Here is a 71,766-nt window from a genome sequence, read left to right as displayed (position 1 = left end):
GAGGCAGAAGAATCGCTTGAACCTGGGAGGCAGACGTTGCAGTGAGCTGAGATCATGCCACTGCACTCCAGCCTGGGTGACAGAGCAGGACTCTGTCTCAAAAAAATAAATAAATAAAATAAATAAGGGAGGAGCGAGAAAGAGAATAGGAAGGTGCCCCACACTTCTAAAGAATCGGATCTCAGGAGACTCACTCGCTATCATGAGGACAGTGCCAAGAGCAATGGTGCTAAACCATTCATGAGAAACCCACTCCATAATCCAGTCACCTCCCCCCAGGCCCCGCCTTCAACATTGGGGATTATGTTTCATTATGAGATGTCGGCAAGGCACACATCCAAACTACATCAGGAGGCATTCACTTCCCACATTAGTGGCTTTCTTACAATTTCTTAGAGACATCCAAGCTTTTTTTGTCCCTGTGGATAAACTTCTGTGGCCTGCCTGACATTTTGTACCCAGAGGTGGGGAAGTGGGGAGGATACATATGCTCCCGCTGCAAGCAGAGATCTTCAACCCTTGTCTTCACCCCCGGTTCCGACCCCCACCCTCCAACCAGCCATCTCTGAGCCCAGACCCCTGTGGCTTTAGCAGTCTTAGACCCCCACACCCCACATGGACACACACCCCTCCTCTGGACTTCCTCTGGGCTGCAGTCCCCAGCTCTCTGTCGCCTCCCTCTCAGCACACTCCCAGACCCCATCCAGCAGCCAGGAATTCCCAAAAATCTCACAGGTGGCTAGAGGAACCCCTGTGCACGTCGCAAGCTTATTTCTTCCAGTATTCCTTATATAATCGGAATGGGCTCTCAAGAGGGAGAGAGGACAACACATGCTAAATCTACAAACTTGAGCCAAATACTTGAAGGAACTTATAAATGAGGAAAAAAAAAAAAAAAGTTAAGAAAATAAATAGTCACCCATGTCCCATGGCCTTGGTATGACCATTCCCACCTGTGTGTGGAAGTAGTTATATCTGGATGTGGTCATGGCACAGCTAATCCACACATGTGCGTTTATTTCACATGGTATTTTCTAGTTTTTTCTACAGCGTTATGAAGCCTTTGTCTTTATCACCATTAATGAAGCTGCAAACCTCCCAGGGGAGCCTGCCCCAACCCTTCAGAGCACATCAGACACAGATATCATTAACCTACTTGGGGGCAAAGTCACTCAGCAAAGCGGCAGGAGGTGAACCAGGAACGAGAGGCCACATCTGCCACATTCTAAATCCTGCTCTGTCCTTGCTTGTGAGACCGTTCTGGAAAGTGAGTGAGGTCACCTGTGCAAACCTTATAGCAAAATTGTGGCGAACATAATTACCATTCTGTTCCCCCTTCTTGGTCGGTGTTGGGGCTCAGAAAATAATACCCCAAAGTGTGGTACTGGGGCATGCTGAGTGCTTTGTACTAAGGAGCAGTCTCAGACCAAGGTCTCTCTGACTGTCCCCCTGCCCCCTGTCTCTGGATCCTCTTTCTCTCCCAAAGCACGTGGAGGGGCTTTCTCTGAAGTTTTCCTTGGGAAGTTTCTCCAAAAGAAATTCAATTGTCATGAATCCCCTCGCTGGTATCTACATTAACAAAAGAAGGTGAATTCTTCCCCAGAGAAGGAAACTAAGTCTCCACACCCAGGATACCATGTCCAGATGACTACTCAGGGCACCATGCCCAGATAGACTTTTCACCTATTCTTCACAGGGCTGGATTCTGAGAGACCCCATCTGCATAATTGCCAAATTCCTCTCTCCTGTTGGCCAAAAAGAGAAAAAAGCCACAACAAAGGCCTAAGGAGGAGCTGCTTTCATGCCTTAGTGGGCTCCAGTGCTCAGCAGGGAGCAGCTGGAGATGCAATATGTTAGTTCAGTGTCATACCAATAACTTATACCTAAAGGGAAAAGGGCTGGGACCCAAACAAGGCTTCCTGAAAGTTGGCAACTCACTCCCTCATTGTTGGAAGTTTTTAACTGAACCTCTTTCAGCAGCTCCCTGCCTCCTCTCCTTGTGTCTCAGGTGTCCAGCATGAATCACCCCCATCCAGCTGTGCCGTGGCACCAGGAGTCCACAGGGACACAGGGGTGTGAGAGGTGGGAAGGTGCCCAAGGAGAGTGAGCTGGCAGCACTGCCATGGCAGGGCTTTAGAAGGCGACAGCCCTGGATGGAATTCCAGCTCAGGCACTGAGTCACCCCTCTGGTCCTCAGCTTCTGTAAAATGAAGAGCGAACAGGAAAACAAACAGAAACAAAGCGCCATCTATTGTGACAATTAGCTGTGACAGTTAATACTACCCATATGCTCAGGAAATGGGTCCTACAATCCTGTGCCTGCTGCGATGCATTTTTAGGGGAAAATACGCACTTCCTAGAGCATCTGAACCACCCAGGTTGCTATATGTTGTCTCCTTTTTTGCTAGAAATTCAAGCTCTGCCTCACATTTCTCTGGGCTCTTTCTTTCTTTCTTTTCTTTTTTTTGCCCGTAGTCTGAAGCTTCCCAACTTTTCTCAACTGCCGCACACCAGCAGTTGAGGCTGGCCTATGCATCGTCTCAGCCCACCCCAGACCACCCAGTGTTCCCACTGGGTTTTTATGCTGTTCCTGTTCTCTTAGAGATGCCCATTAGGAAGCTTCCAGAAGGGGGCCATTCTGGATGCTGAAAGATCTACCCTTGAATGAGGTGCTGCTGTAAGTCAGGGGAGTAGACTACAGCTCCCACAGCCTCGAGGACACAATGCTTGGGTGCTGTTGGGGCTCAGAAATCGATACCTCAAAATATGACCCTTTGACAGGCTGAACTGAAGAAGCCTCAAAGTCTGTCTGGCCTTCCCCTTTCCCACCTCCCCACCAACACCCCTGTCTCTTACTCCTCTGTCTCTCCCAAAGCCCAGGATGAAGTTGTTTTCTGAAGTTCCTTAATCTGTCTAAAGTCTGAACCTTCCTAAGAAGAAAGCAATGATCCCTGGTCCCTTCCCTGAGCTTTCATTAACTGAACTCACATGGCAGGAAGAAAGACTGAAGTCTATCAACACTCCTGGGCAGACTTTTGTCACAAACCATGATCTGTTCTGCAGGCACAACAGTTTGTGACAGGTCATTGTATGTTCTTCAAGCCCATTGAATTTCTCTAAAAATCACTTACTACTCTCCTAAAATTACCCAAACTTCCTAATACGGTTTGGATTTGTGTCTCCACCCAAATCACATGTCGAATTGTAATCCCCGATGTCGGATGAGTGCCCTGGTAGGAAGTGACTGAATCACAGAGGTTGGATTTGTGTCTCCACCCAAATCACATGTTGAATTGTAATCCCCAATGTCGGATGAGTGCCCTGGTAGGAAGTGACTGAATCATGGAGGTGGACTTCCCGCTTTCTGTTCTTGTGATAGAGTTCTCACAAGTTCTGGTTGTTTAGAAGTGTGTAGCACCTCCCCTTTCTCTCTCTTCCTCCTTCTCCAGTCATGCAAGACATTCCTGCTTCCCCTTCTGCCATGACTGTAAGCCCCAGTCATGCTTCCTGTACAGGCTGCAGAACTGTGAGTCAATGAAGGCTCTTTTCTTTAGAAACGATCCAGTCTCAGGTAGTTCTTTATAGCAATGTGAGAATGGACCAATACACTTCCCCATTGCTCCTTCTCCTAAGAAGAAGGATATAGAAGTACCTCATTGGTCAATTGGGTAATTATTCTACAATGCTCCTACGCTATGCATGTTAAAATAAACTTGTAGACCTTTTCTCCAGCTAATCTGCCCTTTGTAAGTTAACTTTTCAGTGAACCTTCAGAGGGCAAGGGAGTTTTCTCTTGGCCCCTACAGTGGTTTCCCATCTATCTGCCTTGCATGGTGAGAGCCAACCTTTAGCAACTTCTAAAAGAAAGAGGATCTATCAGCTCAGTCTGAGCAGGCATGATAAGGTCTCCTCCCTTGTGTGGAGACACTCCTCTGAGTCTTCAAACCGCTCCATTAATGAATTCTCAGAAAGAACATTCTGCTGAGAAAGAGGAGGATAGATGACCAGCCAAGGCTGGGAGCTTGTGACTGTCAGGCCTCTGAGCCCAAGCTAAGCCATCATATCCCCTGTGACCTGCACGTATACATCCAGATGGCCTGAAGCAATTGAAGATCCACAAAAGAAGTGAAAATAGCCTTAACAGATGACATTCCACCATTGTGATTTGTTTCTGCCCCAGCCTAACTGATCAATGTACTTTGTAATCGCCCCCACCCTTAAGAAGGTTCTTTGTAATTCTCCCCACCCTTGAGAATGTACTTTGTGAGATCCACCCCCTGCCCGCAAAACATTACTCCTAACTCCACCGCCTATCCCAAAACCTGTAAGAACTAATGATAAACCCACCACGCTTTGCTGACTCTCTTTTCAGACTCAGCTCGCCTGCACCCAGGTGAAATAAACAGCCTTGTTGCTCACATAAAGCCTGTTTGGTCTTCTCTTCACACGGACACGCGTGACAGTGGCCACTAACCTCTCTGTGTCTAGATCAGATACAAGGCTGTCTCTCTGTCCCCACCCTCGACAGTCCCCACCTCCTACTGTCCACCTCTTTAGAAGGAGCCTATGGCAGCATGAACAAAATAAACTTCTCCTTCTTGTCCACATCCATCATAAAATGTGCATAGCTGGACTTGGGTTTTCTTAAAAGCTACCAACTTACCAATCATGTAAATCAAACTATGTTTCTGTGTTAATTGAAAAGAACCAGAAAAAGGCCAAAAGAGAAGATATGTGCAATACACATGAAAAGGTGATGTTTTCTTTTGCATATAAAAAGTTCACATAAATCAAAAAGAAAAACATTTGCCACTCCTTCTGTATTAGTCAGGGTTCTGTTAGAGGGACAGAACTAGTAGAATGAATATACACACACACACACACACATATATATATATATATATATATATATATAGAGAGAGAGAGAGAGAGAGAGAGAGAGAGGAGAGAGCAAAGTTTATTAAGTATTAACTTATATGATGGCAAGGTCCCACAATAGGCTGTCTGCAAGCTGAGGAGCAAGGAAAGCCAGTACCAAAACTGAAGAACTTGGAGTCTGATGTTCGAGGGCAGGAGGCATCCAGCATGGGTGAAAGATGTAGGCTGGGAGGCTAGGCCCATGTCTCCTTTTTACATTTTTCTGCCTGCTTTACATTCACTGGGAGATGATTAGATTGTGTCCACCAGATATTAAGGGTGGATCTGCTTTCCCCAGCCCACTGACTCAAATGTTAATCTCTTTTGGAACACCCACACAGACACACCCAGGATTAATACATTTTATGCATCAATCCAATCAAGTTGACACTCAGTATTAGCCATCATAAGTTCACCCCTAGTCCACTTGAATGTATACACATCTATCATACATAACCTCCAAATAAAGACAATAATAAGGTCATATTTACATCTAACATAATACAACTATCCTTCATACAACCGAAAATGCACCAATCCCCAACCCAAATGCTCTTACATAAAATTAACAATACTTAAATGTTGATATGAAGTCAATAAATCTTATGTCACATGATAAAAGGAAATAAAATGAATGTATTTTCTTAGTACAAGTGTATACAAACACAAATATGTTTTTAGCAAAAGAATGAGGAAATATTCCTGACAATTACAGTCCTGTTTCTGCAGCTGGTCATGTGGTCGTAGCTGGTATTGATGACTACCTTCTTCTACTACCTATTCTGTATTCCCTTCGCCTTCAGCAAGCACCTCAGCAGGTCATGTTGTTTTTGCTAGTGGAGTGACCCAAACCTTTCCTGAGGGGTCTGGGACATCTGTAGTCCTGCCTGAATTGAGCTGTTGTAGTTTCCCATTGATCTTAATCACAGGGCATGGTAATACTAAGACACCCTAATAGATCTCCTGTATTCCATGCACACTCTCCCATACCTCTGTTGTGAAGGAGTAGACTGATTTCATCTTGGTAGTCCGGGTCAATCACCCCAGCCAACACGGTAACTCCCTTCTTAGCCTGTTGACTTAAAGGTAGGAGGATCCCAAAGTGTCCAGGTGCGATCTTAACTTCCAGTTTAATGGAATCATTCTTGCGTCTCCTGGTGGCACTGTTCCTCCCTCTGGAACTAAGACCTCTAGCAGCAGAACATAATGTCATGGGAACAGGAAGCAAAAATTTTGAGGGGTGATGGTAAGTGGTGCCATTTCCACTTCCACCCCTTGATTCCTGGACCCGTGAATCTTGGTTATGGGAGAAATAGTACCATATATTGGACGCCAATGCAGAGCATACATGACCTTCTGGAGAACTTTGCCCCAGCCCTGCCAAGTATTGTCACCTAGTTGGCATTGTAATTGTGACTTCAGAAGGCCATTCTACCATTCTATCAATCCAGCTGCTTCAGGATGATGGGGAACATGGTAAGACCAGTGAATTCCATGAGAATGAGCCCACTGCTACACTTTTTTAGCTGTAAAATGAGTGCCTTGGTCAGAGTCAATGCTGTGTGGAATACCATGATGGTGGATATGGCATTCTGTGAGTCCACAGGTGGTAGTCTTGGCAGAAGCATTGCATTCAGGATAGGCTAACCCATATCCACAGTAAGTATCTATTCCAGTGAGGACAAATCTCTATCCTTTCCATGATGGGAAGAGGTGCAATATAATCAACCGGCTACCAGGTAACTGGCTAGTCACCCCAAGGAATGGTGCCATATGGAGGGCTCAATGTTCGTCTCTGCTACTGGCAAATTGGGCACTCAGCAGTGGCTGTAGTCATGTCAGCCTTGGTGAGTGGAAGTCCATGTTGCTGAACCCATGCTTAACTTCCATCCCTGCCACCATGGCCAGTTTGTTCAAGGGCCCATTGGGCAATGACAGGGATGGCTGGGGAAAGAGGCTGAGTGGAGTCCACAAAACGAGTCATCCTATCCACTTGATTATTAAACTTCTCCTCTGCTAAGGTCACCCGTTGGTGAGCACTCACATGGGATACAAATATCTTCACAGTTTTTGACCACTCAGAGAGGTCCATTCCCTTACCTCTTCTCCAAATTTCTTTGTCACCAATTTTCCAGTCATGTTTCTTCCAAATTCCTGACCATCCAGTCCAACTGTTGGCTACAGCCCACGAATCAGTATGTAATCACACATCTGACTATTTCTCGTCTCAGGCAAAGTGCACAACCAGGTGTACTGCTTGAAGTTCTGCCCACTGGGAAGATTTCCCTTCATTGTTGTCCTTCAAGGATGTCCTAGAAAGGGGCTGTAGTGCTATACAGCTCTCCACTTTTGGGTGGTGCCTACATATCGTGCAGAACCATCTGTGAACCAGGCCTTAGTCTTCTCTTCCTCTGTCACCTGATCCTAGGGAACTCCTTATGAGGCCATCAGTGCAGGCTTGGGGAGAGAAGGCAGGGTGGCAGTAGAGGAGACCATGGACATTTGAGCCACTTCCTCATGTAACTCACTTGTGCCTTCAGGACCTGCTTGAACCTGATCACGTATATATCACTTCCATTTGATGATGGAATGCTGCTGTGCATGACCCACTTTATGGCTAGATGGGTCAGAAATCACTCAGTTCATGGCAGGCAGTTCAGGTCACATGGTGACTCAATAACCCATGGTCAAATGCTCAGTTTCCACCAAAGCCCAGTAACAGGCCAAGTGCTGTCTCTCAAAAGGAGAGTAGCTATCTGCAGGAGACGGCAGGGCCTTGATCCAAAATCCTAGAGGCTTCCACCGTGATTTACCTATGGAGCTTCCCAAAGGCTAACATCTCAAGCACCATTGGATCTGCTGGGTCATATAGCACAAGTGGCAGAGCAGCTTGCACAGCAGCCTGGACCTGTTGCAGAGCCTTCTCCTGTTCTGGACCCCACTCAAAACTGGCAGCCTTTCAGGTCACTTAATAAATGGGCCAGAGTAACACACCCAAATGAGGAATGTGTTGCCTCCAAAATCCAAAGAGGCCCACTAGATGTTGTGCCTCTTTCTTGGTTGTAGGAGGGGCTAAATGCAGCAACTTATCCTTTATCTAAGAAGGAATATCTTGACAGGCCCCACACCACTGGACTCCAAGAAATTTTAGTGAGGTAGAAGTTCCCTGAATTTTAGTCAAATTTATTTCCCATCCTTTGGCACACAAATGTCTTACCAATAAGTCCTGTGTGTTCGCTACTTCTTGCTCACTGGATCCAATCAGCATAATGTCATAAATGTAATGGACCAGTGTGATATCTTGCAGAAGCAAAAAGTGATCAAGGTATCTCTGAATAATATTATGACACAAAGCCGGAGAGTTGATATACCCCGATGTAGGATAGTAAAGGTATATTGCTGGCCTTAACAGCTGAAGGCAAATTGCCTTAGGTGGGCCTTATGGACAAGAATGGAGAAAAAGGCACTTGCCAAGTCAATGGCTGCATACCAGGTACCAGGAGACGTGTTAACTTACTCAAGCAATGAAACCACATCTGGTAGAGCAGCTGCAATTGGAGTCACCACTTGGTTAAGCTTACAATAATCCACTGTCATTCTCCAAGATCCATCTGTCTTCTGCACAAGCCAAATGGGAGAGTTGAACGAGGATGTTGTGGGAATCACCACCCCTGCGTCTTTTAAGTCCTTGATGGTGGCACTAATCTCCACAATCCCTGCAGGGATGTGGTATTCTTTTTTGATTTGCTATTTTTCTAGGTAGTGGCAGCTCTAATGGCTTCCATTTGGCCTTTCCCACAATAATAGCCCTCACCCTACCAGTCAGGTAGCCAATGTGGGGGTTCTGCCAGCTGCTAAATATGTCTATACCAATTCTGCAATCTGGCACAGAGAAAATGACCAGGGATGAGTCCAGGGACTCACTGGGCCCACTGTAAGTCAAATCTGAGCTAAAACCCCATTAATTACCTGACCTCCATAAGCTCCTACTTTAACTGGAGAACCACAATGACAGTTTGGGTCCCCTGGAATCAACATCAGTTCAGAGCCAGTGTCTAGTAGTCCCTGAAATGTCTGATCATTTCCCTTTCCCCAGTGCACAGTCACCCTGGTAAAAGGCTAGAGGTCTCCTTGGGAAAGGATGGGAGAAAGATTCATTGTATAAACTGTCAGTAATGTAGTGGGGTCCTTCATCAAGGGGACCCGGCCTCCCCTTCATTCAAGGGGTTCTGGGTCTATAAACTGGCTCAAGTCTGGAAACTGATTGAGGGACCATGATTCTCTCGTTTCATAATTCAAATTAGTATTTTGTCCATTTGACCTAGAAATTTTCTGTTTGTATAATTTAAGTAGGAATGCAGTAGGCTTCCTATCAATTGCACTTCTAGGAACACCATGATTATTTAGACAATGCCAGAGCTCTACACAATTCAGACTATTCTTATTGTCGCTTTGTTTCTGCTGTCCATTACAGTAGCTATGGCCATCTTGCCTTTGTCAGTTGAGTGCTGCCACTTGGCCCCTGCGAGCTCGGGATCCAATTATTCCCATTGTATTTAAATTTTGTAGCTGAGTGACTGTGGTTCCTACAGTTAGATCTGACATACAGAGAAGAGCAATACAGAGCTCTTCAAAGATACAGGTGCTGCCCTCAAAACTCTATTTCTCAAGAAATTGGTCAAGAGTATATCTTCTAAACCCTCCCAGCTGGGATGAGCAGGTCTAAAGTGACTAATCCACTTTGCCATCGCAATCTCCCTAAGCCTTTGGATCCCTTCCTCTACATTAAACCAAAGGAAATCAGGCATTTCCAGCTCACTCACAATGGGCCATCTTTTAATCCATATTTCAGCTAACCAAGTCAATAAACTATTAGAACCTTTTTTTAACTCCCCAAGCTTCAATATTAAATGCAAAGTCCCTACTTAGTGGGCCCAAATCAATAAATTCAGCCTGATTCGACTCTTATGTTCCTTCCACCATCATCCCACACCCTTAATATCCATTCCCATGCCTGTTCTCCAGATTGCAGTTTACATACATTAAAGAACTCAAGCAGTTCTTTTCGAATGTAGTGCACCTCCTCATGGGTCACACTCAGAACTTTACCTCCAGGGGCCCACCAAGACTTTAGTCTAGTTACAGGCCTGGAAGCAAACAGAGATGTTGGGGGTGGCTTCTGAGGAGAATCAACGTTATTTTGCCTGGCAACTGTCTCAAGGGAGACAATCACTGTTGCCTCAGATAGCATAGGATTTCTCTCTTCAGACAAAGGTGGAAAGGCTGATGGCAGCATGGGTGGGAGAGGGGATGTTGCCACTACTGGGGATGGGGAAGCTGTTCCTTCTGGCAAAAAAGGTTCATCAGAGATTACTAATTCAGTGTCCCCAGCTTCATCAGGGTCCTCCCACATGTCCCCATTCCAAGTTGCAGGGTACCATTCTTTTCCAATCAATGCCCTCACTCTAACAGTAGACACCTGGTGAGGCTGTGCATGTATCTTTCGTTGCAGGTCAGCCACTAGTGTGATAAGAGCTTGTGTCTGTGTTTCCACAATTTCAGTTATTTCTCTACAGAAGTTAAGACTCTCACTCAGGGCAATATTAGCAGATTTGAGGCTCAGTATCTGCTTCTGAAACCAGGTGACAGAATCCCTGAGTTCATCATTTTCTTTCATCGCTTTGTCCCTGAACTTAGGAGCAACCAACCAGCTTCATTATGTTCCTTGTTTCTCCACATATGATGAAAGGTATTATGTATAAAGTCACTAAACTCCTTGCCTCTTACGAGCAGTGAGTCAGGAGTGTCAAATGCATTTATTTTGCATAACTCTCTAAACAGTTCATGCCAAGGACTCTCAGTGTTCTCCATGCTATTAAAAATAGAGTCCTTAGCATTTTGGGGTCTAATCATCTTAAGCAGCCAACTCCAGAAACCCCCAAACCAATGAAAGAACTCCATCCTTCATATTCTGTTCCTCTAGAACCACTCCTGGTACCAAAATTTGTATTAGTCAAGGTTCTCTTACAGGGACAGAACTAATAGGATCTCTCTCTCTCTATATATATATATATATATGTGTGTGTGTGTGTGTGTATATATGTGTATATATATACTTGTATATATGTATATATATGACTTATATATGTGTGTGTATGTATGTGTATATATATACTTGTATATATGTATATATATGACTTATATGTGTGTGTGTGTGTGTGTATATATATAGTGGAGCTTATTAAGCATTACCTTACATGATCACAAGGTCCCACAATAGGCTGTCTGCAAGCTGAGGAGGAAGGAGAGCCAGTCCAAGTCCCCAAACTGAAGAACTTGGAGTCTGACGTTCGAGGGCAGAAAGTCTGACGTTCGGGAGAAAGATGTAGGCTGGGAGGCCAGATCCATTCCTTGTTTTCACGTTTTTCTGCCTGCTGATTAGATGGAGGCTGATTAGATGGTGCCCACCAGATTAAGGTGGATTACCTTCCCCAGCCCACTGACCCAAATGTTAATAATCTCTTTTGGCAACACCTTCACAGACATACCCAGGATTAATATTTTGTATCCTTCAATCCAATCAAGTTGACATTCAGTATTAACTATCACACCTCCAAATGAGGAAACAGTGTGAATAAAATAGTCACCCAGAAGAACCTGCGATTTATAAATAAGCATGTGACTGCATATTCGGCCTCTCTGGTAATCAAAGAAAATGCTAACACAAATAACTACATATGTTGCTTATCTACAGAATTAACTATGATTTTAAAGTTACTGTTTAGTTCTGGCAAGAGACTCTGAGATAAACACTGGTACTCTTGATTGGAAAGAAAGTAAAGGTTACAGCCACAACTTATGAATCTATCAAAAGCTTTAAATACACTTCTAACCTTTGATTGAGTAATTCTGCTTGTCGGAATATACGCTAAGGAAAAACTTATGAAATCCAGATATTTAAGTTCATATGGTTTATCACAGCACTATTCAACTAGCAAAGAAAAGGAAACAACCTAGTAATTAAAATGAGTTAAAGAGCTTTTCTACTATTATATGAGAAAATGCTTGTGACATAATGTTTGGTAGTAAAAGCTCAGCACTTGAAATCCCACATTCAGTAAAATCTCAAGAATATAAAGCAAATATTCATAAATGCATAAAAAAGACTAAAGGTAAATAGCTTTAATGTGCTAGAGATTGCCAGCAATTCTTAGGGTTTAGGTATCTTTTTGGCTTTTTCTCTATTTATTTTTTTTTCTTTTTGCACTAAAAGCATGTGTTACTGTGATGAGGGGCAAAACCTTTCATTAAAGGGCTCAAGGAACATCTACCCACCACTGTCTGTAAGGGTTCACCCAGGAGACAGCAACAGCAGCAGGGGACCTCCAACCCTGCTCCCAATAAGGAACTAACACTGAAGATTTGGAGGGCAGTTTCCCATGAGCAGTTTCTTCCCTGAAGACGAAGAGAAAATTCACCTCCCAGGACTGGATCACACCATCTCACACCTTGGAGGGCTCTGCAGCTTGTATCAGCCACAGTACAGTCAATGAAGACACAGCTAGAGCCATCAATCCCACCTGCACTGCAGAGCAAGTTCTTGTCACTGCTCTGAACCTCTGGGTTCTCATCTCTACAATGGACTCTTGGCAATACTCTGTTTAAGAGTATTTATGGGAACTAGACAAGATAAGAACTGGTTTTTTGTTGCAAGATACAGCTGAGCTTTTTTAACTTCATGAATAAATATCCAACACATGAAGACACACTAATGATGCATTTCTTGACTTAATGTCAGACTGTTGTCATATAATTAAATTTTTTATATGATTATTTTCCCTTCTTCAAATAACAGTCATTTATTTAACATTAGATGCTTTCATAGTTAAATTTTCCAAAATATATCAAATGTTTCCCTGCTAGATAATTTGCTACACACTACGAAACACTATTTACTTTCTTTTTCAAATGACCTGGGGTCCTTACTATAAACAAAGTATGTGTTAGAGGAGGAAGGGGGCCAGTATCTTTAAGTAACTCCAGTGTACTTTCATTGTAATTACCCCATTAATATCGAATATATTATCACAACAGCCTAACTTTGCAGATTGCTCCAATTTCCAGGATGAGAAAATTGAGGCTCAGAGAAAGAAAGTAAAATGCTGAAGGTTACACAACTAGTAGGCAGGAGAGTAACTAACCCAGATTGAGTTCCAAAGCCCTGGCTCTTTAATAGCACAAGGAACTGTCACATCCTCCAGTGATGGCTGGAGCTGAGATTGTTTTAGTTCTGTAACAAATGCTACTTCGTTCTTGTATCTGACCTCTGCAGTTTGTGGGGCTTTCAATTTTCGCTGTTTAGTCAGTTTATTAATTTTTTTGGCTTTTCTGTAAGGAATTCTCTGGAACATTTTGATACCTTCAACCCGTCCTACCCTAAGAAATTAAGGAAATCGCTTATGATTATGTCTAAGGCCAGTAGGTTCTAAATGAGTCTGTAAAAGTCTCTAAGTGTGCTGCAATGACCTAATGACTTATTCTTTGTTACCTGGCAGGACTTTCTGCTTCTTTCCAACTTTCCAGCTGCATTTCAGATAATTAAAGTTATTTTCTCTCAGGACAGGGGAGGCGGACTACTGTTCCACCTAGACATAAATGTATATATTACCAAAAAAAAAAAAAAAAAAAGTTAAACTGTTAATCATGGGCGCGGCGGCTCACGCCTATAATCCCAGCACTTTGGAAGGCCAAGGCGGGCGGATCACCTGAGGTCGGGAGTTCGAGACCAGTCTGACTAACATGGAGAAATCCTGTCTCTACTAAAAATACAAAATTAGCCAGGCGTGGAGGCACAGGCTTGTAATCCCGGGTACTTGGGAGGTTGAGGCAGGAAAATTGCTTGAACCCAGGAGGCGGAGGTTGTGGTGAGCCGAGATCATGCCATTGCACTCCAGCCTGGGCAACAAGAGCAAAAACTCCGTCTCAGAAAATAAAAAATAAAAATAAATTAATTAATCATTGCTCATTTCTGTTTATTAAATGCCTTTTCCGTTCTCACTGTGATTCTACAATCACTGCCTCTGTAAAACCCTGGAATGCAGGTGTTCTTGCCTCCATTTTATAGATGAGGAAATCAAGACTCAGGGCATTCGGTGAGGAGTTTATTTCAATTCAACATGGCTGTGCTGCACATGGCAGTTGGACTAAAGATCTGTCAGCATCGGGGGTTCTTCATGATCTAACTAAAGTGAATCATAAGTGCTTTCCCACTGCGTCAAGAAGGCCTGGAGTTTGTGCAGCCCAGGTAGAGGTGAGCAAAGCCTCTGTGTTGCACATCTCCAGGGCTCAGCCTCTCATTGTATTCAATGCAGATGACAGCCCCAAAGGCACCGCCCATACATTGTACAGACAACTGGCCTGGCTCTCTGGATTGTGCAGGACAGGCCTTAATGGCAGAAGGTAGGGGAGACGAGGGCGTCACAAAAGTGCTTGGGGAACTATAAAGTACATATGTTTATTGCGGCACTATTCACAATAGCAAAGACTTGGAATCAACCCAAATAACCATCAATGACAGACTGGATTAAGAAAATGTGGCACATACACATCATGGAATACTATGCAGCCATAAAAAAGGATGAGTTCGTGTCCTTTGTAGGGACATGGATGCAGCTGGAAACCATCATTCTCAGCAAACTAACACAAGAACAGAAAACCAAACACTGCATGTTCTCACTCACAGGTGGGAACTGAACAATGAGATCACTTGAACACAGGAAGGGGAACATCACACACCTGGGCCTGTGGTGGGGTGGTGGGAGGGGGAGGGATAGCATTAGGAGACATACCTAATGTAAATGGCGAGTTAATGGGTGCAGCACACCAACATGGCACATGTATATATATGTAACAAACCTGCACGTTGTGCACATGTACCCTAGAACATAAAGTACAATTTAAAAAAAAGAAAAGAAAAGCAGCACAGGACGGTTCAGATATCACACAGGAGAAGCACAGGGTGTTCCCCTGGGCGGGGATTTAAAGCAAGGGCCTCAAGTTCCCTGCGCTTGTCTCTGGGCAGAAGGGGCAGATAATGCTATGATACACTTTTTTGTAGGTGGTGCCAGTTGACTGCATTTAACCAACCAAGGTATGTAACGAAATCCTTGTGGAGGTTTTCATGGCAAAAGTAGAGCGAATTCACAAACTGCACTGTGTCTGGCAGCTTCACACAAAAGCAATGGGAACAAATCACAACCCTTGTCCAGCAATTCTTCCTGTTTTGGAACGATCTTTGCTCAACACCCCATCCATGGGTACAGGGCCCCCAAAGGCCAACAAGACAGGGACTCTCTCCAGGGACAAATGCCCCGTGGCTAGCTCAGAGAGGCCGCCCAGCTATCCAGCGGCCGCGCAGCCAGCCAAGATTTCAACACAGGTCTGCCCTATTTGGTCACCATTCCCGACAGTGCTGGGCCAGGCCATCTTGACACATTGGAGAGTTTTCCCTGCACTCCAGGGGGAATTCTCAACCACAACCTCTGTATCCGGTAGTGGCAGATGGAAAGAGAAACGGTTAGAAAAGCGTGGTTCTTGCGCAGGAAAGTTGGAGCAAAGAAGAGTTCAGAAGTGGGCGGGTGTGTGTTCAAAAAAAAAAAAAAAAAAAAGGGTGGAAACCCCACTAGCCAAGTCTGCAGAAAAAAAATGAAGTCTGCCTATCTCCGGGCCAGAGCCCCTCCCCTCGGCCCGCGCGGGAGGAGTGTGACCCAGGTGCCGCTTCCTCTCTCGGCTGAGGGTCAGGAGCCCGGGAGCGCGACCCTCCCCCGGCCCGGCCCGGTCCGGCCCTTCCCCGCGGTCTCTGCCCGGGCTGATGCCCAGGACGAGCAGCCCCAACGGCACGGCGCGGCCACTCAGCCTCGGTGAGTACCCGCCGTGGGGAGGGGTCCTGGGGACCCACTGGAGGCCGCGGCCCGCAGCAGCCAGGGGCCGAGCCGCGGTCACGGACTCCCGGGTGTCCCGGTCCGTGCCCGGCCTCCAGGCGGAGGAGGCGCCCGCTGGGCTCAGATCCCCGACTCCAGCCCCGGTTCCCCGGCGCCTGGGCTGCGCGGAGTCCCTGTCCCGCGTCCCGGACGGCGACGCGCAGCCTCCACGCGCCCCGAGCTGGAGAGGCCGCCAGCCCGCCCGCCCAGGGCGTGTCGTCCGCTTTCTGTTTCTTTGTGCGGGGCATGTGGAATGTGTGGGGCCAGCACTGTCCCCCTAAAGAACAGTTAGGGAAGAGTCCACATCACAAGTTGCGTCTGTGCTGCTCCCCCAGCCAGGGGCCGACCGGGCAGGCTCTGGTGAACTCCAGGCAACTCCAGCTTTGCCCAGGGACTTGCTGGCTCCGCTGGGCGCCGCAAAGGCACACAGATGCGGGGGAATCCTGCGGCCTGGATCCTTTGGGGATTTGTCATTCCTCGCTGCTTGTTTTCTTTCTCTTTTAAACCATCACGTTTTCTTGCTGACAGGAAATCATATGCGATGAAAGTCTTTGTAGGTGGTTGGAAACATTGCTGGGCCTCTCTCTGCCCTCTTCCTCTGCTGTTACTTTTGCAATAATAACTACCATTTTATTTTACCTAAAAACCTAATGCATATCCCTCTTATCCCCCACCCTGCCGCGGTCTTATTCTTAGAGTCTGTCAGAGAGGAGAGAGCCTGAGTCTATCATGTGATAATGTTACCTTATTGATACGATGATGATATGGGTATTGGAGACACCAACTCTTTTATAAGTCTTTGAAATCCAGGGAGTTGTGAGGCCTCAACCCTCACCCTGCCCGAGCCTGGAGCTTGGCATGGAGGAGCGTAGCTTCGGTCTACGTGTGTACACGGCACTCCGTGTGCCCGTGGTTGTGCTTGGGTCGGCCTGGGAGTGCGCGGGCATCAATGGTACTTGAGAGCGAGGCCCCTCAGTCTGCACTGGGATCACTGCACTGCCTCTAAACAAGGCAGCCTCTCTTAGCTCCAGTTTCCTCATCTGCAAAGTACGAATAATAACAGGAGATTCCTCATCCAGCAGTAAGAAGTCCGTGTCAATGTCCCGGCACGGAGACTGACACATCATAAGTGCTGGATCCGTGCTGGGCATGTTTATATCATTGTACATGAGACTGTGGTTCCCGGAGTTTACGTGTGTGTGTGTAACTTGAGCACGTGTTTGTGTGTGTGTATATGGCGGGTCCTGGGTTAAAGGGACAGAAGCCACTGTCATTATTCCAATTCAGGCACTGAGGAGGTGAAGCTGACAGGCATTCCCATGTCTACAGAGGATGGGCTTGCCTGACCCCCGCCCCCGTGCCCAGCCCAGCCCAGCCGCTCAAGCAGTTCTCCAGGACTCAGGTTTCAGACCTTCAACACTTGCCTTGGGAGACAAACAGTGGCGCAGCCCTTGCTTGCAAGCCATTCCGCTTTAGACTTCGGACTGATTTATGGCAGGATCCCTGCTGTGCGAGAACGGCAGGGGGGTGGCGGGGGGCGGCTATTTCTTGCTGCTAACTCAGGCAGGATGTGTCTATATCCTGTCTCAGTTTATGTAGCCGCTGCTCATCAGAGCCAGAGGTTAGAGTGGAGAGGACCCACTTCCGCCAGGCAGGCCTGCTTTGCTCAGCTCAGCTGGGCTAGGTCCCAATGCCACATTTACTGCGCGGCAGTCATGCACAGCGATCCGTGGCCTTGCCCTTGGATGGAAGGGGTCAAGGCTCAGTGAGAAGACGGCCAGGTTTGGCAGCTTTATATAGAATACACCGCCTCTGGCAGAAGCAGAGGATTGCATTAAGTGCCAAATGAAATTCCACCTCAGCCATTGCTCAGTTCCTCCAGATGTCACGGGCACTGGGAGTCGCAGGGCGCTGGTGGTCAGCAGCTGGACCTTGCCAAGGGTGCCAGTGGTTGGGCAAGTATTTCTGGGGACTTGCAGAGCTCCCTGGGGAGCAAAGGGGTGGGAAGTACAAGGCATTCTGCGCTTGTGATGGGAACAAGTGAACCCGTCTGCAATGAGTAGGAAGAGGTCCCCTCCACAGGGGTGAGAGGCTGGACCACGCCAAGTCAGTTTGCCTCTTCGGGTGGCAGACCTGTATATACATCTATGCCTCAAGTGCCTGTCTGAGGCCACAGCCAAAACATCTTCCAGTAACTGAGCACACACAGTGGGCCAACAGCACGCTCTAAACACAAAACCAAACAGTAAAGTTAACAGTGAATGAAGGGTTAAAAATAGGAAAAAGACACCTTCTCCCTACCTCAATGGCAATTACTGTATTTATTGAGGATAATCCTTCCAGAAGTAAATTTGCTGATACAAATATTTCTTATTTGACATAATAAAAACGTATTTTATATATTTTATGTCATCTTGCTTTTTTCCATCAGAATATCTCTGAAAGGTTATACCTTGTTGTTTTGTTTAACCAGTTCCTCTGCTGATGGGCATTTAGGCTGTATGCAGACTTCATTTAATTTTTTAAACCACATACAGTACTCCTGAGACAATGCGTAAGGAGGATTTTACGTGCTTGTGTCTGTAAACTGTTGGGATAAATTCTCCCACCTCAGCATTTGATTTCTGGGACAAAGTATATATCCATTTAAAACGTTAGTTGATCTTAAGAAACTACCCTCCTAAAGTTCACACTGGTTTCTCACACGCACAAATAGCCTGTGAAAGTCACTATTTCACTATTTCCCTGCATCCTCACTCACACTGCACTTTTTTATCTTAGCCAAACTGAGGGGTTAAAAAAAAAAAAATGCTGTCACTTTGGAATGAGCCTCTGTAATTAAGTGAGATGGAGCATGTTTTCTTACTTCCATAAGAGGCTGCATTACTTTTCTGGGAAGTGTCGGTTGATGCCTTTGTCCATTTCCTGTCAGCACCCCACCCCCGTGAGGAAACGTGCCCCAGAAGTGAAAGGACATGTCCTCATCACATGATGAGTAAGAGGCAGAGCAGAGGCCCGAGCAACATCCGTGTTGTGGAGTCAGCCCTGGGTTTGACTGCCCTCCAATGTTCACCAGCTTTGGGAGAGACAGGAAATACCTCAGCACCTCAGTTTTCCCATCTGCGAGTGGGAATAACAGCCACTTCCCCAGAGTCACCTGATGAAAAACAGCAGAAGGGCCTGGACCTGCGCCCAGTGGCAGAGGCTTGGGCGGTGGCTTTTGTTAACGGAAAACGCAATTTATTGGCGCAAACCTGGCCTGAGGATGCTGGTAATTTCAGGAGTCACCCTCCAGACAGCTGTTGTTTTTAGCTTTTGATAAAATAACAACAAACTTAGATGCCAAGCCCTGGTAAGGGCCTTGCTTGGGTCTCCCCTGCATACCTGCTATGATAGGCATTTTTCTTTCCTTTCCTTTCCTTTTTTTTTTTTTTTTTTTTTTTTTTTGAGACAGAGGCTCGTGCTCTGTCATTCAGGCTGGACTGCAGTGGTGCGATCTCGGATCATTGCACTCTCCACCACCTGCATTGAAGAGATTGTCTGCCTCAACCCCCAAGTAGCTGGGACTACAGGCATGCACCACCACACCCGGCTAATTTTTGTATTTTTTGTAGAGATTTTCGGGTGAAACACAGTTGCCAGACCCCACAGGCAACGGAGGCCAACCCAAGGGGAGAGTTGCAGGGTATGTGGGCCCGCAGCTTGTATGCGCCAGGCAGGGCATGCTGCTGTGGATCTGCACACCGAGGAACTGCATGCACAGACACTCAGGACCTGCCTGCCACCCCCAGCTCCTCAGCCGAGCCTGTGTCCCACCCCAATCCACCGTTGTGCCCATGCTCTGCTTTCTGTGGTCAGGCCTGGCCTGCACTGGGCTGCTGCTGTCCTTGCCCGCCTCAGCAGCTGGCTCAGGGTGGCCCTCGAGCCCTCCCTCACGCACCGTCCCAGGCCTGCTGCCTTTCCAGTCGCACCCCTTACAACTGCTCAGGTTAGACTCCTCAACACACTGTGGGCCCGGTGCACACTTACCTGCTGGTCTGCTAGGACCCAGTTTCCCAACCCTAGAAAACCACCCACCATGGCCGTGGGCACAGTTTGAAGCCCTGACAGATTCCTGAGTCTGCCCTCTTCTCAGGATTCTGACCTCTCCAGGGGCTCTGTGACCCTGCCTGTCCCCCACTCAGGGCCTGTCACAGAGAGCTGTTTGCTGAGCCACTTTGAGGCGGGTGGATGATTGCAGGGATGACCCAAGGTCCCCGCTCCCAGGACTGCCACCATTCCCATACCAAAAGAGCCTTTAAAAGCCTTCACTCAGGAGTTCCTGGTGTAGAACTTGGCATGGACTTGGAGGCCAGTAAACACTAAGTTGATATGGACAGGAGTCAACCCCAAATAAATTCTAAAGGCACAGTTGCTGGGCCCCAGGAATCCCACCTAGTCCTTCCCACCTTCTCACCCAGCTGGAGTTCATTTTCATATCCACTCCCTCCCCCTACCCACCTCCCCTCTCATCTTGGCCTGGGGTTTTCTTCAAATCCTTACATAATCTGAACTTCTGAGAGAATGCCAGCTCCTGTCCTTAGTTACTATACATTTTCATTTTTCTACATTCTTCCAGAACATTGTTCCTATACAAAATCTCAACCGATGGCAGAAACTGGCATGAGCCGGTTTCCCATGTGCAGGCAGAGCCTGGCCCACCGACACTGGGTTCCCTCTTGTGCAAGGCGAGGGTCAGGCGGGTCCTGGCATGACTTCTCCAGCCCCTGGAGAGTCTGTGCAGTTCTCACCCCTTCACAAGTGAGCACTGGGCTTGGTGAGGGGTACCTGCCTCGTCTGGCATCCCCCAGCTGCAGATGGGGGCAGAGCAAGGTTTGCTGCTGACCTGCCTGGCTGTGTGGTCCCTGCTCCCTCTCCCGTTCTGCTGGTGTCACCACCCCTCCTTCAGAACTCTCTATGGAATTGCATTCTAGTCTCTCTTGCTTCCACTTACGCATGTGAAAGCCAGATGTACCTTCTCTTTTCTTTTCTTTTCTTTTTTTTTTTTTTTTGAAATGGAGCTTTGCTCTTGTTGCCCAGGCTGGAGTGCAATGGTGCAATCTCACCGCAACCTCCATCTCCTGGTTTCATGCGATTCTCCTGCCTCCGCCTCCCGAGTAGCTGGGATTACAGGCATGCGTCACCACGCCTGGCTAATTTTGTATTTTTAGTATAGACAGGGTTTCTTCACATTGGTCAGGCTGGTCTCGAACTCCTGACCTCAGGTGATCCGCCTGCCTCGGCCTCCCAAAGTGCTGGGATTATAGGCATGAGCCACTGCGCCCAGCCTACCAGATGCCCCTTCTCTTATTGCCAAAACACTGTGGTCACACACTGCTTGGGGCCCAGCAGGCATAACACTGACCCTTTCCAGGTCTCAGAGGAGGAAGCGCCATTTTGGGGCATGTAGAGCCAGCCCTGGACAGGGTGGCCTTCGTTATCTCCCTGCATCCCTGGCACACCCTGATGGCGCTGTTTATCTGCACTTTGCACATGATGGTCTTGACTGACACATCCTTGCGGAGAGCCACTGCCAGGGCACCTCACACCCGCTGCTCCCACATGCAGCGGACATTTTTACGAGGGCCTCAAGCACAGGGCCTCCAGCTGACCCAGCCCAGCACTGCCACTCTTTCTCCTTGAACTCTGGAATGGAGAATCTTCACATTTTGTCAGCAGCGGATGGGCACATGTATTCTCAGCAGAGTCTTAAAAGGGGGGAAATTATGGGGTTGCCAGATCAAAACCTGATAAAACAATGATGCTTCGGGTGTGGGGCCCAGCTGAGCTCTTCTCCTGTATTCACCAGGCAACAGGGGCCCACTGGATGTGAAATCCACTTTCACTCGAGAAACTCTCCAATGCTCTTGCTAAAACCTACACACAGGCCTCAGCAATGCTCAGAGTTTCAAGTTCAGGTTCCCCTTCTGTATTTTTTTTTTTAACACCTTTAGTTCAAATAGACTTTGTGTCAATTTGCTAGTGATAAAGGGTTAGCCTTGAAATCTGAGGACGAGGTTTTGGGTCTGGATCCACTATGAGCCGGCTGTGACCTGGGACAAGTTGCTGGTCCATCGTCTGGGACAGGGATGGCTTCACGGGTATGGGACCCGCCCAGCAGGGCCCTGCACTTCCTTGGTTTAACGCTCTGCCACTGCCATCTTCAAATTCTTCTCTTTCAAACAAGGGGCCTCATGTTTTTATTTTGCACTGGGCTCTGCAAATTCTATAGCTAGTCCTGAACCTGTCAACGGCGCTAATAATAGTCTCTACCTCAGGGCTTTGTTCGGAGGATTCAGTGTATTCTCATAGATAAACATCCTAGTGCAGTGCCTGGTATGTGCTTATAATTGTGCTTCATTGCTTCCGCTCACTGAGTGCTTGCATGTGTGCTTAAACACCAGCTTCCTCCCTGCTGCCCTGCTCCCTCCTTGCTTCCCAGAATCCTCTCTGTTTGCCCTTTTGCCACTGAAAATCATACCCAATGACAGGGGCCATCTGCATCTGCGTGGTCCCACAGAGACCAGGGCAAGGCCCTCTCGCTCCTGATGCTGCTCCTTCGTAGTTTTTATTGTTTTTGTTTTTCTTTTGAAATGGAATCTTGTCCTGTCACCAGGCTGCAGTGCAGTGGCGCAATCTTGGCTCATTGCAACCTCTGACTCCCTGGTTCAAGCAATTCTCCTGTCTCAGCCTCCCGAGTAGTGGGGATTGTAGGCGCCTGCCACCACGCCCATCTAATTTTTGTATTTTTAGTAGAGATGGGGTTTCACCTTGTTGGCCAGGATTGTCTCGATCTCCTGACCTCCTGATCTGCCCGCCTTGGCCTCCCAAAGTGCTGGGATTACAGGCGTGAACCACCGCACCTGTCCTCCTTCGTGTTTTTATCCAAAAGTCAGCACTGCAGTGGAGACAGCCCAGAAAGCACACACAGGCCCTGCTCTTGGCCACACACACACCAGCTGTGTGACGGGGAGCAAGCCTCTTACCTTCCGGAGCTCCACTTCCTCACATCACCCTGGAGAGAGGTCATCTTCATCCCCACCTTATCTGGGCACCAGTCCCTCAGCCTCTCATACCTGGACCGTCTGGTTCTCCATGGAGAAGAGCAGGCTCTTTGAAAGCACCCTATGAGTGAAGGAATGAGTGAATGAGTCAGCAGATGGATGGAGGGATGTGAAGGTCCATCCATGTAGGCAAGTAGGTTCTGCAGAGAAGGCCCTGGACCCCAGCATTTACTGCACCCTCTCCCTGCCCTGAGCGAGGCCCTGACCCTGGTGCACTCTAAGCTCCTCTCAGCTCAGCCCCCAACCTCTCCCCTGCCTGCCGGTGCCCCCTCCGCTCAGGGTGAAGGGGCCCTCCTTCCCGCAGCTCGCCTGGCCCTCATGCGCTCTACCTTTCAATGTCTTCTTTTGGCGGTCGTTTCTCCTTTTTCCTTCATGCTTCCCTTTGAACGGGCTTGGAGCTGGGTCTCTCTAAGGTTCTGGCTTCTCTGTCTCTCTCTCTCTCTCTTTCTCTCTCTCTCTCTGTCTCTGTCTCTTTCTCTCTGTCTCTGTCTCTCTCTCTCTGTCTCTGTCTCTTTCTCTCTCTCTCTCTGTCTCTCTTCCTCTCTGTCTCTGTCTCTCTCTCTCTGTCTCTGTCTCTCTCTCTATCTGTCTCTGTCTCTTTCTCTCTCTCTCTCTGTCTCTCTCTGGAGAAAGCTCCTTCTCAGCCTTTTCCAGCCTTTCCAGGTCCCAAACTCCTGGGAGGGGAGCCAGGCCTTGCTTGATCATGCCCTGGATGGACTTGTCATCTGTATCCCCTTCCTTCAACTTCTGCAAAACTTCTCATTTTAGTGAAATTAATTTCAGTTATGGCTGAAAATCCTGAGTATTCCCTTTTTAAAAATTTTTCATAGTCTTTTTTTTTTTTTTTTTTCTTTTTCACTGATTCTCTACACGATCCTGAGCCATCTTCCTCCTCTGGTGACTGTAACCCTGTCTCACAGCGTAGACATGAGGCTCCACTCCACAGACGCCATCTCACTTAGCCCTCTGGAAGCCCCGGGGAGGTATTTTAATCTCCATTTTGCATGTGATGATACCGAAACTCGCAAGTAGATGTGACTTCCAGAGAACCTGCTAGCCCCTCACACCCCCTTCTCTTCCCCCTCTACACGCAGGGTCTCTGGAAGGCTCAGCCAGGGCCTGACCCCCGGACGCAGTGCTCAGAGCCCACAAGGCTTCCAGAGGCCCACAACAGTGTTAGAGCTTCTTTCAAATCAGAAGGAAGGAAATGAACCTTTAAGATCAAATAGTACGTTTGCCTTTATACCAATGCAGCCGTGAAATATGATTTCTCATATTTGGGAGGAGAAGGGACCCATAAAGTAAAGCACCTTGGCCCGTGGAAGTCACCTGTGACCTGAGCTCAGCCCATTGGAGGCTGAGGGGCCGGAGCCCACTGCCTCTGCTCTCCCTGCCTGAATCTGCCCCCGGCTCCCGGGGCTCTGATCCTCCTCTGCGCTGGCAGTCCTGGTTCCCTAGCAGTCCTGTCTGTCACCGCAGGGCTCCCTGGGCCGGACAGCTGCAGGGTCAGCCTCTACCTCTCCTTGTGGGACTTCACGAACACAGCTGGAGCAGATGCTAGGGAGACTCAGGCATGCACTACCTGCTGTCTTTCTCTCTCTCTTTCTCTATCTCTATCTTTCTCTTACTCTTGTGTCCTTTTAAGTCAGAAGATTAGGCTACTCTTCACTTGCAAGTTTAAAAATAAGTTGTCTTTGGCCTATTTTATTTTGCAGAAGCAATTCATGTTCACTGTAGAATTGTAGGAACAAGATCAAGGGAAGGATGTAGGAAGAATCTCTCTGGGGAAGGGGGTGACTTTGAGATACAGTCTCTTGCTCTGATCTGAGCTTTCAGTTACCTGAGGTACAGTACAGTAAGATACTTCGAAACAGAGAGACAGAAAGAGACTAGTTCCTATAACTTTTATACAGTAGATTGTTACAATTGTTTTACTTCATTATTCATTATTGTTGTAAATATCTTACTGTGTCCAATTTATAAAATAAACTTTATCGTACTTATTCGCACATAGGAAAACTATCATGTATGTGAGGTTCGGTGGTATATCTGGTTTCAGGGATCCACTGGGGGTCTTGGAAAGCATCCCCCATAGGTAAGGGGGAACCACTGATTCATGGGACAGATAGGTGATCACCCAGTTGCAGCTCAGAGGGAGATTAGGACACAGACAAGACTGGAGGACGTCAGTGTAAAGAGGCCACCCTGTGAGGGGTCCAGAGGGGAGCCCTGGAGAGCCTCTGGGTGCATTGATCACCTCAGATGGGGGACCAAGGGATGCCAATGCAGGACAAAGCACTATAGCAGACTCAGCACCGGCACCTGGGGCTGTGTGCACCCTGGCGAGCGCCCACCCTGCCCTGCTCCACACCTACTGAGGACATGTGACACACACAGTGCCTCCTTTAATGCTGAAGGCATGGCACGGATGCAGATATTATTAATTCCAGTTCAGGAAGATACAAAGTGAGGTTCAAAGAGGTGATTTCCCCAGTGCTTCCCTGTGCTTCATTGACATGCTCTCTCCTGGAAGCCAGGTGTGTCCTCCTCCAGCTCTAGGACTCTGCAGCCTGCCCTGCTGGGAGGGGGCTGCCCATGACCCCTTGCCCTTCTGCTCAGCTCCTTACAGCCCTGAGGTCACTCTCCTGGTCTCTGAAGAAAAGGCCTTTCTTTGCACCCCCTACACCCAGAACCACTTGTGTTCCCTCTGCCGTCCTCCGCAGGCATCCACCTGTGGCCCAGCAGCTGCGAATGCAGTGCTCAGAGTGGTGCACAAGAGCTGGGTTGTGACTGTCCTGCCAGCCCCGGCCAACCCACTCTTCCCCCGGGGAAGCAGTGGGCAGCTGCCTCCCAAGGTCACTACAGGGGCACTGGGAGAGAATAATGTCCCCACCAACTCTTGGCCAATTCCTGGAATGCCTCCACCGCCGAACCACCCCTGGGCTGGCAACTTTGTTCTGTGTTAAAATACAACAAGCCAGCCGGAGGACCATTGTCACTGCATGACTGCAATTTCTGTTACACTTTGCTAGGCACTTTCAAATCTGTTTCCTCTCTTCATTCGAGAGATATTAGTCTCCCTCTTTCGCAGGTAAATAAAGCAGTTCTCAGGAAAGTTGAGTGATTTGGCAGAATTTACACAACCAGGTTGCAATAGAGGGAGCCAGACTGGACCAGTCCCTGGTCCCTGACTCTTTTGTGAGTATACTGTTCAGGCCACAGAAACTCATTCATCATTCTTAAGTGGGAGGGTCTGAGGCTGAAGAATCATTGGAAGTAAGAAACTGTGATGTTGGCCTTCCATTCTCCTGCCCCCTGTCCCCTCCCTCCCTACACAGACACACACACGCACGCACGCACGCACGCACACACACAAGCACACACACATTTCTTCCTACACACCTCCTCGCATTTCTTAGCAGCAGGCAGGTATCAGCCCCAGACCTGAGGCAGACCCTTGGGGATCTGGTTTGGGACAGGGCTGACAGGGATTTGGTCCATGGATCCTGCTGACCTCCCAAAGATAACTAGAAACAAATGTAAGAACTGCTGCCTACAGCATCTTTTGGCCTTGGGTGTGAGGTGCTCCATGCTTTTGAAACTTTTTCTACTCCACCATTTTTAGGACTCTGTTCCCATTTCTTTGCTCAGTGCAGAGCATCTGCCATGTAGACTATCCCCTCATAGCCTCTTCTGTCTGCTTGTCACTCAAGGTCATTGTAGCCATCAGACCCCACCTAGCAGACAGAGGATTTAGAGATACATGGATTTAGAGAATTCAGCAAGGCTGTTTTGCTTATTTTTGGTTTAGGTTCTCCCATACCCTCCTGCAATGAATCCCTCCTGAGTCTATCAGTAAAGAAAACAGAAACAATTTTCCCCAATCATACCCCAGTAGTTAAATATTTGGGTCAGTTTCCAGATATGACTCCTACATGCATTGCCTATCACATGATCCGGAGTCCTTTCTCTTTTTTTCTTTTTCTTTTTTCTTTTTTTTGAAATGGAGTCTCGCTCTTGTTGCCCAGGCTGGAGTGCAATGGCATGATCTCAGCTCACCACAACCTCCGCCTCCTAGATTCAAGGGATTCTCCTGCCTCAGCCTCCTGAGTAGCTGGGATTACAGGCAGGTGCCACCACACCTGGCTCATTTTATGTTTTTGGTAGAGACAGGGTTTCTCCACGTTGGTCAGGCTGGTCTCAAACTCCCGACCTCAGGTGATCTGCCCACCTTGGCCTCCCAAGGTGCTGGGATTACAGGCCTGAGCCGCCGCACCTGGCCTGTGGAGTCCTCTAAGTTCCAAGTCTGCAGGGGCCTCTGGTGTAGCAGGTGACCTGAGCCCCGAGCCTTGAGCTCTTCATCCACTTACAGTGAATCCAGTCACGAGCCCACCATTCAGATCATCCCAGTCCAATCTGAGGCATTTGATTTTAATCCAGGGAGTCCCTCCTGTGTGCAAGGTGCTGCACAGGAGACATACAGGGACAAAGACCATATCTTCAAAGGGCTTCAGCCTAGTTAGGAAGGGGAGATCCAGGAGCGTCAGAAAACAGAGCAAGTCAAAATGCTGGTTAGAGACACAAGGCCCAGCAGACTGCTTGCTACACCTGGCTCAGGCACAGGTAGCAGAGCAGTGCCAGGCTGCTGTGAGATGAAGTGGCCTTCACCTCAAAGAACTTTCAAAAGAAGGGGCTCCTCGCCTGGGATCCCCACCCTAAAAGTCACACATACACAGAAGAGTGCCACAACTACAAATCTCTATTGCAATATTTTTGTTTTTGACTTTTTTTGCAGCAGTGATAATTTTATAAAATTAATTCTTACATGAAGTCTAGAAATACATAAGAGATAAAAGTCCATCTGACCCAGCTGAGTAACGAGTAAGGCCTGGTGACCACACCCCCAGGGCCCCTTGTGATGGCTCACTCCCGAGACAGGTTTGAAGTCTCCTGCCTGGTGCTTTCCAGAGCCAGAGCAGTTAACTGATGCTCAGCCACTATTTGCTTTCAAGGAGGACACTTTGAGGCCTGGATCTCAGATGATCCCTCCATAGCAGACATCCCTACCCCATGCAGTTGTAAAATGCTCTCATTGTGGTTAAATATTTGCCTGCAGCCCACTACAACGCACACACAGCTGTTTATCACTTTACCAATTAATTCCATGAGAAAAATGCTTATCAAACTTCAGAACCTCTATGCTCAAACTCCAGAAAGAAAACCTGAAATGTTAAAAAAAAAAAAAAAAAGACTGGATACAAAATTTGATTGCGAGAGCAATTCATCCACAAGTAATTACTAATCCCTTTATACATCCCTGGTTCCACCATCGTGGGAAACTCCTAGGGTTACGGTGGGTTTCCCCTGCCATCAGTCCTCAGAATTGAGAGGGGACAAAGGTGTGAGATGAGATGGCTGCCCTCAAACCATTGCTGGGCTTCTGGGGGCAGCAAGGTTCACATCACGACAGGAATAAAAAGTATCCAGTCTTCCTGGTAAGAAATTTCTTATCACACGAATTCAGGTTTCAGATCGAATTGCCTACGACTTACTGTGATTAGTTGCTGAATGGCTAAATAGCTACCTAGCTATTTAGAGAATAACTTCAAGGAGTATACTTCCCCCCGCCATGTAAATCGGTGCTTTTCTAGCTAATAGGAAATGATAGTAAATTTTGACCTAGCTAGACATAGTCTCAGCTTGTTGAATTAAAATCTTGTGCTTGAAGAGACAAGTTGTGAGTGATCAATGCTGACTGCCGAGGATGCTCTAACTCTGGAGAATGAGTTGGTAAAGACAAGTTGCAGGGCTACACAGCAGGAAGAACAGTGCTAATGTCCAGAGCTCGCTACGTGCGCAGTGTTGCCTGGAGACCTTTGTCCCTGGTCATGGTCCTCTGCTGCGAGTGGGTGCTCCGGGCTGCACCCCATCCTCAGGGTACAGGACCTGTCTGTGAGTGTCAGGGTTGTGATTCAAGCCCAGAGGTTCCAACCCGTAGACTATCTCTTAACCCCTGCACAGCACCACCCCTCATATGTGCAGAAACTGGGGAGTTTCAAGGAAGAACAGAGTATCCCTTCCCAGGAGGACTGAGAGAAAGTTGGTTCAAGCAGGCTGTCGAGGACATGTATTTATATCAGGCTTTGGTAATTCGCCCTGGGTCATTTCTTATTTCAGAATCCTGGAGCAGTTGAAAAACCCTTTTGGGACAGGCTATTTTTAAACAATTTATTTGAGTGAAATGAAGCTTGTCACTCACTGAGAAAACCAACAATGCTAGAGGAAGTCAAAATGCCTCTTTCAGGACGTGGCGGTCACAGGCGGATGAAATCCATGGTATTCCTTCCAAGTTCCGATGAGCTAGTGTTTCCTGCTCATGGGCACTTCTGAGCCTTATTATTATTATTTCCTGGAGGCTTTTGTCCTCTGCCTAACTCTCTTCATGGTCCTTTTCCCCTCTGTTTCCAGGGTGGTGCTTTGGTAAAAGCCTTCTCTGAGGTTGCAACATCTCAGAGGCACAATTATCTGAGTTTCTGGCCACATCTCGTCTTCCTCGACCCAGGGCTGTGGGAACAGAGGCTGAACTGTCTGGTGGATGAAAGGATGAAAGACTGGCCTCCCACTGCCCTGCCTCCTGCCCCGAGAGCCCCAGTAGTTCTCAAAGACGGTTCTCCTTTGAATTCCCTGCATGTGAGGCCCTCCCCAAGGAGAAACAGGTTCTCTCTGTCCAGTTCTTGGTATTTCTTTCTGAGACCACAGTTCCCACTCAGGGAGTCTTGTGCTGCAGCATGCCACTGCCCAGAGCTGCTCCAGCCTCCCTGGACCAAGCCCTCAGTTTAGCCAGGACTCACTTGCATGGGGCCTTTCTGGGACACCCCCATTCCACCCTGGGGCTCAGGATTGCCTGGAGAAGTCTCACTGTGCAGCGCCTCGCCAACCAGTACACTCACAGAGGGGCACAAGGAGCCCAGCAGAGCCACCCACCTCACCTCCCCATTGCTGCCTTGGCCCTGCCATGAGCCAGTGAGGGTGGCCTTGGGGCAGTGGTTTCATCCCCTTTGGTCTCTGCTTCCCCAGCAATGCCTGTGTCCTCACAGGCACTTCTGTACTCCCTAGAAGGGGCTGAGGCAGCAGGGATGTGCCTGCGCTCTGACAAGAAGCAAGATATCGCATGGGTCACAGGCTTTGAGAGGACCAGTCTGAACCACAGGCACAGCTCAGCCTCTTGGTGGCTTAGTCCCCACAGGCACCTTGCATGAGAGGCTGTGGATGACGGCCCAGGACTAGCACGGGGTACACACTCAGTAAATGTTAACCAGCGAGGAACCCGAGAGACTCAGAGACAGGGAGACTTACACAGGAGGGCTGCAAACTGAGACCCACCGCCAAATCCAGCCGCCCCCTGTCTGCACACATGAAGCTTTCTTGGGGTACAACAGCATCTATCATTTACCGAGTGTCATGCACTGCTTCCCTGCTACAATAGCAGCACTGAATCTTTGCCATAGAGACCAGTAGCCCCCAAGCCTAAGCTATTTACTGTCCAGCCTTTTATAGACTCCTGACTTTAACCAACAAGAGACTCTCTGATAGCACAACTTCTAGGCCTGGGCCCACCTGACCCCGTTGCACCTCAACCCCATGAATGGATGGGAAACCATGGAAGAAAAATCCACCCCGAGGTCACGGAGCAGGCAGCAGCCAGGGAGGCCCACTCAGGCTGGGGCCCACTCACCTGGGCCCACGAGAAGAGCACCAGTTCCCGTTCCCTGACCTGCCACTGCCCAGGCTGCCAGCAGGCAGGAGGCGCTCTCGTAGTCTTCCCCTCTCTCCTGCCCTCCTCCTACCTCCTCTGGAAATACAGGCACTTGGGGCTTTGCATCTGCGCTGCAGAAAATCCCCACCTCACTGGGCAGGTGCAGGAGGGAGAGCCAGAGCAGGTGCAAGCGTGCGAGGCAGGCTTCCCTTAGCCCCACAGCTAGGGACAACCAGCTAACACCCAAGTTCAGAAAACAGCACATTATCGCAGGCACAGGCCCAGGGGAGCAATCTCTCCATGCATGGGCCAGGTGTCAGCCGTGCACTTGCATGCTTCCTCATTGAAACCTCTCCCTACCAGGAGTCCATCATTCAGATTTGGAGATGGAGCCTCGAAGGTCGATGTGTGTCCACATTTGTCCAGTTATAACCTGGTGGCTCCTGAGCTCAGCTGTGGTCCCCTGGAGTCCACACTTCTGCCAACTGCCCCAGCACACCTGTGGCCTGGGAGCTCACATGCCACAAATGGTCACTGAGCACCAGCCGTGTGTCAGGCCCCGGCCAAAGCCATGGGAATAAGACAGTGAACAAACCGGCAGAATCCCATGAGGAGCTCACGCACTGGTGGGGTGGATGCATGGCTAGAATGTTCAGTACATTGCTGAGTGGACAGTGAAGCCGGGAAGGGAGATGGAAGGTGAGGGGTGAGGGGTGCCATCTGATAGGGTGGCCATGGAAGGCTTCACTAAGGGTGGCGATGTTTGAGAAAGCCCTGAAAAAAGTGCGTGATCCAGACATGGGGTCATCTGAGGGAAGCATGACAGGCAGAGAGCACAGCGAGTGCAAGGGTCCTGAGGCAGCTGCAGGCCTGGTCCGACCGAGACACATCCAGGGCCAGGTGGCTGGGGGAGGAAGGAGGGAAAAGGTAACTGAGAGATGCAGGTAGACAGGTGAGGTGACAGAGAGATGAGGGGACCACCTCCTGGCACCTGTTACAGCATCCAGAAGTCCACCATCCCCGCTAAGTCTTGGAGCCTTCGAGCCCCCTCCAGAGGTCTCGTGACTCTGAAGAGGTGCCCTTCTGCATCTCACCTTAGCTCTAACAGGGGCCTGGGAGGAAGGTCTGGGCAACCTGTGATGTGAGGTGGCAGCTGGGAAGGAGGAAGAGGATAGTGAGCCCTCCTGCAGTCGCTGAAATGGGGGTTCATATAGTGCCCAATTTGCACATGCATCTGCGTATACACACACATATACGCACACGCTTACACACATACATGCTTACACATACATGCTTACACATACACACATGTACATGCACACTTACACACAGACATACACACACGCACATACATGCTTACACACACAAACACATGCTTACACACACGTACACACATACATGCTTACACAAATACACACGCTTACACACATACACACTTACACATACAAACACACATGTACATACACACATACACACTTACACTCACATACATGCTTACACACACGTACACACAAGCACACACACGCTTACACGCAACACACACACATACACACACTTACACACATACATGCTTACACACACACACACACACACAAAGAGGCCAGTTTTCAGAGCCTGTCTGAAATTGTCAGTTGCATCTTTTGGGTGCCTGGCCCTGCAGGGAGTGAGTGTGAGTGTGGGTCCCCTGTCCCCTCAGCACCTGCAGTCCACAGAGCACACAGGACCCTTAGGGAGCAGGGAGAATGCACATGGGCCCCTCACCCGCAGCTCTGGATCAGTGCAAGCCTTAGAGTCATCAGCCCAGGAGAGAGCACAGAGCAGTGACCTTCTCCCCTTGGGGTGGAGGGGCTGGCCCAGCAGTGGACAGAGAACAGAACTGTGAAAGGATGTGGATAAGGGAGGTCTCGACCCGCTGCTTCTAGGTCCAAGCTGCCACCTAACCTGAGGGAGGAAGGCCAGGAACCACACTCAGACCCGCCCACACTTCCCTGGCACAATGAAAGCACAGCCCAGATACATGGACTCCTTCTCCTCTCTGAAAACAGAGAGGCAGAGAGAGCAGCTCGGGCTCATACAGCTCAGGCTAGAACCCAGTATTCTACCACCTCAGTCTTAGCCTCACCCATGTCAGAGGTGCAGACTAATGTAACTCACCCAGAAGGCAAGTCACACTCAAAGTCAGGATCCTAAGACCCAGAAGGGTATTGGGAGGTGCTTTTCATCTGTTTAATGTAATGAACGGTCCAGGGAGGTCTAGTGAGCGAAGCCCCTCCAACCCAAGCACACGGGCTCTTTCTGTGTGCCTCCTGTCCTCAAGTAATACGATGCCAGGACAAGAATCCAGTTGCTCTGGAAGTGGCTGACTCCTGATTCCCGCGCTTCTCATCTTCACCTAACGTCTTGGAAGTTGGCCCCTGGGCATCTGCTGTCTCTACTTGGAATCATTTATGCACACCAAAACACATCCACATTTCTTATCCCTCTGTCCTCACCACAGCCTGGGACCGTGGCAGGTGGGGGTAGAGAAGGTGATGACGTTCACTGAGCCCTTCCTGTGCCAGGCGAGCTGCCAGTGTGATTTCCGGAGGAGAGTGTCATTACGCCCTTGTTTAAAAGACAAGGTCTGGGGTCCTAAAACAACTTGGTATCGTGAGTGTTCCTAAATAAACGAGATCGGAAAGGTGTGAAATAACAGTCCTAAAGCCACAGCAATAGCAAATGGCAGAGCCGCAACTAGAATTCAAGTATTTTCCACAACCCCTGTCCCCCACAGACTCATAGGCAGGCAGACTGTGCCAGCTCCTCCTCTCAGTTCAACCAGGTGCTTTAGGTACCATAATTTTAAGTGGACAAATGGTTTCATGCTTAAGCACCTCCAGATCCTCTCCATGAGACGCACACATGTACACACATACACACACTCACACGCACATGGGCACAGGCACACTGTTAGGAGACTTAAATGACACCTCTTCAGTCTAGGAGGGTCGGCCTCTTGGATTTAACCTCAAGTCTCTGCTAAGCTTGGACCCTGTGTGGCCTGAGGGCTCCCAAGTCGTTCCAGAGCAGATATGCCTGTGGCACCTTGTCCTAAGAAAACCTGTCTCTGAATAGAAAGTGAGACACCTGCCTCCTGTCTGCAACATCAGGACACAGAGCCCGGTCTCACAGGCGGGCAGCTCGGTGGCTGCATCTGAGTGTGCCTGGGCACTGTATTGTAACATTTCTTCCAAGGGCCATTTTTCCCTCCTCTTATTCAAGCTGATGGAAATGGCTCCTCCACCCAAGCCTGCCTCTGATAAGCCTCCGAGCGGGAGAAGCAGCAGAACTGAGCCTCTTATCAGGCAGCTGCAGGGGGACCCGGTGGGCCTGCGCTGGGTGGCCTGCTGCTGATAAAGTGGGCCTGGGCCAGCCGCTCACCAGCTGCTCCCTCAGACCCATCCCCAGGCCCCAACCTCTCAGAAATGGGAGCAGTGAGACCCAGAAAACTTCTTTACTTTCTGAGATACCAAAGCAAGGCAGGCTTCTGGTGGCCATAGGCAACAGGACCTGTTTGGAAACCAGAGGGGATACAGGCTTGGCAAGGCCACGGGTGAAGAAAGGGGCCCCGAACGTGGTGGTGGGAGCTGGTGCCTCCCACAGGCGTGACAGATTTTGCGTATGCTCAGAATTCCCTGTGAGGCAGACACTACTGCTCCCATGTGACAGCACTGAGCCTCAGAGAAGATGGAAGCTTTTTTTAAGTGTTTTGTTCCTTTAAGGTATAATGTGGTGTGGTCGGGTTGGAAGCCAGGTCTGCTGGTGCCTAAAGCCCAAGCACCTTGCTCCTTCCTGGGACTGTAGGGGTTCATCCCTCCAAATCCCACCCCCGCCACACACACACACCCTGTTCGAGACAGCATATTTTACCTTCAGAAGTTAACTTTTCTCCTGAGCTTCTGTTACTGTTAACCCTCCAACACATTTGGTGAGTTCAAACAAAGGCCAGACCCGCAGTGGAGCTGTCATGCAACACTTGGGACGTACTTATATTCAGATAATTTTCATTGTTTATCTGAAAGTCAAATTTCACTGGCTTCTTGTATTATGTCTGGCAGCTGTAATAGAAAAGGACCTAAACATGAGTATTTCTGAAAGGGTCCCAGATGATTCCAAGGTGCAGCCAAAGCTGAGCACCCAGGGCAAGTGGTGCCCGCTGAGCGTGCCCACCTGCTGCAGCCCTGCCAGGCCCCTCCACAAAGCCCAGGGTGGACGGACCCTTTCTCATCAGAAACATCCTCCAAGGGGCTTTCCCTGGTTCCCTTTCCATCCTTTGCATCCATCTCATGGATTCCTCCCACAATGAACAGAAATCTATTTTGTATGTAACTGTGGAATCTGAGACCCATCTTAATTTTTAATTCTTTACTGTAATTGTGGAAGTGATTCAATAACCAAGCATGTAGAAACATAGAATAATAAATGATTATTCATAACTCTCCTACATCTCCCATCACACTGATGTTCCCTTCATTCGCTTCTACTCACACTCCTGCCTAAACCCCAAATTCTCAGACCACCAGCCTCTCCTACAGCTCCTGCCTCACATCCAGACCCTTGCCTCTGTCCATCATTCACTCCTGTGAGCCTCTCATTGTGTCATCCTGATTCTTTCTCAGTAGCTTCTAAGTGCTATTCTAAACAATGGGCTCTCCTTTCCATCCCTGCCCTGCTTCAAAACTCTAGAGAATTCCCTCCTGTATGACCTCGTCACCTGTCGTGGCTGTTTGTCACTACCCAATAAAACCCAGACTTCTTAGCCTGGTCTTTAGGATCTTTCATTGCCCATTCCTCACCCAAGCAGGTGAGTAATAAGATTGTATTAGTGATATTCACCATAGTAGTGATGGTGGAAGAAGTAATAAGACGAGGAAAAGAAAAAGATAAAAATAAGCTAATGATATGTACTGGGTTTAGCCATTTATATTCTTTCATTTATTCCCTCCTAAAACCACAGCTTTTATACTTCCCAAAACAATTCTGAAATAGTTACATTAAAAGTGTAAAAAAAAATTAATGCATTTGTTTCATTATGAAATCATCTATACTTGAAAATGATACAATTTTGAAATCTATACAACCTGGCTTCTTGCAGTTGTGCCATGAGCCCTCCATACAACCTGGCTTCTCTAGGAGCCTCTAATCCTGATTGAAGAAACAGATCCACCCCTGTAGCTGCCTCATGTCTTTTTGGGTAACTGCTTTCACTCTGTTACTTGGTTTGCTTAAGCAAAGGCTTCTTGCCTTTATCAAGGAAATTAGCACACCAGTCTGACAGAAGAATAGATTGTGTTTGCACTCACCCTTCTTCTCCTAAGATTAAGTGTTAGCTTTCAAACTTGCTTTTGAAGTGCTAAGATCCCTGATGAGAAATGATGAACAAAGCCTCCTGTTTACATTGGAAGCATCAAAACATCAGAACTGGGCCAATTCACGCATTCCTGTTGGTCATTAGTCATTAACTGATTGTCCAACTTCAACCACATCACCTACAAAACCCTGAAGTGAAACAAAGTCTAAGTTAGTTGACTTTTCTTTGATTAGTCTCCAGCGCGTTTATCACTTTCTATGAAAGAAACATCTAATTTAGATGGCAGTTGATTTGTGTCACGGGATTTCTTCTGACAGGGGGCAGAGTTACGTATGTGTTTATGGCTTCTTTGCTTTTAAAAGATTAATGTTGAGCAAATATAAATCACAAGACCTGGACAGGTGGCTGGGAAGATGGAGCAAGAGCTTGCCAGGGTGATGGATTGAGATGTATTTTACAGGATTTTCATCTGCTAGAAACACAGTGGGAAGATGGGGCTGAGGGGTGGTGGGGCAGGGACAGTGAAGGGAGATGGCTTTTTCTCCCTAAGCACATAGAAAAGACAGGATGGGCGCTTGAGCCAGGGCAAGTGGCTTCCTGGCTCTGTTTCAGAATCAAAATGAAATTGAACTGGTAACTTCCTGAAGCTCCTTTCCTGCCCTGATACCCAGAAGACAGGATTGGAGGACAAAGGAGGGTTCACAGCACAGCCGGAAGCGCTCAGGGTACCCAGCTGCTCCAGGAGAGAAAGTGCTCCCTGCCTGCCCCAGTCACAGGAACTGGCCCCTGAAGCCAGGCTCCCACACCACACCTTCCCATAGAGCAAGTCTAGGCTTCTGTCCCCCGAGGCTGTGTGTGTGTGCGTGTGTGTGCGTGTGTGTGCCTGTGTGTGCATATGCGGGAGAGTGTAAGAGTGTATGTGTATGAGTGTGTGAGTGCATGTGAGAGTGAGTGTGTTAGAGTGTGAGTGTGTGTGTGAGAATGTGTGTGATAGTGTGTATGTTAGAGTGTGTTAGAATGTGTGAGTGTGTGAGAGAATGTGACAGAGGAGTGTGTGTGTGTGAGTGTGTGAGCATGTGAGTCTGAGTGTGTATGTGAGTGTGTGTATGTGAGTGTGTATGTATATGAGTGTCTGTGTGAGTCTGTGTGTGAGTGTGTATGTGTGAGTGTGTTCCTGTGTATATTCATCCTTAAATATATGAGGACAATCAGAATAACTCCCATGTGCCGTGCAACGCCCCGATAGCCACATTCAGTGATTTGTGTTACCTGCCATAATCTTTCACTAGGGATGAGCACGCGTGGGTCTGGGAGGGGTGCTTGGAGTCAGGACACGGAGCACCAGGACTTACTGCCAAATCTCTGGCACCAAAACCCATGCTCCCTATGCCACCTTTCAGGATGCACCCTTAAAGCACTTTTAAGATGCGTTTTGGAAAGAGCCATTTGTTGGTGTGCATTTGTCTTCACCACCGCCCCAAACATAGCTGCCCAATATTCAGATGAAAATGCCCCCCGTCGGCTGGGTGCAGTGGTTCACGCCTGTAATCCCAGCACTTTGGGAGGTCAAAGTGGGCGGATCACGAGGTCAGGAGATGGAGACCGTCCTGGCTAACACAGTGAAAACCCGTCTCTATCAAAAATACAAAAAAACTAGCCGGGCGTGGTGGCGGGCGCCTGTAGTCCCAGCTACTCGGGAGGCTGAGGCAGGAGAATCGCTTGAACCCGGGAGGCGGAGCTTGCAGTGAGCCGAGATGGAGCCACTGCACTCCAGCCTGGGCCACCGATCAAGACTCTGTCTCAAACAAAAAAAAAAGAAAGAAAGAAAATGCCCCCCGTCTTTCCAACAGGCTTTCAAATACGAGTCTGACATAAAAGACAAATCATGGCATCACCAACAGCAATGGCTAAGATGTACAGTGTATACACTCCCCACGATTTTCACAGGCATCCTCTCCTGCAAGCCTGGTCACGTCACCGCCCTCTGCTGCCAGGCTCCCTCCCCATCCCACTGAGCCAGTGTGCCTCTGGCTGGCCTGAGGAGGGAGAAAGCAGTGGCCTTTCCTGAAGCCTTGAGTTCTCACGGAGCCCTCCCTGGCTAGGCAGGAGAAGAAGGCTTCCAGGGAATGAGGAGAAGTGGCCCCCTGCATCCTGCTCCTGCACTTTTCCTTCCTTCCAGCATTCTTCGCCACTGCATCTCCACCCGTTGCGCCCATAAACCGTGGGTCCTGTTGTCTCTGGGCCACTTTGGCCTCCCCTTCCTGAGCACATCTCCTGGGCAAGCGCGGCCATCTGCCTTGGGATGTAGCCACGAACCTCCTCCTTGGAGCCAATCCTCCTGAATGTTTGAACTGAGCTTCCAGGAAGCAGAATGTTCCCTCCTGCCTCCTGCCTCCTGCCGCCCCTGTGGTCCTGCCCACTCCCCACACGGGCTCTGCTGCTCCTGCCTGTCAAACCCGGTGGAGGAAGGAGAAAAACACTTTCCACATCCTGTTCACCAACTGATGAGCCTTCTGGAAACCCAATAACAAAGCGTACCTAACTAAATCATCATTATTTACACATGCAGCCCGATTGAGGACATTTAGTCATGTAATTAAGTACCTAATTATGCTGAAAATGCAATTATATGATTTTTTAAATGAATTAAGTCCTCCAGAGAAGTGGTAAAGATTAGCACGCAGCATCTGTCTGGGGAGCAGGGACCTCGAAGGGCACCCAAATGTGACTCCAAGCTGCACAGGGGCCAACTGGTCTGAACCCAGATCACATGTGTGAGCACACACGGGCCCACACAGGCTCACACACAGAGGATGCCAGCTTCACCTCTGTGTCTCCAGGACTATACAAAGGTCTGCTGCACCAGGAACTTAATAAATGATAGTCATTAATGTCATTGGAAGCATAGTGTATAACTATGGAGTGACTATTGAGTGACTTAGAGAATCTCAGGGAGGTTTTTTATCCAGCATCTGAGAAGCAGGTGTGTAGAGAAAGAAAAAAAAAATGAGAGAAGGATCAGCCAGGACATGTCAGAGGATATTTTAAGCAACATCACTCATTCATTCAGATGCTAGAGAAAAAGAAAAAACAAACAAAAAAAACACAGTCAGTGTCTTCTAGGAGCTCAAAAATTAGTGCAGAGTCAGCCGGGCCTGGTGGCTGACACCTGTAATCCCAGCGCTTTGGGAGGCCGAGGCGGGTAGATCACCTGAGGTCGTGTGTTTGAGACTAGCCTGACCAACATGGAGAAACCCCATCTCTAAAAATACAAAATTAGCCGGGTGTGGTGGTGCATGCCTGTGATCTCAACTACTCAGGAGGCTGAGGGAGGAGAATCGCTTGAATCCGGGAGGCAGAGGTTGCAGTAAGCCAAGATCGTGCCACTGCACTCCAGCCTGGGCAACAAGAGTGAAAATCCATCTGAAAAAAAAATTAGTCCAGAGACAGGGAAAGCATCTTAATGGTGATATGAACAGGTTGTTCAGCAAACTACAGCCCGTGGGCTAAATACAACCTGTGGCCTGTTTTTGTACAGTCGGGTAAGCTAAGAATGATTTTTACCTCTTTAAGGTGTTTCCTCACTTCCACCCCATGCAACTCAGGTTCCAAAACCACAGTATTAATCACTCAGTGTACATCTAAAACTCCAGTGGGGGGTCCAGAGTGATCATTGTGTGCAGGAGCCAAACCTCATATTTCTTTACAAATATGGAAACAAAATGGTGGAGCCAAATTGTTGATGAAAGAAAGATTCATTATATCTTGGAAAAGGAAGCCAACGATGTGGATAAGGATGAAGAGGTTGAAGATGGCCACAGGAATTGTCAGAGGAGATGGAGAAAGATGAGGCCAAGAGGAGAAACTGAGTCTCCACACTTCAGTGTAGGGTTTCCCTCCATGAGGCCAAAATCCAAGGGAAAACCCAGAGCCTCCCCTCAGATAATCCTGGCAGGGGACTCTCAATGAGTGTAGGGAGTGAGAGGAACCTTTCCAGTGCCTCTAAGAAACTGTTCACACTGGTGATCCCTGAAAGGACAGCTGAATAGCACACCAATAACAAACTCAGGCAGCTCGAGAAGCAAAGTCTGTGGCCAGCAGCGCTGTGACTCCAAATGCCCAGCCTCTGACCTGCTCCCTGAGAGATCAGAACTTCCCTTCATTTCCACCTGCAGAAGCAAGGGACTGGGGGTGAACCCTGGACTGAAGCCACAGCCCACATTTCTCAACCTGCAATTGCAGCCCAGGGAAAGGGTGGGAGGAGCTGTGGTCACTGAATGCACTCTCTCTTTTCCACAACATGCATGTCTTTCTTGGAAATGAAAACGGCTACTTGGAGCATCTCCTGACCAGGTTAGGCAAAGGATGTGTGAACACAAGACTCAGAGGGCCATGCAGAGAAGGTGGCCATGGTCCTGCTATCCAACCACAGCCTGATGCCAGCTCGCAGGAGACACTGCCAAGCAGGTGCAGGCACCCAGCAGGAACCTGGAGCAAGGCAGGCAGGTCAGGGCGGCGGGAAAGGACCTTGACAGACCTTCTAGTCGGCGACTTTGAAGATTCTGCAAGACAATAACCAGTTCTGAAGATTCATTCCCATTTCTTCACTGTAAAAGTAACACATGTGTTTTGTAGATGACTTGGAAAACACAGACAGCCATATATTAGAAGAGAACTAAACCACTCCTAACCCATCTACTACTTAAAAGCCAGTACTTAACATTTGACGTGTATTTCCTTTCATTCCTTTGTCTTAAGACTTTTGTGGAATATTTCTCATCATTTCTATTTAGAGGGTCTTGTTTTCTTCACTTAACGTCATACCCTAAGCATTTCCTCCTGTCACTAAGTTCATGCGCACCCCTTCCCTAACTGCATAATACTGGGTCATATGCGGGTATCGTAATTTACATAACCAATGCCCAAATATGGAACATTTAGATTGTTCTCTCTCTTTAATTTTTCATTTTAGACTGCATTGCAATCTACTTTCCTGAGCCCAGACTTTTGTTCCTGTTCCAGATTGTTTCTCTAGGATCAATTCCTAGAAGTGGATTGCTTGATTCTCAGGGTGATACATATGCCAAACAGTGTACCAGAGTATTGAAGGTACTTGTTTCTAGGAATCCCATTTTGACATATTGACGATCAGAATAATTAATGTTCAAATAGCTTGACCTATGTCAGGCACTGTGTACCACAAACTAGCTTATAATGAGGCTACATGGTTGTGCCACCGGGTTTTACATGTGAAGAAACCGCGGTTTGCAGTGAGATGAGATTGCACCATTGCACTCCAACCTGGGCAACAGAGCAAAAACTTCGCCAAAAAAATAATAATAATAATAAAGGAAAAGGAAAAGGGAAAGGGAAAGGAAAAGAAAGAAAAAGAAAAGCTACATAGCGTTCCTCAAAATAGTCTGGCTATGAGTGTCGCCACTGAGGCGCCACTCCCTCATCCCTCACCTGTCTGTGCCATGCCTGGCAAGTGTGCTGACTTCACAGCAGGGCAGCCAGATGCCTGGCCCTGAGCCTGGCAGATGGGTGAACCCAGGAGCACGGTGTGCAGGATTACGCACCCTCACTCTCCTCAGGGAGGTGTCTGGATGGAGCTGAGGCTGGAAATTGGTGTGTCCAGGGTATTCTGCGCTCCAGCCACCTCTGGTGGAGCTTGGAGCTGGCAAGTCAAGCAGACACTGATTGGGATACACGGGCCTTCCTGGCTCCTCAGGACATCTGCACACAGCCATTTCCTTTGCCATTTTGGTGCCCCAAACACCTGTTTTTGGAGAAGCATTTCCCTGCTGCCTCACTGGAGCTCAGCTATCCTTAAATCAATCAGCAGTGGTCTAGTAGGTGGATCAGCTGGGAACACGTGCTTAATTTTCCAACAACAAGGCCAAAAAGACTGCAGTCTCAGGAGCTATAGAGCAGAAGGGCATATGCATGGACCAGACCCTGGCACAAGGGCCCCAAATCCCCAAACCCAGCACCAGGTGTGGGGGCAGGCAGGGGACAGGCAGAAGGAATAGATTCTCAGAGTCCTCCACTGTGCCCAGTCCCCATCTCTGTCAGGGTGGGGTTCTTGCGAGCCTGGATGCTGACTCACTCTCAGACGGCATGTCCCGCTTCTCCCCTCAGCTTCAGTTCCCTCTTAAGGACTCTGTTCTCTTTCCGCTGTGAAGATCCCTCAGCGTGATGCAGATGCAGGGGCAAGTCAGAGGTTACACGGCGGGGACTGCCCTTCTAGTGTGCTGAAGCCGCCAACTGTTTAGGGCAGCTTTCTGCTTCCAGGCTCCTTTCAGCAATCTAGGCATTGTCTTAAGCCTGAGCTTCTTCAGTTGCCTGCTGACCCCAGACACCCACTCCAGTCCCTACCCATCTCCAGCAGCCAGATGCTGACCGAGCCCCAGGAACTTCCCAGACATAAGAGCCACTAGAATCGCCTCCTCCCCACTCTTCCTGCCTCTTTCAAATTTGATTTCCCTAGAAATCTTCCAGCAGGGTGTGTCTGCTGGGGGTCAGGCTGGGGAAATTGTGGTTCTGCTTTCCTTCAATCTATGCCATGAGTAAAGAAAGATATTTGTGACCAGGTGAGGTGGCTCACGCCTGTAATCCCAGCACTTTGGGAGGCCAAGGCGGGCGGATCATGTGAAGTCAGGAGTTGGAGACCAGCCTGGCCAACATGGCGAAAAACCCATCTCTACTGAAAATACAAAAATTAGACAGACATGGTGGCAGGTGCCTGTCATCCCAGCTACTCGGGAGGCTGAGTTCAAGTGGAGAACCCACCACTTGAACCTGGTGGGCGGAGGTTGCGCCATTGCACTCCAGCCTGGGTGACAGAGCGAGATTCTGTCTCAAAAAAAAAAAAAAAAAAAAAAAGGATATTTGCTGCTTTCCTGATAAATTACAAATGCTGCACCATCCACAGCTGACAAGTTCCTCTCCCCAGTGGTGGACAAGGGTAACTCCACCTTGCTCAGCCAGGCTTTTATCCCCAGATTCTTCCTCCTTCAGGGTGCCTTGCTGATTTCTGCTGTTGTCAGCATCCTGGACTTAGGAGTCGATGGTTCCGCTTTTTCATATTGTCTCCTCACAATGAAGAAAAAACTCTTTCCTTTTACTTAGATATTGTAGCTCAACTGAGGCAGATTGGTTATGGTGTTGAAGTAAGGTTGTGTTTAAATTTTTTTTAAGGCTCAGGGGGAATAACAGGGAATCTATACAGAGAAAACCCTGGAACCAGACAGTTCAAGTTCTAAGTCACGGCAGCCTCACTTGCTTTCCAGTTCTCCTCCTGGGAGCACATCCCAAAAGCAAATGACTAGGTAGGAAAAGTTCCGCGGCAAGACTCCAAGATGTGCGTAAGGAGCAGATGTCCTTTGCTGACTCTGCCTTCTGAGTGTTGAGCCTCTGCTTCATCCCAGTTTACTGACATGGGAATGATTGTCTTCTCCGGGGCAGAGAGGCCACATCTCCTCCACACCCACCCTTGCAGGCCTCCACACTTCCATCCAGATGGTGCCGTGCAGCCTGCATGGGTCCAATCCTGTCATCCATGTGGTGTTTTGGTACCGTAGCCACAGATGAGACCGGATTAGGTTTAGGAGGAGGAAAGCACTGCTGATAGTCTTATATAGGGTGTCAAAGCAGTACAGCTAAATTGCACAGCACCTTGGCAGCCCTGGGGATTGTTGGGGGACTGTTTGTAAGGTCACCCATATGGACCTTCAGGGCAATCACATTGACCTTGAGACTTTCAGACACGTTCTGAACAGGCAGGTCAAGTTCACATCAACCTCACCTGTGTATTCCATCGGCAAGACCAGATGAATGCACATGTGCTTTCTGCACAGATGGGAAGGGTGGCCATGCCTGAGAGTGAAGGCAGATTGAAGATCTCATAGCATACATCCAGCAAGTCCCTGGAGCCCATGGTGATCAGGCATCCAGGAAGGCTCTCCACCCAACCCAGAAACTTACTGACCACTCTATCATCACGGCTTTCCCTTCATGTATCTCTCCCACCACCATGCCCACTACCACACTGGCATTGCCCACCCGCCATCTCAGGACAGACTTGGGGCCACCTCTTCCAGGAAGCCTTTCCTGAGGACACTGAAGATCTGTGGGCTCCAACAGAGAGCAACCTTTTCCCAACTTACTCACATGCACTTGTCCTTGTCGGTTACACAGCGTGCTCCTGACAGCAGGGGCTGGGCCTTAATGATAGAGCATATGGCTGGAGTGTAGGAGGTGCTACAAAAGGTTTGCTGAAGGAAAGAATGAACCAGCACAATTATGAGCACCCCCAATGCCATAGAATCCTAGAGTCCTGGGGCTCAGTGTCACGGTTGTGTCTCCACAAGTCTCCCGAGCATCTCGTCAATGCTCATTTTGATGCTTCATCACACAGAGACTGTGGGCAATCTGACTTTTGCACCTCCCCAGCCAAGTCATATGCTTCCTGGGGACACACACCATGTTCTCCTCTTCCCTGCAACTCTAGGGCTGAATAAATGCTAACTGCTCAGCCAACACCGACTGGCTTCTAGGAGAAATGGATGGATGGGTAATAAGCTATTTATTTGTTTCTTGGGGGCACTTTACTCTGAGACCCTAGAGCCTGTACACTGCATCTTTTGCAGAAGCAATAATAGCCAGCCATCAAGGGCAAGTAAATGCATTTGACCTTTCCTACCAAAAAGAAGAGTTAGTTCATGTACTTCAACTGTCATTTGATTTCTACTTCACTTGTGCAAGGACGCTGAGGAATCCAGAGCAGGAAGAAAAACCACACTGCTAGCTGCGAAGCACTTTCCACACCCCTAAAGGTTACTGTTCCTTCCCCCATAGCTGTCCAGCTCTTGAACCCCAAATCAGACTTGCACAAAGCCTTGCTGCTTCAGAGTGCTTGGTAAATTGACTTTTCTTTTCTTTCTTTTTTTTTTTTTTGAGAGGGATTCTCGCTCTGTCGCCCAGGCTGGAGTGCAATGTTGTGATCTCAGCTCCCTACAACCTTAACCTCCCAGGTTCAAGTGATTCTCCTGCCTTAGCCTCCAGAGTAGCTGGGATTGCAGGCACCCACCACCATGCCCAACTAATTTTTGTATTTTTAGTAGAGACGGGGTTTCACCATGTTGGTCAAGCTGGCCTTGAACTCCTGACCTAAGGTGTTCCACCCACCTCAGCCTCCCAAAGTTGGGATTACAGGCGTGAGTCACTGCACCCGGCCTGGTAAATTGACTTTTCTAACCAGGCCCGTAAGTTCCTCTCAATTTAACACTCTGGGTAACTGGCACAGCACCTGGCCAACTGTTAAGCAGTCGACGCTGCCATTGCTGCTGCATCACTGTCACCAACAAAGTTATTGCAGAAAGTCTCCAAGTCCCCCATGAAAACCCTACATTTCCTGTCATGATGTTGAGGCTGAGATCATCTTCCTCCTCCCAGAACACTTGGGGGTTCTAGTCTGAAGCCATCCTCACTCTCACTCCCCTCCTTCAAGCCCTCACCCTGTGCCTGAATTCTTCTTTCTTTGCTGGACCAGATGGACAGTGGAAGACAGGAAGTGGGGAACTCCTTCAACAACGCCTATGGCAGAGGGGAGCCGTGGGAGTTGGGTACGGAAATGTAAAGACCAGCCCATGCGGGAAAAACAATAACTTTTTAGCACAGTGTCATCTGAAAATGAAAGAGAAGAGAGGCTCTTGGTGGCAACAGAGGAGCATGACTTCCATCCTCAGGGCTAGCACCTGACCCCTGCTCTCCATCCACATTGGAAAAACACTGCCCCCTGAGAATCCATTGCAGCTGAGGTCCTTCACCCCAATAGCTGCACTCAAGCTGCCAACTGAAGCACAGAGCACTGCCCGCACTGCAGGGTTGTGCCTGTGTGCCCCGCTGCCTCCAGGGGTGGCTGCCTTCCGCCAGAGAATAGACAGCTGACATCCTGAGGACATAGAGAGTTGTAGGGATGACTGCAGCCAATGGCAAATTCTCTGGATGAAAACCCATTCCCAGCTCCACAAAGATGAGCATAGTGAAGGCTGCAGTTTAGTTGGTTCGTGGTTCCCCAGAAGGCTTTCAAACGTTCAGCAGTTGTCATTCAGTGCCAGGCACCCAGTACAAAGCTGAGTATAGAGTTGTGAGCAACACAAGCCCGAAGGTGTGGAGCTTCCTGTCTGGCGGGGGTGTTGCAGGGGGCAGCAGGGGACCTTGCAACCTGGAGGAGGGCTCGGAAGAAAACAAGTAGGATGCTTGGGTCTTTCCAAAAAATGGGTCCTCTCATGTCTGTCCAATCGCTGTGCTGGGTAATTGTCTATTTCTGATACCAGACCCAAGCTTGGCCGTAATTAACACCTTACTCTGCCATAAACGCACCCCCAAGGCTGCCTGCAGATGACCCTCATCCTAGTTGCTGGGCTCAGCATGAACCTAATCCCAACCTCAGAAGCATCCCTCAGCTCCAGCAAGGGGCAGGCTTTCATTCCAGGCCCCTTAAGCTGGATGCAGACAACCACCTACTTTCTGGGCAGGGCCTGAGCTCACTCAGGCAGCCTTCTCCAAAGATCTGATATCACTGATGCTAGCTGAATGAGCACAGGGCAAGGGAGTGCGCCGAGGGGGACTCTCACCCCGCCATCTCCAGAAGCTTCCGGAGCCTTGGAGCCGTGGATGGCAAGCAGACACTGGGGAGAAAGCTGAGAAGTGGGGAGAGCTGCCTTAGATGCTGAACTCTCTGCCTGGAATGCTTATATGCTTTGTGCAGCAAAGTCCTATTTGTCCTTAAAGGACCAAGCCTGATGTCACCGCTTCCGGAAGCCCTCCTTACACCAGCACTCTCCAGCCTACAGCATGCGTCAGAATCTACTACAGTAATTACTGGGACCCAGTCCTAGTGTTTTTCTTCAGTAGGTCTGGGCTGGGGCCTGAGAATTTCTATTTCTAACAGGCTGTCAGAGGATGCTGTGTGTTCAGAGACTATGCTTTGAGAACCACTGTCTCACAGCATCTGCACCTTCCCAGACAGCCTCGAGCTTCCTCTCTATGCTGACGATGATCTACTACTATGGGGCAGCTCTGGTCAGGCTAAAGTGCCGCTTCCCTGGAGTCTGTCACATCGGGAGACATGTGGAAATCAAGCTCCACACACTTGGAGGACATGGGGAATGGAGGGAGTAGTTCCAGCTGAGGGACTTCCCTGCCCACCATGCTCCTCAGTGGGCATGAGCATGGAGGGAGCCCACATTGGGAGGCCCAAGTGGCAATGCCCCGGAGGTCTCAGGCCCCACCCATCCCCCAGCCTGGCTGGCCTGCTGAAAGTGTGTATAGTCTCCCAGTATACAGATGTAGGTACACGGTCCCTAACAACAAGCCAAGAAATGCACCCCAAGTCGTTCAAGCCAAATGGAGAGCAGCTTACCAAGGCTCTCCACTTGGCAGTGTGCCACAAGACAAAACACACTGACTCAAAGCTGCCAGGGCTTCAAATCACTGACTTCTGACTCTCAAGGTAGCTGTACAAGCCGGGGAGAATAACACTTTTCTGGGACTCAGCTGCCAAATCTGTAAAATAGGGCTAATAATAACACCTATGGATTGGAACTGTTGGAAGGACTGAGTTAAAATACATTAAATGTTGACAGCAGAACCTGGCACTTAGTATGAAAGTATTACTTGTTTTAAAGGAAGAGGAAATAACAGTCTCTTCTAACCCTGATTCGGTTGGACAAACTGTCATAAGAAATGCTGTCTTCACCGGAAAATTTCTGAGGGCATTTCTGGGTATTTGACCTTCTGTAACCATCCCTGCCTACTTAAGCAAGGTGTTATTCTTTCTTTCTGAACTTTGAGGTGCTTGGTGATTGGAAAAGTCTAGAACCCCACCACTGAATCCATTCATTTATATATGCATACATTTACTCATGCATTCAGTAAATATTTACTGATACCTACTACCTATTACATACTAAATTGGAGGCTGCACTTGTTCACACTGTATAATAAAGTCCAGCACCCACCTGAACTTGCTAGGGTCCTGCTTCAGGTCTTGCTACTGAGAAGCACTGTGAATGCTGGACCCTCCACCCTACCTGGTTCCTGGCTCCCCAGGCCATGACTCCTGGCGAGTTCACTGGGTTCCTTTGCTGACTTGATGCCTTGTATTATCTTCTTCCCCACCTCTAATCTCCTTGCTGGCCCCGGACACCCCTAGCTTGGCCCACCTGCTTCCTACTGTGGACCCCCAGCAAGGAGTCTGTTCTCCCCTCACCCACGATGACTCCTGACCCCAGCAGCTGGTTTCTTATAAGAAAGAGGCATCTGGCAGCTGCAATGGGGAGAATGACCTCACAGCACTATAATTAAAGTGATTTTCTGAGTGGAAATGACTATTATGAAGCATCCTTCTCTGTTTTATTATGCAGAGCCATTGTAATGGGAACATGGGATTTCCTATGTTAACACTGATATTTCTGTGATCCAATAAATCCTTCTTCACAGTCATCTCCCAGAGGAGAGAAGGCATTCTGTGCAGCAACTCTAGGAAACATGCAGGTCTCCGATGTCCTACACATCCCAGCCCTCTTTGGCCAGGCCATTAAGCTGTGGAAAAAACGCACACAGTAACTGGGATAGTGTCATAGACTGGTCCCTCCCACAGGACAGTCAATGGAAAGACCTATGGGAGGGCTTCTGGAACGACTCCTCAGACAGGAGCCCTGGGAAGGGCTTCTCCAAGAGAGAACGTCCACTCCAGAGGCAAGAGCACTGGCTAAGTCCTGACCTGACACTGGATGAGCTGTGTGATCATGGGCACATCACATCTCTGAGCCTTGGTGTTCTTCCTGTGACATGGGCCAATAACACCAAGCACCTCATAGGATGGCTGTGAAGACTACATGATACAGTAGGTAGAAGACAGCTAAAGCAACACCTGGTGCTATGGTTTGGATGTGGTTTGACCCTGCAAACGCTCATGTTGAAATTTGATTCCCAATGTGGCAGTGATGGGAGGTGGGACCTGGTGGGAGATATTTGGGTCATCGAGACCAATCCCTCATGCATAGACTAATAGCCCTTTGAGGGAGGGAGGGAGTTCCTTCTGTCACGAGACTGGATAGGTTACCTGAGAGCAGGTTATTATAAAAGCAAATTCACCTTTGTAAACTCTCTTGCTTTTTATATCACCTTGTGGTCTCTTTACAAATGTCTGCTCCCCTTCTGCTTTTTGCCACGAGTAGGAGCAGTATGAGGCCCTCAACAGATGCAGCTGCCCAATTTGGACTTCCCAGCCACTAGAACTGTGAGCCAAATAAACCTCTCTTCTTTATAAATTACCCAAGAATTCAGATATAGCATCACAAAATGGACTCAGACAGCTGGTGTAAGCATCAGATACTCCACAAACGTTCTGTCACAAACACAACAAGAGTCCCTGCCTTCATACACACCACAGATAACTGTTGAGCATCTACCAGGTGGAGGCACCACCCTCAGTGCAGGCATACAGCAGATAACTCAAATGGGCCTGGAGTGACCTGGTGGTTCAGGTTCAAACAGTTCCATTCCAGTCAGTGACCAACCAGAACCTGGTTCCTGGGCTGTGCACCCCTGCTAAGAGTCATTGGTTGCACCACACTGCTCCTGTCCACTTGGGCCCATTCACAGAGCTGCTCACACCTGAACAAAGGATGCAGCTTGGGCCAAGGTGCTGCTAGGCATGGAGAGTCCTCCTGTCTGACCTCAGATTCTTGTCCTCTGTTCACAGGGCCTGATCCAGGGGTGACCTCCGCCTCCACCACAATGGACATTACCACCATTGACGGTGAGCTCTCATTGCACAGCCCCACCACAATGTACACTTCTATCACTGCAGGTGAGCTGTCATCACAGAGCCCTTCAAGCAGCCAGGGTGGGGCACCTTGGTGAAAACATCCAGGGAGAACTGACCTAAGGACTTGGGCAGGGGTGGCTGTGGCCATTTTTCCTCTCCTTAGGAGGTGGTTTTGAATGTGAAATGGAGGAGTCTAGCCCTGGGTGAATATATATACATATGTACATCATACATATCTGTGTATATATTTATCAGCCTTCCTCAGGGCTATTGACTCACAGGAACTCAGGGGCTGAAGAGACAGCAGTTTTGGTGAGGGAGGTTGAAGGTGGAGGTGGGATGAGGGTAGACTGACCAGGCTACTTAGACTTCTCCACCATCTCCCTCATCGCACATTATTTTCTGCCCTGGGTCCACGCCCCCCAACTCTCCATCCTCAAGGAAACTTGAGCCTGCCTTTGCCTTGCTTTGAACCATGAGCAAGTGGATCCCCACGGGTCACGAGAACAACCAAGTTTGGGAGGTGCTGTGTGCTCTGTGACCTTCCTGAGATCCACACTTCTCAGTAGCTTATTAATAACTCAGGAAATATCTACAATTTAAAAAGAAAGAAAAAGCAGCGGCAGCAAGTAACCAAAGACACCTGTTGGACTCTGTGTACCCTGGCATTCTCCAACTCATTGCACTGCTGAGCATTTTTCTTCTTAGGTGGTATTATTAACATTATGCAGACACAAGTGTTCCCCTGAAGGCTGTAGGAAGTTTAGGAAATTGTTCTATAAAGGTGGGACTTTGGAGCAGTTTCAGACTTTCCATATTCTTCAGCAGTCCCTCCCCAAGGCCTTCAAATAAACCTGCATTCTAAGAAGAGACACAGGCTTGTTCTGCAGCTTCAAAGTAAATGCCCAAACGCAAAACAGCCCTGCCCTATGAGACTGCTGGCCCATCACTCTCAAGGCCCTGAGTGATCTGACCCCTCCTCAGCTGCCTCACACTGTACTTCCCCATCCCTCTGGAGTCCCAGCAGAAGTGAGGGGTGACTGCTCCCCCACCCACACATAGCCAGCACCTTGCCATACTCTGCATTACCCTCTCCCACTTCAGTCCTTTGTGTGGCCAAGTCCTGCTCCTCCTGCAGATTGGCTGCAGTCCTCACTTCCCAGGAGGGAATGGGAGCAGGGTAGGGTGAGGAGCAGCCATCAGGCCATTGAAAAACACAAACCACACAACCTGTCCCAAGCACAGTTAATGGCCTCATCTTTTCCCCCTGTATAGTGTACATAGAGCAACCAGCTCTGCCCTGTTTTCTGGGGCTTTCACGGTTTTAGAATGGAGGAGCTCCAAGCAAGGTTCTGGCAACTGTTGCAAGGACTGAGTTAAAATGCATTATATGTTGAGACCAGCACCTGGCACCTAGTAGGCAATTATTAATTGTTTTAAAGGAACAGGAAATAACAGTCGCTTCTAACCCTGTTTCTGTTGGACAAACTGTCAAAAGACATGCTGGAAAATTTCTGAGGGCAGTTCTGGATATTTGACCTTCAATAACCATCTATGCCTACTTAAGCAAGGTGTTATTCTTTCTTTCTGAACTTTGAGGTACTTGGTGATTAGAAAAGTCTAGAAGCCCACCACTAAATCCATTCATTTATATATGCATGCATTTACTCATGCATTCAGTGAACATTTATTGAGTACCTACTAGGTGCTAGATACTAAATTGGAGGCTGCACTTGTTTACACTGTATAATAGAGTCCAGCACCCACTTGAAGTTGCTATGGTCCTGCTTCAGGTCTTACTACTGAGAAGCACTGTGAATGCTGGACCCTCCACCCTACCTGGTTCCTGGCTCCCCTGGCCCTGACTCCTGGTGTGTTCACTGGGTCCCTTTGCTGACTCGATGCCTTGTTTTACCTTCCTCCCCACTTTCACACCTATCTAGGCCTACCTGCTTCCTAGTGTGAACCCCTAGCAAGGAGTCTGTTCTCCCCTCACCCACTATGACTCCTGACCCCAGCAGCTGGTTTCTTATAAGAAAGAGGCATCTGGCAGCTGCACTGGGGAGAATGACCTCACAGCACTACAATTAAAGTGACTTTCTGAGTGGAAATGACTATTATGAAGCATCCTTCTCTGTTTTATTATGCAGAGCCATTGTAATGGGAACATGGGATTTCCTATGTTAACACTGATATTTCTGTGATCCAATAAATCCTTCTTCACAATCATCTCCCAGAAGACATATGGCATTCTGTGCAGCAGCTCTAGGAAACATGCAGGTCTCCAATGTCCTACACATCCCAGCCCTCTTTGGCCAGGCCATTAAGCCGTGAAAAACGCACACAGTAACTTGGATAGTGTCATACAGTGGTCCTTCCCACAGGACAGTCAATGGAAAGACCTATGAGGGGGCTTCAGGAACGACTCCTCAGACAGGAGCTCTGGGAAGGGCTTCCCCAAGAGAGAACGTGTACTCCAGAGGCAAGAGCACTGGCTAAGTCCTGACCTGACACTGAATGAGCTGTGTGATCATGGGCACATCACATCTCTGAGCCTTGGTGTTCTTCCTGTGACATGGGCCAACAACACCAGGCACCTCATAGGATGGCTGTGAAGACTGCATGATACAGTAGATAGAAGACAGCTAAAGCAACACCTGATGCTATGGTTTGGATGTGGTTTGACCCTGCAAAAGCATCATGTTGAAATTTGATTCCCAATGTGGCAGTGATGGGAGGTGGGACCTGGTGGGAGATATTTGAGTCATATGGACAGATCCCTCATGCATAGATTATACTCCCTTGAGGAAGGAAGGGAGTTCTTTCTGTCATGAGACTGGATTAGTTACCTGAGATCAGGTTGTTATAAAACCAAATTCAGCTTTCTAAACTCTCTTGCTTTCTGTATCACCTGTGGTCTTTTTGCAAATGTCTGCTCCCCTTCTGCTTTTTGCCACGAGGGGGAGCAGTATGAGGCCCTTACCAGATGCAGCTGCCCAATTTGGACTTCCCAGCCACTAGAACTGTGAGCCAAATAAACCTCTCTTCTTTATAAATTACCCAAGTATTCCGCTATAGCAACACAAAGTGGACTGAGACCCCTGGTGTAAGCATCAGATACTCCACAAACATTCTGTCACAAACATAACAAGAGTCCCTGCCTTCATACACACCACAGATAACTGTTGAGCATCTACCAGGTGGAGGCACCACCCTCAGTGCAGGCATACAGCAGAGAACTCGAATGGGCCTGGTGTGCCCTGAGTTCCATCCCAGACCAGGCAGAACCTGGTTCCTGGTCTGTGCACCCCTGCTAGGATTCGGTGGGTGCACCACACTGCTCCTGTCTACTCGGTCCCATTCACAGAGCTGCTCACACCTGAGCAAAGGATGCAGCTTGGGACAAGATGCTGCTAGGCATGGAGAATCTTCCTGTCTGACCTTAGATTCTTGTCCTCTGTTCACAGGGCCTTATCCAGGGGTGACCCACGCCCTCACCACAACGGACATTGCCATCATTGCAGGTGAGCTATTGTCACAGAGCCCTTCAAGCAGCCAGGGTGGGGGGCCTTGGTGAAAACATCCAGGTAAAACTGACCTAAGGACTTGAGCAGGGGTGGCTGTGGCCATTTTTTCTCTCCTTCAGCGGTGGTTTTGTATGTGAAATGGAGGAGTCTAGTCCTGGGTAAATATACATATATACGTACATGGTACATATCTGTATATATATTTATCATCCTTCCTCAGGGCTGTTGACTCACAGGAACTCAGGGGCTGGAGAGACAGCAGCTTTGGTGAGGGAGGTTGAGGGTGGAGGTGGGATGAGGGTAGACTGACCAGGCTACTTACACTTCTCCACCATCTCCCTTATCCCACATTATTTTCTGCCCTGGGTCCATGTACCCCAACCCTCCATCCTCAAGGAAACTTGAGCCTGCCTTTGCCTTGCTTTGAACCGTGAGCAAGTGGATCCCCACGGGTCATGCCTGTGACTGCAAACTGTGTCACGAGAACAACCAAGTTTGGGAGGCGCTGTGCGCTCTGTGACCTTCTTTCAGATCCACACTTCTCAGCAGTTTATTAATAACTCAGGAAACATGTACAATTTAAAAAGAAAGAAAAAGCAGCAGCAGCAAGCAGTCAAAGACACCCGTTGGACTCTGTGTACCCTGGCATTCTCCAACTCATTGCACCACTGAGCTTTTTTTTTTTTTTTTTGAGACGAAGTCTCGCTCTGTCCCCCAGGCTGGATTGCGGTGGCGCTATCTTGGCTCACTGCAAGCTCCGCCTCCTGGGTTCACGCCATTCTCCTGCCTCAGCCTCCTGAGTAGCTGGGACTACAGGTGCCCGCCACCACACCCGGCTAATTAGATGGTATTATTAACATTATGCAGACAGAATTGTACCCCTGAAGGTAGTAGGAAGTTTAGGAAATTGTTCTATAAAGGTGGGACTTGGGAGCAGTTTCAGACTTTCCATATTCTTCAGCAGTCCCTCCCCAAGGCCTCCAAATAAACCTGCATTCTAAGAAAAGTCAGAGACCTGTTCTGCAATTTAAAAGTAAATACCCAAACTCAAAACAGCCCTGCCCCGTGAGACTGCTGCCCCATCAGTCTCAAGGCCCTGAGTGATCTGACCCCTCCTCAGTCGCCTCACACTGTACTTCCCCATCCCTCTGGACTCCCAGCAGAAGTGAGGGGTGACTGCTCCCCCACCCCCACATAGCCAGCACCTTGCCATCCTCTGCGTTACCCTCTCCCACTTCAGTCCTTTGTGTGGCCAAGTCCTGCTCCTCCTGCAGATTGGCTGCAGTCCTCACTTCCCAGGAGGGAATGGGAGCAGGGTAGGGTGAGGAGCAGCCATCAAGCCATTGAAAAACACAAACCACACAACCTGTCCCAAGCACAGTTAATGGCCTCATCTTTTTTCCCCCTGTAGAGTGTACATAGAGCAACCAACTCTGCCCTGTTTTCTGGGACTTTCCTGGTTTTATAATTAAAAATATCCAAACAAAGTTCAGTCCTGGGGTATGATTCTAGACTGTCTGCAGAATGCTTAGTAGCAGAATTGTGGGGAAGAAAAAGAGGAGGGAGGGAAGGAAGGAGACGAGAGAAGGGGAGAGGAGGATCATTTTAGGAAGGCACGGGTTACAGGGCCAGCACACAACAGGCTGGTGAAGCATTGGGAAGGAATGAACTGGCCTGTCTGGCGTTGGCACAGTTGTCTCCGATGTACAATCGTTCAACCTATGAGTTCTTGAGTTTGCAATGGCATGAACGCAAACGCATTCAGTAGGAACCATACTTTGAATTTTGAACTTAGACCATTTCCCAGGCTGGCAATATATAGTATGTTGCACTACATTATAAAATATGGGTCAGATGATTTTGCACAACTTTAGATTAATGTAAGTGTTCTGAGCCAGCTTAAGGTAGGCTAGGCCAGGCTTTGATGCTCAGTAGGTTTGGAGTATTAAATGTAATTTTCGTTTACAGTATTTTTAACTTATTATGGGCTTACAGGAACCTGGCCCCCATCATAAATCAAGGAGCATCTGTTTTGGTTGTGGCAGCATATCTGTCCTCACACAACCCCTGTGGGTCTTGACCCCCATCCCAGGTCCCAGGGCCTCTGCCTCAGACTGACCCTTGCACCTCTTCCCACCTGCAGGCGTGATTGCTGTTGTGGTCATCGTCCTAGTCTGCCTCCTCTTCGTCTTGCTGCACTACATGTACCGGCACAAGGGCACGTACCACACCAATGAGGCCAAGGGCACGGAGTTTGCTGAGAGTGCAGATGCAGCCCTGCAGGGCGACCCTGCCCTCCAAGATGCTGGTGACAATAGCAGAAAGGAGTACTTTATTTGAGGGACAACAGACTTCCCTTCCCTGAATGCCTCCTCCAGCTCCATCGGGAAAAACATACCCCATCGCCCAGCAGCACCCCTACTGATACCACCAGGCAGAGAGAGACAGCACTTGCTCCTTCCCGAGATAGGCACCTGGAAACACTAGGTACCTGCCCAGGGAGGAACGGAGGAGGACTCGCGCTGCAAGAGGCCTCTCCCAGGGACCCAGGGAGGCGGTGGCCACCCCAGAGGTCACCCTTTGCTTCGCGGAGGTGGGAGAAAATCTGGGCACACGGGGCCCCCTGGGTAGTGCAGGACGGTATCAGCTCACTGGCAAGAAAGTCCTTGTTGAGGGAGAGGGGGTGCCGAGGTACCCGGGGGCTGGGGAAGCAAGGAAATAAGTTATCTGTGTGCTGACTGGGGATAATGGCATCAAATGTCAGTCCTTGACATTTGGGGGGAACAGCAGGTGCCGGAGCTAAAAGGTACCTTTGTCTCCCATTGATCCAGCTCAAAACGATTGGAAATAAATTTGAAATGTAACTGAGCATTCAGAGTCCAACAGTATTACTGTAGTTGTCTGGGGAAAGATAAACGCCACCCAGGGCTTGCTTTTCACCTGTGCAATGCTATGTTCTCTGACGGGGCCTGGACAGTTCGTTTCTGGCTCCTGTTGGGGCCAGTTCTCAGAGAGCACAGCCAGTACAGGCGGCTCCCAAGCCTGCCAAGGGAGGAAGGACAGTGAGCAGCTTTCCTTTCCCTACAGGAGCACCAGCTGCATGAAACAAAAGGAAGGGTGAAATGTCCCTCTAGAAATAGCCTGTCCCAGCAGCCAGGGCACCGGCTGAAGTGTTGATTTTCCAAGGTGCAGTATGAGAACAAATGGACCTGATCCAAAAATATGAGTGAATCTCGTCCTTCCAGTCACAGTGACCATGATACCCGGTGGTGCAGAGCTCTACTCCCTGGCTTTGGGTCCCAGCTCCCCTTTCCTGGTCCCAGGACCTTGAACAACTTGGTTGACCCCTCTGGCCTCCGTGTTCTCCTCCCTTATGTGGAAATGTTGCTGATAATGGCACCTCTGTTGTGCCTGACTCCAAGCGTTGAGGGTCAAGTGCTCAGACCTCCCTATCTTCCAGCGTCAACAACTGCGTGCAGTGGTAAACAAACATTCCACATTGCACTACTTCTGCACACTTCCTAAGGAGTAGCCATAATTCAAAATAACAGAGTAACAGAAAGAGATGAACTGGTTAACCAACCCCTTCCAGGCGAGTTTTTCCAAGATTCCCAACAGCTCAGCTGTCACTCCAAGGACCAGCAGCTGTGAGGTTAAAGACTGCACGCCAGGTGCTGGGGTCACCTAGGTACTCCCTGGGGCTGTGGCTTCTTGAGGCTGCTCCATCTCCACCTGGGGGTTGGCAGAAAGGTCCCAAAGATCTCTCTGGGAGGATTATGGGGATGCGAGCTCAGTGGGAGGTCCACCTGCCAGAGGAGCTGGCAGTCCTGAGGCCGTGGTGGGGGAGATGAGCTGGGAGCTCACAGAAGCAGTGACGGCAGAAGCCTGGTCCAAAAGTGAGAACTTTCCCTGGTGACCCAAGCTCGCAGGCCTTCATCTATGAAACAAAGGGCTTGACTGTATCTGCATGGCCAACACTGATCTTCAGAACAGCAGCGTGGCAAAGATGGCAATAAACAGTCCCAACAAATATGCGCAAGTCAGTTTAGAAGACGATGTATCGTGCAAAGTGAAAGCAGTGCAGGTTCCTCAGCATCTTCACTGGCCCAGTGTGGATGCTGGCTCTGGTGGGAGGGGAGCAGTGCACACAACCTTTCCCAGGCGTGTTGAGCCAAAGACCCCATTTGCCCACAGGATGCCTGCTAGGAGCTCATGGACAAGTGGTCCTCGGAGCACATTTTGGAAACACTCAGGTAAACGGTTTCTAACATCCCTTCCTGTGGCAATGCCATTTCAGGTTTTTGAGCACCCATATCTTCCAGGTTTGGGAGCACAGATCACTGTCCGGTGAGCACAGAGGAGGCACCAGAACCTACACACAGACATGCGTTGGGGTGAAAAGTCTCTAGAAGAGGATGAACCTGGGGCTCTCCAGGCCTCCTAGACAGCAGGTGCCTATGTGGGGGAAGGATGACGGTAACTCATTCCTTTCTCCTTCACTGGGCCCAGGAGCTGTCTATACTAAGCTTGACTCCCTGGCCACTCACTTCCCCTTCCTCACCTCCTTTTATCCTCACTCTTTTGCCGGCACAGTGTCCTGGAAAACAATTGAAACACAGTCTGCTCCCAGTCCACTGGGTCCCCAGACCCAGCCAGAATCAGGCTCAGTAGCAGTAGTGATGACACGGAAGTTGCAGAGCTGGGCTGTCCCAGGTGGCTTAGCTTGGATGCCACAAGGAGGGAGTTGTCACAGGCTAACTGCAGAGGCCAGACGGCCACACCAGAGAGCAGGACAACTTAAAGAGATAATGCACACACACACAGAGAGAGTGCACACCAGTGGACACTGGTGGGCAATTAATAATGCTCTCTTAGATTAGGGACCAGGTTTTTAAATCTTTGATCCTTCCTCCAGCAATGCACTAAGTCATTCTGCAGCATGCCTGCAACCAATGTTGGTTGCGGTAAATAACGCACAAATTTGCACATACCGAAGAGTCAGAAAAAACTGTTAAGAAGGAAGAAAGAGGAGAGGAAAGGAAGAGAGGGGATGGGGCAGAGAAGGGCTGGAGGAAGAAGGAAAGGCACAGAGCTCTGTCTGTAGAAAATCCCAGCTTCTTTGCACATAAGCCTCCTTTAATCCTCGAAATAATCCTGGCAAGTGGATATCCTTATCCTCCCTTTAGATCTGTAGAAATTGAGGCTCAGAAGGGTCAATGAGCTTTGCTGGAGGTCTCACAGCTGCTAATGGCAGAGGAACCACTTAACCCAGGCCTGTCTGGCCTCCCTTCAGCAGGTTGAGATGAGTCAGCAGGAGCTCCCCAGGGAGCAGAGCAGGTGGCATCAAGACTCATGGATGCTGGCATGACTCACCAGTGCTGGGATCAGAGAATCCTCAGCCAGGTCTCTGCCACCCAGTGGCCCTGAACAGTGATGGCCTAGGCACCTCTGCCAGCATCCCCATCCCCAGTCAGAGCTGGCCTGGTTGAGAGGTCCCTCCTCGTGCTGGGGAGAGATGATGCAGTGGAGCCTGCTTTTGGTGGGACGATTAGCTTATAGAGATAGCAAGTGCTGCCAGCCCGGTCACACCTCATCCACACTTCCAGCACCCAGGACACTTGCACCCGGGCCACTCTTATGAAAAGGAAAGTGATCATCTAGATTACATCAAGCCAAAGCTTCCCTACCAACCTTTCTTAGATGATTTGTGCTTCTTCAAAGTGCTCGTTCCCAAACTAAGAGTATTTAGTGATTAAATTTCAGATCCAGAGACAGATAGGTAATATATATGTGTGTGTGTCTGAGTATACTGCTGTAATCCACAAACATTTATTAGGTACCATGTAAGTTTTGGAATTACATAGCTGAATATAGCAGCCTCTGCCTTCAGGGGTCCATGGCTTAGGAGAGAAGATAAACATGTAAATGTATATAAGCCCTAAAGTATTATGGATGCTGAGAGAGTAGGGATACAAATCAATTTAAAACACTAAGGAGATTAGAGATCAGTTCCATCTTGCGAATGAGATGGACTTAGGAAAGGCTTTAGAGAGGAAGGGAGGCTTGGGCCAGTTACACAGTATATAAGGGCTTGACCATAGAGCGGCTTTGGTCCCAAGCTAAGAAATTTGGATTCTGTTGCATAGGTAATAAAGAGTCACTGAAGGAATAGGTCAGTCTCTATCATACGGATAAGATAATGATCAAATTAAACAAGACAAAAGATAAAAATGCACCATGGAAATTCACAAAGGGGCTTCAAAAGGTCTAGCAAGGCTCAGACCCTGCCCGAGGAGCTGGAGGCCTCCCCACCCTGGGGCTCACCCGCTGCTCCAGCTGCCCCATTGTTTAGTCTGAGTTTCACATGACTCGGCCCATCCTGCCTGGAGAGAGATGGATCTCATCCATTCCCCAGAAGAGGCAGCAGGAGGTCAAGGCTTTGAGCCAACTGTTACGTAAATATTAAAGAGAATTTTCTCTTCTTTTTTAATGGAAGGAACTCCCCTTCATGATTTTATCTTTTTGTCCTCCCTGGAGAGAAGCTGCTCAATTGTTTTCATTCCTTACCTAAATATTTTTATCATCGTAGCAACGGGAATGATTTAGGGGCCAACAGGATTTTAACTGGCTCAGTGCCACAAGTGGAACTACAGGCATTTTAATGTTTGCAATTTAGCATGTCAGCACGATGTTATGAAAAGAGAGTGGCTCTGGAATTGGACAGACTTGGACAAAAATCTTATCTCAGACACTTAACTAGCTCTGTGTGACCTAGGAAGAGTTACTTAATTTTCCGTGCTCCAGGATCCTTACCAGTAACATGATGGCCAAAATATTTGCATTTTCATGTTTTGAATAGTAATTTAAATGAGGATATAAGCTTGCCAAGAACTGTGAAGGGTCTGAGGTTTTGCCCTGCTTTTAAGTGAGCAATTTGGCCTACACCAGTTTCATAGATGCTGACATAGATGAGATTCCTGGGTCAGAGACAAAGGCATGTACAGCCCAGCAAGCAGTATGACATCAGCATATTTGAATGACATCTCCTCATCTCCAAGTTACATCTCCAAGTTACATAGGACGTTTATCCATATGGTGGGTTGAGTTCCAGAAGAGAAACCTTGAACCAAGAAAATGAGAATCTCATAATGGGCAGTAAAATGCCTGCCTTTTGCACTGGATGGAGCTACTACTTGGTCTTCCAAGTCTGTTTAACACACAAACAGCCTGGAAAACGTAATCAAGAACACAGCGCAGTTCCTGCCTCACTCAGGATGTGAAAAATGCAAGAGACCCTTGGAGAATTGTCTCCCAACAAGGTAGGCACTGCCTAACATCATGCCTGGTACCTGTGAGTACTCAATAAATACATGTTGAATGAACAACGCAATGCACTAAATAACAGGGCTCATAGTGAGTCGAGATTGTGCCACTGCACTCCAGCCTGGGTGACAGAGCGAGACTCCGTCTCAAAAAAAAAAAGTAGAAAACTTTTCTTCTCCATCCTCTGGCCAGTGTATGAGAGATCTCACTGCAGGCTTGTCTTTTTTATTGGTTTGCTATGACAGGAACATATAGAGGCATACAGCTGCGAGAATGTCTTGGTTCATGGGTGGATCCATAAATCCAGAGTCCTGGCAAGAAGGTTGGGTGGAGTTCGCCAGCCTCTATTCTAAGATCATCCTGTAATGAAGAGGTCTCTTGCCAACATTATAGACCTCCAAAGCTGATGTTAAGATATGCAGATCTCCTAGTCGTTTTAGAACCAAATACATTACATTAGCCACCTTTTATTTTTTAAGTAGCTGAAATTATTATCATTTTTTCTCTCTCAAAAAGTACTTAGAAACAAGTTCTATATACAGCTCTCTCAAGATAAAGCATCCTGTGGGCTTACTGAGATGCCCTAAGTCAGTCAGGTCACTCCTTTCTCTAGGGAAGGACCTTTTTTTTTTTTTTTTTTTTTTGAGATGGAGTTTTGCTCTCATTGCCCAGGCTGGAGTGCAATGATGCAACCTCGGTTCACGGCAACCTCCGCCTCCCAGATTCAAGCAATTCTCCTGCCTCAGCTTCCCAAGTAGCTGGGATTACAGGCACCCACCACCACGCCCAGCTAATTTTTTTGTATTTTTAGTAGAGAAGGGGTTTCACCATGTTGGCCAGGCTGGCCTTGAACTCCTGACCTCAGGTGATTTGCCCATCTCAGCCTCCCAAAGTGCTGGGATTACAGGCGTGAGCCACCGCACCTGGCTCGGGAAGGACCATCTCGTTCATAGCTGCAGTACATGGACATTGTCTTCTTAAGGTAACAAATGGAGGTGTTACGGTGAAAGGATGGTAGACATCCAGACCTCACCTCCCAGGCAGAGATAACACCGCTAATTCTTTCATTGAGGACACAAACGTTCTCTGCATTGACACTACAGGAGGTGCAATGCCAGAGACTTGGAGCTGAGCAAGGCCTTGCTGGCTCCCTGGAGGACACTGGCTGCAATAAGAGATGTGTCAAAATAGTTCAAGCTGCAAGGGGTCCATCATAGAGGACGAAATGGACTGAGGAGAAGTCAAGGGAGGATTGTTGGAGGGAGAATTCTGAGACGGGTTTTGAAGGAGCTATCTAGGTGAGCAGATGACAAATGCAGAGAAATCGAGGTGATATTGGAACCTGCAAGTATGCAGTTCTTCCTGCAGCTTCAGGCATGTATGGAAGTAACTGAGGATGACTCCAGACCCAGAGACCGCAAAGAACCAGGTAATGAGGGGGCTGGCCACTGTGCCGTAATTGAAGGTGGTAAGAGCCCTTTACAGGAGGAAAGTGGGAGGAGATATGGTCAGATTTGCAAATCATGTTGCATCCAATGTTGAGAGGAATTAGAAGTTGTACTCTGGGGACGAAGACAGCCTAGAAATTACTGAGGCCCGAACAGGGAAAAGCACCTTATGAGAGCTCTCTCAGGATGGAGACAAAATCCTCTTTTTTTTTCTTTTTTATAAAAATATGGAACGCTTCATGAATGCGCATGTTATCCGTGGACAGGGGCCATGCTAATCTTCTCTGTATCATTCCAATTTTAGCATATGTGCTGCCTAAGTGAGCACCAAAATCCTCTTTTAACACAATTGTGAATCGATATGACCCTGAATTGGTTATGAAACACCCTGTGTACAGAATACAATAGCCCCTAGAGTGAAAGATCAAACCAGACCTGTTCGGTTGGTGGATGAAGACCGTCCATCTGCCTTTGTAACTAAAATCTCTACGGAATAAACCAAGTTTTTAAGTATCACAGAGACACATCTGCAGCTCCTCCTCAGCAAAAGATACCTAACTAGGATCCCAGGGAGAAAAGGAAAGCAAAGGATTCAGAAGGGCTACCCCATGAGGCCTGGCCTCTATGCCTCTGGGAGGCCAGGGGAAGGCTATTCCACCCAGGCTTTTGACCTGAGTCAGAAATTCTACCCTGCAAGTTTTCTTCTTTGGGATGAGTATTAGAAAGCTCTCTGCCAAGTACGTCCCTCCAGGCGGAGAGGAAGCAGGGAGAATAGTGAGAAGGCCTACCACCTTCCCTCTTCATCTGGAGACAGGAGAGCAGAAAGGGATGCCGAGGCATGTGTGTGGAGTGTGTGGTGGGAGGGACACAGGAGGGAAGAAAACATAGAGGATTCCAAGCTCACTACTCTTCCCCAGCTCAGCTCTGACACCCTTCTCGGTTCGGAATGCCATCCCGCGCCCATGCGAGAACATGAGACCAAAAAAAAGGCTGTGCTAGAAGTCAGGCAAAATACCCAGGAGGGTTTCAGACAAGGTCACAAAATCCACTATGGGACTTGTGTCCCACTTTCTCATTTTCCTAAGAAATGAGGTCATGGAGATGCCAGAGGGAGCAGGCTTCACGTAAGTTGTAAGTACCGGATACCTGTGCAATGCTGACATCTGTTCCATACTTGGCACCTGTGCAATGCCAATTAGCTGTGGAATACTAGCCACCTGGGCAATACTGGCACCTGTGCAATACTAGCATCTAAGCAGTACTGGACAGCTGTGTACCACCAACATCTGAGCAATATCAACACGTGTGCCATGCAGAATACCTGTGCAGTACTGGCCCCTCTGCAATACTGAGCACCTATTCTATACTGGGCACCTGAGCAATACTGGTACCCTTGCAATACCGGACAGCTGTCCAACATTAGCACGTCTGCACCTGGGCAACATGTACCTGTGTAATACTGGGTAAAGTTGCACAATACCAGCATCTGATCAATACTGGCACCTGTGCAATACTGGATATTTGTGCAATACTAGATACTAGAGCAATACTAGGCATCCATTCAATACTGGGTACCTGTGCAATTACTGGACACCACATGTGCACTGACAGTTGAATGAATCTGTTGGTGTCTTGCAGTTGATAGTCACTAGGTGAATAAGACAAGGAAGGTCCTGGGAGATGACATGGAGCAGAGTCAGGTGGCTCTCCTCTTGGAGCTTTGTTCCTCACTAGTAAAAAAGGGGTGATAGGCCGGGCGCAGTGGCTCACACCTGTAATCCCAGCACTTTGGGAGGCCAAGGTGGGGGGATCACTTGAGGCCAGAATTTGGAGGCTAAACTGGCCAACATAGTGAAACTCTGTCTCTACTAAAAATACAAAAATTAGCCAGGTGTGGTGGCACGTGTCTGTAATCCCAGCTACTCAGGAGGCTGAGGCAGGAGAATTGCTTGAACCCAGTAGGCAGAGGTTACAGGGAGCCAATATTGGGCCATTACACTCCATCCTGAGTGACACAGTGAGACTCTGTCTCAAAAAAAAAAAAAAAAAAAAAAACAAAGCACAAAAAAAAGGCCGGGGGGTGGGGTGATAAACCTTGTTCCTTTCTTCTTCCTTAAACTTATAATTAGCCAATGTAGTGAGATGAAGAGGTGCCTAAAAGTAAAGAAAGCTCTTTACCATGAGTATTTTTCATTCCTTTCAATACCCTGTTGAAATGTACTATCAGAAAGATTTTGTTTGTTTGTTTATATGGAGAGAGATTTTCCCCTCACAGACATGTTTGATTTTTAAAACAAGGCTGAAGATTGTAAATAGCAAAGCTGAATTGGAATTCTTGGCAGCTAACTGCAGCTACCCCCCAGGGAGGTAGAAGGAAGTTGTGTAGCTTGTTTATTCCACCCACTATTAATCACCTGCCATTGAAAAATGATTCTAACAGGAAAAAAAATGTACAGCTGCATTACCGATCAAAAAATACAAATATATACATGTATATTTGTATATACATGTATATATACAGTGCGGACCCTTGAACAACACGGATTTGAACTGCGCAGGTGCACTCGTATGCAGATTGTCTTGCACTCTGCCACCCCTGAGACCCCTGAGAAAGCAGGACCAACCCCTCCTCCTCCTCAGCCTACTCAACGTGAAGATGAAGATCTTTCTGACAATTTACTTGCACTTAATGAATGATAAATATATCAAATATATTTTCTCTTCCTTATGATTTTCTTTTTTTCTTTATAATTTTCTTGAGACATAGTCTCTCTCTGTTGCCCAGGCTGTAGAATCATACCTCACTGCAGCCTTGGACTCCTGGGCTCAAGCCACCCTCCCACCTCAGCCTCCCAAGTTGCTGGGATTACAAGCGCAAGCACTAAGGACCTCATCCAGTCCTTATGATTTTCTTAGTAATGTTTTCTTTTCTCTAGCTTACTTTATTATGAGAATATACTATGATACATGTAACAATTGATTAAGGTTATAGGTAAGGCTTCTACTCAAGAGTAGTCTATCAGTAGTTAAGTTTTGGGGAAGTCAAAAGACTTATTCATGTATTTCTGACTGTGTTGGGATGGGGGTGGCACCCCCAACTCTCACATTGTTCCAGGGTCAACTTTACAGAGGCGTAGCTATAGATAGATAGAATAGATTTAGATATAGATAAAGATAGGTAGATGTATATGTATACACTTATATATATGTATACATGTATGTGCATATATATGTGTAGTAAATATGGGTGTACATGTGTGTACTGCATTTTAACGTATTAATTAGGGCAGAGATCATTTAGAAGAATCTTACCCAAAGTCACTAGGCTCGCACTGGCTGGTGAATGGAAACGTGAGCATGACCTCGCTGACAATACATTTGGTAGTGAGCCAAGAATCTCGTAAATGTTCGTATTCTTTGACCCAAAAATTCTACTTCTGAAAGTCTATCCTGAAAACAATGTGTTGAAATACGGACCAAAATTTCCGTTTAAAAAAGGCTTATAATAGCTCTATTTGCCATAGAAAAAATACAGAACTATTTAAATTTGCATCGTTACGGGAATGTTAAGAGAATTATGATGCAGACTTGCAATTAAATATTCTACAGCAAGAAAATGAGGTTCCAAAGAATTTTTAATACGTTGAGGAAATGCTTGAGATACAATGTTAAGTGAAAAACAGTAAAATACACAATAATACCCACTATAAACTCAAGCATGCCAAAAAAGCACAGAAAAGATTGGAAAATTTCACCTGCATATTAAGGGTAATTACCTAGGGTGCTAAGACCACTAAAAGTAGTTCCATCAAAATCAAGGAAGTTTTCCAAGACCCCACCCGCTTCAGAGGCCGAGACAGGAAGCAGCTTCAGGCTGTGCCTCTTCTTTTTGCCTTCCAGGATCAGACACCTTTGTGGGTGTCTTTATGGGTCATTGTTTCAGATACTTTTCTCCTACCAAGTACTTTTCCACATCCCCTACCAAAAATATATAATAAAAAGAATTTTAAAAATTCGATGAGCCTCACCAAGAATTGGCACTCTTGTAAATTACAGAGTATTTTCCAGCCCACGCCCAAGGGGATGGTCTTTAGAACCAAAAGAGAAAAAGTGAATCATCATGATTATCACCCAAACTACAGTCAAGGCCCTTCCTTCAGAGAGGGATTCCAGACCTGTGCCCAGCTGCACTGCTAACATGCCGTGGGTGTCTGGAAGCCAACTAGGGTGGGACTGACTGGTGAAATGGGAGAGAACCAGGACCCTCAGCTGCTAGAAGGCACAGAAGAGGTTATGTGGCCCAGCTAAGAGATGGGGCAAGGGCTTTTCTGAGGCTACACAGTGCATTAGACATCAGTTCTGACTAACATTTCTAAGTGTACTAAGCATTTACTATGTACAAGGTATAATCTGTTAACTCATTTAATGCTCAGAACAATCCTTTGAGCTAGGTATTATTCTTTTCTCCCCATGTTACAGATGAGGAAATAGAGAAAATAAATCTTAGAAAACTCATCCAAATTGCATGGCACAAAGTGGCAAAGCCCAGAGCTGAACCCAGGCTTCAGCCAGTACATGTAAAAACTACACAACGTATTAGAAAATGCTAGCTCTGAGATGGAAGATCCACACTAAGATCTGGGAATGTGGGGTTTGTTTAACCAAGGGACCTGCAGGAGAATTGCTCTAAGAGGGCCCAGACACCCTCCTGCTTGCCTCAAGGTGAGTAGGGACACCAAGCCGGCATCCCCATTTGCAGAGGTGGCATTTATTCCCATGGAAGTAGGTGCTTTCCCAAGCAAACCCTCAGGAGCAGGGCAAACATGTTCTCAGAGATACCCCACAAGGTAGCTGTTCCTTTGGGATTTCCCTGCTTTACCGGAGATGTCTGCCTGGGATGGGATAATGGATAATGGAGGCGGTAATGGTACATCCTTCCAGAAATGTCTTATCTAGATACAAACACTCAATTCTCAGGACAGAGGGAAGCCCTGGGGGATGGTGTTGCCCTGGATTCAAGCGGGAAGCTTTGCTCCTAGGCCAAGGCAGAGCAGCACTTGCAGGACCCTGAGCCGGCACACCACCACCCACACACCATAGTGGGAGAACACACCTTCATTCCAAGTCACCAAGCACGCACGGAGGACCTGCTATGTGCCTGGTCCCATGTGCACACTAGGTCTACAGAGGACAATACCCGTCCTCAGGGAGTTCCCAGAGGCAGCAACAATAATAGAAAGTAACCCCAAAATGGCCATAAAGCTTGCTAACTACAGGGAGAGAGAAAACTGCAAGATGCTTCAATGTATGACCCAGAAGACGGCAGGATGGAGAGAGAGGAGTTGGTCAAGAAAACCTCAGAGGAAAAACTCTGTTAGTACTGAATGGGTAAGGACGTATGATTGAGTTACCAGATTTATCGCTTATCTGAGCTAGCAAATGGGGGATTTCAGGAAGAGGTAAATGATTAGGTAGAAATGGCTGTGACATGTCCAAAGCACTGTGAGTCGCTGGAGCGTATAGGTGGAGCGGGGAAGGTGGCAGGAGGCAAGCCCAGAGACGGAAACAGGAAGATGCTCACTGACAGCCCTGCGGGTCCAGCTACGACGTTTCTACTTTGCTCTGTAATCAGTGGGATCCCCAGGAGGATTCTCAGCAGGGAGTGGCATCATCAAATTTCGAATCCAGAAACATCACTTTTAGTGTCAAGAGATGGATTAGAGGGACTCCTCCCTCACCACAGGCCAAAATGATGGAAATTCCTGCTGCTTTTCAAAGTTCCTAATTTAGACGAACCCATTATCTCTAGAAAAAAAGTGAAGAGCATGCAAATACGTTCCCTGGGTATCTCACCTTACAATTCCTTAACATTCACCTACTAAGACGTGAAAGCCCACAAACATGTAAACATTTACAGCACATGAACCCACACCCCTGTCTCAGATTACATGACAAAGCAAAACTAGGCTCAAAGATCATGCAGCAAAGGAAAGCTCATTTAATTTAGGCTTAATATCATTATTATCACATTTTATTTTTTCTTTTGAGATGGAGTCTCACTCTGTTGCTAGGCTGGAGTGCAATGGCACAATCTCGGCTCACTGCAACCTCCACCCCCTGGGTTCAAGCAATTCTCCTGCCTCAGCCTCCCAAGTAGCTGGGACTACAGGCACCCACCACCATGCCCAGATAATTTTTGTATTTTTAGTAGAGACAGGGTTTCACCATGTTGGCCATGATGGTCTCGGTCTCTTTTACATACTTTTAGAAGTAATGTTTTCTGTCAAGATAGCACATGTAAACCTCCTCTTTAGATGCATCACTTCTGTTCTAAATATACGGTTATAAAAGATAAAGCACAAAAGAGGGAAAGTAGCCTCAGATGCAAGGAGGACGTTTCTGTAGACTCAGAAAAGAAACAAAGATGCAGAAAGGCACCAGCTTGCTGACTCAGGAAGTAAAAGTATTTGCCTGGCAAGGGAGAACCAGAGTTAGAAAACCAGACTCTCATAGCAAATGGGCTCCCTGAGCACCAAGTATGTTAAGCAAAATTAAGTCCTTACTTCAGATGTGTGTCAAAGATACATGGAGGGCGGAGTAAGGAAAGCTAGACTACATCTAACCAGACTTCCAGAAGGGGAAGAAAGAAATGGTGGGAGGGAATAGGCGACTGAGAACTTTCCAGGATTAACTAAAGACACCAATCTTCAAAATACAGAAATCCCAAAGACCCAAATAGGATAAATACAAAGAATCCACACCTGACATATCACAGTGAAAGTGCTAAATACTGATGAGAATAAGAATGTATTAGCAGTAATATGAGAGAAAATACAGGCTAAATTTTAATGTATCAACAGTATTTTGGCAAATGTCTTCTCAACAGCAACAAAGGAAGCCATGAAAACTGAAATAATACGTTCAAGGAGAAAGTAGAAAAAATTGTCAACCTAGAATTCATATTTGTCAAGAACATGATGAAAAAATATAAGTAAATCTAAACAAATACTGATTTTACAAAAATAATAATAATTATGTCCAATAAGGTTAGAAATACAGTAAAACTTAAAGACTGTGCATCAATACTGTATTTAGAAAGGAGTTAAAATTAACATGTTTTGGGGTCCTATATTGTTTGGGGAAATTATAATTTATTAAATTTTGACTTTGATAAGTTAAAGAAACCTGTTAAATGACAGAAAAAAATGTATAAATTCTAAACCAGAGCCCCCAAAAAATGGAATAAGAAAAAAAAATCTAATCAATTCAAAAGAAAGAGAAACAAATATAGAAAAGATTGGACAGAAAGTACAAAGTGAGTTATTAGAAACCAATAAATTATATTAGAAATACAATTAATGCAAATCTATTACATTTTCCACTTAAAAGAGAAGATTGTCATAATAGAAAAGTAAAACATGCTATTTATAAGAAATAGGTCTAAAATATCAATGCAGAAAAGATGAAAGTAAAAAAGTAAAAAAAAATGCAAATACCAACTCCCCAAAGCTAATACAATAGTTATAAACTTGTATGCACCTAGAAATATGGTTTTGAAATATATAAAGCAAAAGTTGGCAGGAACTTCACAGAGAAATAGACAAATCCACCATTATTTCAGGAAATATTGACACAGCTGTCTTGCAAAGAGGGAGGGGAAAAAGGAAGGAAGAGAGGGAGAGAAGGAAGGAGACACACAAGATTTGAAAAATACACCAGTCTTGATATAATGGAGATCAAGAAGGAAGGTAGGTAGGTAGGTGGATAGGAAGGTAGGTAGAGATGATAGAAGATAGAAGATAAAAGATAACAATAGACAGATAGATAGGTAACAATTAATATCCACAGCATACAACAGTAAAGAAATACACATTCTCTTCAAGTCTACATAGAATATTTACAAAAATTGAGCTGGGCACAGTGACTCACGCCTGTAATCCTAGCATTTTGGGAGGCCGAAGTGGGCAGATCACGAGGTCAGGAGTTCAAGGCCAGTCTGGGCAATGTAGTGGAACCCTTTCTCTACTAAAAAAATACGAAAATTAGCCAGGCATTGTGGTGCGTGCCTGTAGTCCCAGCTACTCAGGAGGCTGAGGCACGAGAATCGCTTGAACCCAGGAGGCAGAGGGTGCAGTGACCCGAGATTGCACCACTGCACTCCAGCCTGGGCGACAGAGTGAGACTCCATCTCAAACAAACAAACAAACAAAAAACAAATATTTACAAAAATTGTTAACATACTAAGACCAAAAAAAAAAAGTCTCAACTACTGTCAAAGGATTGGTATCTTGGTATCTTATAAACCCTATTCTCTGGCCATGGTGAAATTAAGTTAAAAATCAATAACATAAAGATAATTTATATATATATATACACACACACACACACAAATTATATATACATAAAAATATATATATACACACACAAATTCAACAACATACTTCAGAATAGCATGAGTCAAAGAAGAAATAATGGAAATTAGAAAATATTTAAAAGACTGCAGATAAAAATGAAATGAAATGCTAATTTGACTTTCAAAGGGTCTTCAAAACGTTCATAGAAAATGCGTATTATAAAAAAACTAAGCTTGGATTTCAAAAATTTTTTGCACCAAAACAAACTCATACTAACTTGTTATAACATGTCTGTTAGGATCTAGGTTTGAGGCACTAAGAAGGATAAGACATCATTATGAAAAAGGCCCTTATCAAAGCAACATGAATTCTGTTAAAATTGAAACAAAAACAAACGCAAATTTGTGGTGAAGCTTAGGTGAAAGAAGGATGAAATTATTGATGCCTTATGAAAAGTTTGTGGAAACGATGCCCCCAAAATCAGCAGTTTGCATATGGATAACTTCTTTAAAGAAAGGACAAGAAGATGTTGAAGATGAAGCCCATAGTGGCCAACAATTTGCATCAACTTGTGAGAAAAAAAAATTAATCTTGCTTATGCCCTAATCGAAGAGGACTGATAATTAACAGCAGAAACAAGAGACACCAGCATAGACATCTCAAATCATTCAGCTTACAAAACTCTGACTAAGAAATTAAAGTTGAACAAACTTTCCACTTGATGGGTGGCCAAGCCATTGTGCCCAGATCCGCTACAGACAAGACCAGATCTCCCAGTGGAAATTTTAAACAAGTGGGATCAAGATCCCAAACCATTCCTTCAAAGAACCACAACAGGAGATAAAATGTGGCTTTACCTGAAGACAAAGCACAGTGAAAGCAATGGCTACCAAGAGGTGGAAGCGGTGCAGTCAAAGCAAAGGCGGAAGGGTCAAGAGCAGAGCTCATGGGAACAGCTTTTCGAGATGCTCAAGGCATTTTGCTTGTTGACTTTCTGGAGAACCAAAAAACAATAACATCTATGTATTATGAGAGTACGTTGAGAAAGGTAGCAGTTTCCACTTTGGCAAAAAAATGTCCGGGGAAGCTTCCCCAGAGGGTCCTTCTCCACCATTACAATGACCCTGCTCATTCCTCTCATCAAACAAGGACAATTGCATGAGAGTTTT

At 47.7% G+C, this 71,766-nt stretch overlaps 1 protein-coding gene and 1 non-coding gene across 3 annotated transcripts; one reads left to right on the top strand and one right to left on the bottom strand.

Moving 5' to 3' along the window:
• Positions 1-15,595: 15,595 nt before the first annotated feature.
• GYPC (glycophorin C (Gerbich blood group)) lies at positions 15,596-56,343 on the top strand. 2 transcript variants are annotated; one of them, XM_025405356.1, is made up of 4 exons: positions 15,596-15,836; positions 49,880-49,936; positions 53,413-53,469; positions 55,616-56,343. In XM_025405356.1, the coding sequence occupies exons 1-4, from the start codon at positions 15,788-15,790 to the stop codon at positions 55,810-55,812; spliced, it is 360 nt and encodes a 119-aa protein (XP_025261141.1). In that variant the 5' UTR covers positions 15,596-15,787; the 3' UTR covers positions 55,813-56,343. The 2 variants fall into 2 exon arrangements, with proteins under 2 accessions (XP_025261141.1, XP_025261140.1); XM_025405355.1 differs by having other exon boundaries at positions 15,598-15,836; positions 49,880-49,987.
• Positions 56,344-62,464: 6,121 nt separating this feature from the next.
• On the bottom strand, positions 62,465-62,571 carry LOC112636880. Its single transcript, XR_003122335.1, has one exon. It is a non-coding gene; the product is annotated as a U6 spliceosomal RNA (small nuclear RNA).
• Between the last annotated feature and the right edge of the window lie 9,195 nt (positions 62,572-71,766).

Source organism: Theropithecus gelada, chromosome 12 (genome assembly GCF_003255815.1).
Source record: "Theropithecus gelada isolate Dixy chromosome 12, Tgel_1.0, whole genome shotgun sequence".
In the NCBI taxonomy this organism is placed as follows: Eukaryota; Metazoa; Chordata; class Mammalia; order Primates; family Cercopithecidae; genus Theropithecus; species Theropithecus gelada.
Note: the sequence above shows the minus strand (reverse complement) of the source record. Positions and strands in the feature narration are given on the sequence as shown.

Bases quoted from the DNA above. Each gene is read 5' to 3' on its own strand.
- GYPC (XM_025405355.1), top strand. From the start codon at position 15,788: ATGCCCAGGACGAGCAGCCCCAACGGCACGGCGCGGCCACTCAGCCTC. The intron at 49,988-53,412 runs GTGAGCTGTCAT...CTCTGTTCACAG, and splicing joins GTACACTTCTATCACTGCAG to GGCCTTATCCAGGGGTGACC. The intron at 53,470-55,615 runs GTGAGCTATTGT...TCCCACCTGCAG, and splicing joins GGACATTGCCATCATTGCAG to GCGTGATTGCTGTTGTGGTC.